This window comes from Canis lupus, chromosome X (genome assembly GCF_048164855.1).
Source record: "Canis lupus baileyi chromosome X, mCanLup2.hap1, whole genome shotgun sequence".
In the NCBI taxonomy this organism is placed as follows: Eukaryota; Metazoa; Chordata; class Mammalia; order Carnivora; family Canidae; genus Canis; species Canis lupus.
This window is the reverse complement of record NC_132876.1, coordinates 63,859,266-63,931,354: the sequence shown is the minus strand read 5'-3', so window position 1 is coordinate 63,931,354 and position 72,089 is coordinate 63,859,266. Positions and strand designations below refer to the sequence as shown.

The 72,089-nt window shown below is 39.1% G+C and overlaps 1 protein-coding gene across 2 annotated transcripts; it reads right to left on the bottom strand.

The window, feature by feature from the left end:
- Nucleotides 1-12,608: 12,608 nt before the first annotated feature.
- Nucleotides 12,609-63,439, bottom strand: CYSLTR1 (cysteinyl leukotriene receptor 1). 2 transcript variants are annotated; one of them, XM_072817536.1, is made up of 4 exons: nucleotides 63,137-63,439; nucleotides 28,032-28,153; nucleotides 24,757-24,833; nucleotides 12,609-14,906 (listed from the first exon to the last, which is right to left on the bottom strand). In XM_072817536.1, the coding sequence occupies exon 4, from the start codon at nucleotides 14,875-14,877 to the stop codon at nucleotides 13,855-13,857; it is 1,023 nt and encodes a 340-aa protein (XP_072673637.1). In that variant the 5' UTR covers nucleotides 14,878-14,906; nucleotides 24,757-24,833; nucleotides 28,032-28,153; nucleotides 63,137-63,439; the 3' UTR covers nucleotides 12,609-13,854. The 2 variants fall into 2 exon arrangements, with proteins under 2 accessions (XP_072673637.1, XP_072673636.1); XM_072817535.1 differs by lacking the exon at nucleotides 28,032-28,153.
- Nucleotides 63,440-72,089: the final 8,650 nt, after the last annotated feature.

Below are 72,089 nucleotides of genomic sequence, written 5' to 3'. Positions count from 1 at the left end.
TTTCCTTGGTGTTGGTAGTGATCTCTCCTTTCTCATTCATGATTTTATTAATTTGAGTCTTCTGTCTCTTCTTTTTAATAAGGCTGGCTAATGGTTTATCTATCTTATTAATTCTTTCAAAGAACCAACTCCTGGTTCTGTTGATCTTTCCACAGTTCTTCTGGTCTCGATTTCGTTGAGTTCTGCTCAAATCTTTATTAACTCCCTTCTTTTTTTGGGTGTAGGATCTATTTGCTGTTTTTTCTCTAGCTCCTTTATGTGTAAGGTTAGCTTTTGTATTTGAGTTCTTTCCAGTTTTTGAATGGATGCTTGTATTGCGATGTATTTCCCCCTTAGGACTGCTTTTGCTGCATCCCAAAGATTTTGGATGGTTGTATCTTCATTCTCATTAGTTTCCATGAATCTTTTTAATTCTTCCTTAATTTCCTGGTTGACCCTTTCATCTTTTAGCAGGATGGTCCTTAACCTCCACGTGTTTGAGGTCCTTCCAAACTTCTTGTTGTGATTTAGTTCTAATTTCAAGGCATTATGGTCTGAGAATATGCAGGGGACGATCCCAATCTTTTGGTATCGGTTCAGACCCGATTTGTGACCCAATATGTGGTCTATTCTGGAGAAAGTTCCATGTGCACTTGAGAAGAATGTGTATTCAGTTGAGTTTGGATGTAAAGTTCTGTAGATATCTGTGAAATCCATCTGGTCCAGTGTATCATTTAAAGCTCTCGTTTCTTTGGAGATGTTGCGCTTAGAAGACCTATCGAGTATAGAAAGAGCTAGATTGAAGTCACCAAGTATAAGTTTATTATTATCTAAGTATTTCTTCACTTTGGTTAATAATTGATTTATATATTTGGCAGCTCCCACATTCGGGGCATATATATTGAGGATTGTTAAGTCATCTTGTTGAATAGATCCTTTAAGTATGATATAGTGTCCCTCTTCATCTCTCACTACAGTCTTCGGGGTAAATTTTAGTTTATCTGATATAAGGATGGCTACCCCTGCTTTCTTTTGAGGACCATTCGAATGGTAAATGGTTCTCCAACCTTTTATTTTCAGGCTGTAGGTGTCCTTCTGTCTAAAATGAGTCTCTTGTAGACAACAAATAGATGGGTCCTGCTTTTTTATCCAGTCTGAAACCCTGCGCCTTTTGATGGGGTCATTAAGCCCTTTCACATTCAGAGTTACTATTGAGAGATATGAATTTAGTGTCATCATGATAACTATTCAGTCCTTGTTTTTGTGGAATGTTCCACTGAACTTCTTCTTAAAGGGGAATTTTAAGAGTCCCCCTTAAAATTTCCTGCAGAGGTGGTTTGGAGGTCACATATTCTTTTAGTTGCTGCCTGTCTTGGTAGCTCTTTATCTCTCCTTCCATTTTGAATGAGAGCCTTGCTGGATAAAGTATTCTTGGTTGCATGTTCTTCTCATTTAGGACCCTGAATATATCCTGCCAGCCCTTTCTGGCCTGCCAGGTCTCTGTGGAGAGGTCTGCTGTTACCCTAATACTCCTCCCCATAAAAGTCAGGGATTTCTTGTCTCCTGCTGCTTTAAGGATCTTATCCTTATCTTTGGAATTTGCAAGCTTCACTATTAAATGTCGAGGTGTTGAACGGTTTTTATTGATTTTAGGGGGGGATCTCTCTATTTCCTGGATCTGAATGCCTGTTTCCCTTCCCAAATTAGGAAAGTTTTCAGCTAGAATTTGTTCAAATACATATTCTGGCCCTCTGGCCCTTTCGTCGCCCTCGGGAACACCAATTAAACGTAGGTTTTTCTTCCTCAGGCTGTCGTTTATTTCCCTTAATCTATCTTCATGGTCTTTTAATTGTTTGTCTCTTTTTTCCTCAGTTTCCCTCTTTGCCATCAACTTGTCTTCTAGGTCACTCACTCGTTCTTCCACCTCGTTAGCCCTCGTCGTTAGGACTTCTAGTTTGGATTGCATCTCATTCAATTGATTTTTAATTTCTGCCTGATTAGCTCTAAATTCTGCAGTCATGAAGTCTCTTGAGTCCTTTATGCTTTTTTCTAGAGCCACCAGTAGCTGTATAATAGTGCTTCTGAATTGGCTTTCTGACATTGAATTGTAATCCAGATTTTGTAACTCTGTGGGAGAGAGGACTGTTTCTGATTCTTTCTTTTGAGGTGAGGTTTTCCTTCTAGTCATTTTGCTCAGTGCAGAGTGGCCAAAAGCAAGTTGTATTGGGAAAAGGAGAAAAAGAGAGGAGAGAAAGAAGGAAAGAAAAGAGAAAGAGAAAAAAAAGGAAGAAAAAAAACGAAAAAAAAAGAAAAAGAGAAAGAAAAAGAAAGCAAGGAGAAAAAAAGGGGGGTGGGGGAAGGAAACAAATCAAAAAGCAAAAAAAAAAAAAAAAAAAAAAAAGAACCACGGGTGAGTATCTTCTGATTCTGTGTACTTTAAGTCCCTTGGCTTCCCCTGGAAGTTGTCAGTCAGTCTAGCTGGTCTTCTGGGGGAGGGACCTGCTGTGCTGATTTTCAGGTGTTAGCACTTGGGGATGCTGCTCTGCCCCTGCCTGGTGCAGGACTCAGTGGGGGTTGTTTACCCCGTGAGGCCCCAGGAGGAACAGCCCTAGTTGCGGGGCCAGCTCTGGAAACCTGGATTCAGCCCCTGCAGGAACTCCGTAGCTCTCTGTCTGCAGGGCCTGGAGGCTCCGGGGCGGGGCTGCTGATCTGCTCAGCTCCGGGCAGGAGCGTCCTTGCTGTCCTGGGCCCTCCCGGCCTCTGCCTGTCCCGGCGGGAGGCCGGATCCTGGGCTGTGTCCTGGCGCCCTGTGCTCCGGAGCCTGCGCTGTTGGATTCGCGCTCCCGGGCCGCGCAATCCCCTCTGCGGAGCCGCCGCCTGAGCCCACCGAGCTGCTCCTGGAACCGTGCAGCCCCCTCCGCACGGAGCCTCTTCCTCTGCCCGAGCCCCTCCGAGCTGCTCCCGGGGCCGCGCAGCCCCCTTTGCGGAGCCGCCGCCCCAGCCCCCCCGAGCTGCTCTGGGTCCCGCCGGGTCCCTCCGTGCGCGCTGCAGCCCTTAGGGAGCTCGGCGCACTCTCCTGGGCGCGCAGTTGCTCTGTTACCGTCCCAGGGAGCCCGAGGGCATCCTCGCCCTCCTGGGTCCTGCGCCAACTCCCTGGGAGCCCCTTTCCGCCCGGGAAGGTCGGTGCAGCTCCTGCTTCTCCGGGACGGGGCTCCTGTCCTGGGGACACTCGCCCTGGCCTCAGCCCGGCTCCTCGCGGGGCCCCTCCCCCTTGGAGGCCTTTGTTTCTTTATCTCTTTTTCCCCGTCTTCCTACCTTGATAGAAGCGCAAACTCTTCTCACTGTTGCATTCCAGGTGTTCTCTCTTTAATTCTCAGGCCGAATTCATAGATTTTCAGGATAATTTGAAGGTTTTCTAGGTAATTTGGTGGAGACAGGTGATTTGGAGACCCTACTCTTCCGCCATCTTCTCTACCAAATATTTAAAGAAGAAATAATACCTATGCTACTGAAGCTGCTTCAAAAAAACAGAGAAGGAAGGAAAACTTCCAAATCTGTTATATGAGGCCAGAATAACCTTGATCCAAAAACCAAAGACCCCACTGAAAAGGAGAATTACAGACCAATATCCCTGATAAATATGGATGTCAAAATACTCACCAAGATACTAGCCAATAGGATCCAACAGTATATTAAAAGGATTATTCACCAGGAGCAAGTGGGATTTATTCCTGGGATGCAAGGGTGGTTCAACATTCACAAGTCAATCAATGTGATAGATCACATTAATAAAAGAAAGGACAAGAGCCATATGATCCTCTGCATTGATGCAGAAAAAGCATTTGACAAAATACAGTATCTTTTCTTTTCTTGATTAAAACTCTCCACAATGTAGGGATAGAGGGAACATACCTCTATATCCTAAAAGCCATCTATGAAAATCCCACAGCAAGTATTATTCTCAATGGGGAAAAACTGAGAGCTTTTCCCTTAAGGTCAGAAACACACCAGGGATGTCCACTTTCACTACTGCTGTTCAAAATAGTACTAGAAGTCCTAACCTCAGCAATCAGACAACAAAAAGAAATAAAAAGCATACAAATTGGCACAGAAGTCAAACTCTCACTCTTTGCAGATGACATGATACTTCATTTGGAAAATCCAAAAAACTCCAACCCAGAATTGCTGGAATTCACACAGCAATTCAGCAACATGGCAAGGATACAAAAGCAATGCAAAGAAATCAGTTGCATTTCTATACACTAACAATGCTGGAGAAGAAAGATAAATTAAGGAATTGATCTCATTTACAACTGCACCAGAACCCATAAGATACCATTAAAAATAAACCTCACCAAAGAGGTAAAATATCTGTACTCTAAAAACTAGAGAACACTGGGGCGCCTGGGTGACTCAGTGGTTGAACATCTGCCTATGGCTCGGATTGTGATCCTGGGATCTGGGATCAAGTCCCGCATCAGGTTCCTTGTCTGCAGATATCTCTGCCTCTCTTTGTGTGTCTCTCCTGAGTAAATAAATAACATCTTTTAAAAATCCCTACAGAACACCTATAAAAGACATCGAAGACACAAAGAGATGGAATGGAAGAAAAATCATTGTTAAAATATCTATGCTATCCAAAGCAATCTACACGTTCAGTGAAATCCTTATAGAACTACCATGGACATTTTTCACAGAGCTAGAACAAATAATTCTAAGATTTTTCTGGAATCAGAAAGACCCTGAATAGCTGGAGGAATGTTGGAAAGGAAAACAAAGCTGAGAACCTCACAATGCCTTACTCCAAGCTCTATTACAAAGCTGTGATCATTAAGGCAGCATGGTACTGGCACAAAAGCAGACATATAGATCAATGGAACAGAATAGAGAAGCCAGAAATGTACCCTCAATGCTATAGTCAACTAATCTTGGACTAAGCAGGAAAGAATATCCAATGGAAAAAAGACAGTTTCTTGAATAAATGGTGCTGGGAAAATTAGATACATGTAGAAGAACAAAACTAGACCATTCTCTTAACACCATACACAATGATAAACTCAAAATGGATGAAAGACCCAAATGTGAGACAGTAATCCATCAAAATCCTAGAGGAGAACACAGGCAGCACACTCTTCGAACTCCACCACAGCAACCTCTCGCAAGACACATCTCTAAAGGCAAGAGAAACAAAAGCAAAAATAAACTATTGAGACTTCATGAAGATAGAAAACTTCTGCACAGTAAAGGAAAGAGTCAACAAAACTAAAAGGCAACCTATGGAATGGGAGAAAATATTTGCAAATGACATATCAGATAAAGGGCTAATATCCAAGATTTTATAAAGAATTTATCAAACTTAACACCCAAAAAACAAACAATCCAGTCAAGAAATGAGCAGAAAACATGAATGGACATTTCTTCAAAGAGCTACAAATGATCAACAGACACATGAAAAAATGCTCCACATCACTTGCCATCAGGGAAATACAGATAAAACCACAATGAGATACCGCTATACACCAGTGAGAATGGCTAAAATTAACAACACAGGAAGGAACATATGTTAGCAAGGATGTGGAGAAAGGGAACCCTCTTTCATTCTTGATGGAAATGAAAGCTGGTATAGCCACTCTAGAAAACAGTATGGAGCTTCCTCAAGAAGTTAAAAATAGAGCCAACCTACAACCCAGCAATTGCACTACTGCATATTTACCTCAAAGATAGAGATGTAGTGAAATGAAGGGGTGCATGCACCCCGATGTTCAGAGCAGCAATGTCCACAATAGCCAAACTGTGGAAGGAGCTGAATTGTCTGTCCTTCAACAGATGAGTGGATAAAGAATATGTGGTATAGATGTACAATAGAATATTACTTAGCCATCAGAAATGTTGAATATCTATCATTTACACTGATATGGATGGAACCAGAGGGTATTATGCTAAGTGAAATAAGTCAGTCAGAAAAACACAATTATCATTATGGTTTCACCAGAGGGTATTATGCTAAGTGAAATAAGTCAGTCAGAAAAACACAATTATCATTATGGTTTCACTCAAATGCCAAATATGAGAAATAGTGCAGAGGACCATAAGGGAAGTGAGGGAAAACTGAGTGGGAAAAAAATCAGAGAGGGAGACAAACCATGAGAGATGCTCAATGATGGGAAACCAACTGAGGGTTCCTGAAGGAGCAGTGAGTGGGGTGAATGGGGTAAGTGGGTGATGGGAATTAAGGAGAAAGATGTGTTTTTAGGGGCACCTGGGTGGCTCAGTTAGTTGAACGTCTGACTCTTGATTTCAGCTCAGTTTGTGATCTTGGAGCTGTGTGATCCAGTACTGTACTAGCTCCATGCTCAGTGGAAAGTCTGCTTGATATTCTTTCTCTCCCCTTACACGGCACACATGCTCTCTCTCTAAAATGAATAAATAAATCCTTAAAAAAGAAAAAAAAAGTCTTTTTAATTTCTCTCCATTATGAATAACATTAATCTATTTAAGATAAGTTTATTTATTTAATTACTTAAAAAAATCTATTCTCCAAGATTCTGCATAAGTATAATTCAGAGAAGTAGTGGAGGGGACTTCTATTTTCTATGTTTCACGTTTTTATTTAAATTATATTATTTAGCATATACTGTAATATTGGTTTCAGGAGTATAATTTAGTGATTCATCACTTAAATATAACACCTTGTGTTTATCACAAGTACTCTCCTTAATACCTATCACCCATTAGCCCATTCCCCACCCCTTCCCTCCATCAACCCTCTGTTTGTTCTCTATAGTTAAGAGTCCCTTATGGCTTGCCTCCCTCTCTTTTCCCCCACTTCCCCTATGCTCACCTGTTCTATTTCTTAATTTCCACATATGAGTGAAGTCCTATGGTATTTGTCTTTTTTCTGACTGACTTGTTTTGCTTAGCATTATATACTCTAGCTTCAACCATGTCATTGGAAATTCTTATGCCTATTTTTTAATTGGACTATTTTCTATTTTTGGTGTTGAGTTCTATAAATTCTTTTAATTTTTTAATTTTTAAGAATTCTTTATTTCCTTCATTTGAAAGAAACAGACACAAGAGACAGCACAAGCGGGGAGGAGAGGGGGAAGCAGGCTGGGATCATGACCTGAGCTGAAGGCAGATGCTTGACTGACTGAGCCACTCAGGCACCCCTGTAAGTTCTTTTTATATTTTTGATAGTAATCTGTTATTGAATACATTATTTATATATATCGTCTTCTATTAGCATATTACCTTTTTGTTTTGTTAATGGTTTCCTTTGTTGTGGAAAGCTTTTTATTTTGGTATAGTTCCAATAATTTAATCTTGAACTTGTTTCCCTTGCCAGAGAAGACATATCTAGAAAAAATATTTCTATGGCTGATGGCAAAGATATTATTGCCTATGTTTTCTTTTATCCATTCAGTCACCCTATGACTTTTGATTAGAACATTTAAGCCATTTACATTCAAAGTAATTATTTGATAGGTATGTAATTATTGCCATTTTGTTACTTGTTTTATGAATGGTTTGTAGTTCTATGTTCCACTCTTCTCTTGCTCTCTTCCCTTATGGTTTAATGGTTTTCTTCAGTGATATGATTTCTTTCACTCTTCTTTATTTTTTGCATTTCTATTACATGTTTTTGATTTGTGGTTACCTTTAGGTTGATATGTAACATCCTATGCATAGAGCAGTCTATATTAGTTTGATGGTCAGTTAAGTTTGAACTCATTCTATAGCACCACATTTTTTTACTGTCCCCCACAATGTTTTATGTATATGATGTTGTATATTACATTCTTTTATTTTGTGAATCCCTAGAGTTATTCTTATAGGTATGATTTATTTTACTGCTTTTGTGCTTTAATGTCCATTCTAGCATTATAATTGATTAATCAACTATTTTTTATTATGTTTGTATGTACCTGTGAAATTTTTTCCTTTCCTAATTTTCTTACTCCTGATTATGGCCTTTATTTTCCATTCAAAGAATTATCTTTAAAGTTTTTTGTAAGGCTGGTTTAGTGGTGATAAACTCCTCTAATTTTTGTTTGTCTGGGAAACCCTATCTCTCCTATTCTGAACGATAGTTTTGCTTGGTAGAGTATTCTTGGTTGCAGTTTTTTCCTTTCAGTGCTTTGAATATATCATGCCACTCTCTTCTGGCCTGCAAATTTTCTGCTAAAAAAATCACCTGATAGAATTAGGGGATTTTCTTTGTATGTAACTGTTTTCTCTTGCTGCTTTTAAAATTCTCTCTTTTTCACTACTTTTGGCCATTTTGATTACTATGTATCTTCGTGTGGACTCTTTTGGGTTGGTTTTGTTGGGGGCTCTCTGTGCATCCTAAATCTGGTTGTCTGTTTTCCTTCCCAGGTTAAGGAATTTTTCAGCTATCATTTCTTCAAATAAATTATCTGCTCCCTTTTCTCTCTCTTTCTCTTCTTGTATCTCTATAATGCAAATGTTATTTCACTTGATATCACTGACTTCCCTTAACCTGTTTTCATTTATTATTATTATTTTGTGCTGTTCAGTTAGATTGCTTTACGTTATTCTGTCTTCCTTCTTGCTGATCCATTCCTGTGCATTTTCTAGTCTATTATTTATCCCTTCTAATATATTGTTAATTTCTGTTATTCTTCATCTCTGATTCTCTCTTTTTTATATTTTCTATCTCTGTTGAATGTCTCACAGAGATCCTCATTCTTTTCTCAAGTCCACTGAGTATCTTTATGACCATTATTTTGAATTCTTTCTCAGGTATATTGTTTATCTGTTACATTTAGCTTTTTGGCTGTGGTTTTTACCTCTTCTTTCATTTAGGAAAAATTCTTCTATCTCTTCATTTTGTTTAACTTTCTGTTTGTTTTTATGTATTTGGAAAATCAGCCATGTCTCCAAATCTTGAAACTCTTGGCCTTAGGAAGAAGATGTCCTGTAGTGCCCTGTAGGCCATGTTCCCTGTGTATCAGAGCCAGGTACTTCAGTGATGTCTCCCGTGTGTATTGCATGTGCCCTTCTATTTGGCAAAGTTGTGTTTGCTTTCCATTCAGTCATATACAGTGGCCTTCTTTGCTATTGCAAGCATGGTCTGTTTCCTGTGCTTTTTAAATATATATATAAATTTATTTTTTATTGGTGTTCAATTTGCCAACATATAGAATAACACCCAGTGCTCATCCAGTCAAGTGCCCCTCTCAGTCCTGTCACCCATTCACCCCCAATCCCTGCCCTCCTCCCTTTCCACCACCCCTAGTTGGTTTCCCAGAGTTACGAGTCTCTCATGTTCTGCCTCCCTTTCTAATATTTCCCACTCATTTTTTCTCCTTTCCCCTTTATTCCCTTTCACTATTTTTTATATTCCCCAAATGAATGAGACCATATAATGTTTGTCCTTCTCCGATTGACTTATTTCACTCAGCATAATACCCTCCAGTTCCATCCATGTCGAAGCAAATGGTGGGTATTTGTTTCTACAATTCCATTGTATACATAAACCACATCTTCCTTATCTGTTTCCTGTGTTTTTAAGAGGCCAGTCTGTGGCACCTTGCACTTGTATTTGCATAAGACTAGAAGTCTGCCCTCAGACCATTTGCTGAGGCGTGGGTTGCATTGAACTTCAGGGTACTATTGCTGTGTTGTCTCCTGAGAGGCTTTATCGGTGGACAGGTCCTGTTGTTAGCCCCGGTACATCTGTTGAGTTTTCAGTGACCCCGAAAGACAGGGCTCTCTCCTTATGTTTCCTTTTGTGAGTCTTATGTTGGTGGGTAGGGCTGACAGTCAGTTCAGACATCTGCTCCCAGACTGCTACTGGGGCTGCAGTTTAACTGGTGTAGGGGGTTATCTTCCCCTCTTTTCAGGGCAAGCATCACTTTGGAGTGGTGCTAGTCACTGTTGGGGCTTATAAAATGAGAACTGTCCAGAGCCACTTTGGAGGAAATCCTGCCAAGTGGATTGGGTTGAATGGGGCAGGTCTGTAGGAGACTATGGATGTGGTGAGCTCAGATTTAGCAAGCTATGTGACAAGTGTTTTTGCTGGTTCCTGAAGGTGTCTGGGTATCTAAGTTGGAGGGTGGGTTACAGAAATGGCACCTGCCAGCTTTTTTGTTCTTGGATATATCTCCTAAAGATCCTTGTCCTTCCAGTACAAGTTCTCAGATTAATAAGACCTCTCTTTTTCATATACCCAGGGTTTTTCAACCTGCTGCTTCTATGCTGTATCTTGCCAGAGTTGTTTATTATGCTGTTTCTTTAAGAGTAGGGACTCATTTTCCTATCATTTTCCTTTCCCAGAGCTCAGCCTGCTGGTTTTGAAAGTACCTGAAGTCAAGCCCCACTGATTGTAACAACTCATGAAGTTAAGTCCTACTGTTTTTACAAAGCCAAATGTTATGTGGGCTTGTCTTCCCATTGCAGATCCCTCATGTCTGAGGTGCCTGGTTTGGGGTCTGTTCCTCTCCTTTCCTATCCCTCCCATTTGTGGTTAAGTCTCACCAGAATTTTGGTTCCCAACTGGATCTCTGCCTCTCCTACCATTTTTTATGTGGCTGCCTCTCTACAGTTAGCTGTGGAGAGTCTGTTCTGCCAGCCTTTGGGACATTTTCTGGGTTAGTTGCACTGACATGGCTGTTATTTACATGTATCCCTGGGAAGAAGTGAGTTTAGGAACCTCCTATCTTGCTATTTTCCCAGGCTTTCCTCCATTTTGCTATTTTAGTATTAGACAAAGGCTATCCAGCCCAGGCTGTGCATATGAATAATAGAATAAATGAGCTTCTTTTCCTACCTCTAGTGTGGTGGTGCTTACTAAAAAGGGCCCACAAATTTACATTGCTCTGAAATCTAATTTCGCCTTTCAAGTTTCTGAATTTGCTGTTAGATTTATTAGAGGTTTAGTAAAGTTTGATATTGAGGTAGTTATTTAATTATCTCAAAAGACCATTTAAAAGTCAATTATAAATGAAAAGTCATATTAGTAGAGTGAAACCCAGGAAATTTTGACAACAAAGAAAACCAAAGTTTACAGTCTGAGATGAGTATACAAAACCATTTATGTTTGTTCTGGATAATAAAATACAAAGCGTTGCCTTAATTGAAATTATTATTTTTTGAGATATCAAATCTATATTGGCTGAACAAAGTAAAAAGTCAAGTGTATAATGAAAATGAGCTTTAGTAACTTTTGAGTTTTCAAAGGACTTAGAAACCAAAGGAATACATGTGAACACGGTGGTATGGTGATGCCACAGGGTATTATACAGACATTAGAATTTATAAACATTAAAGTCCTTCTAATATCAATATTATAGGATAGAATACAATATTCTTAAGATGTTCTTCCAAATAAAATCATAGGCTTTAGTTCATGATTCATGTGTTCATGTAGTTAAAAAAATTAAGCATGTAGTTTATTTAAGTGTGTTTTGTAAAATAAACTAATAAATCACTGAAAAAAACTCTTCACTTCTACTCCTTATATTGAAGGTAGAAAATTGTCCAGCAGGGTATCACAGCAAATTAAGAAATTGAATTTTGGAGTCAGACTGTCTAGATTTGAACCCTGTTCTGATCCTTAGCTGTCTGACAATGGACAAGTGCCTCAGTTTTTAAAACAGCAAAACAGGGATAAGAATGGTATATATATTACAGGACAATTGTAAGCATTAAATGAGGTGATATAGGTAAGGTAATTAAAATAAAAGCTCAGTAATTGTCAGATAGCATGACTGATAGGCATATTTTTCAACCTCCAGGAATTGATAAGTCCATAAAGTGATGATTTCACTTCTGGAGAAAACACAACTATGGAAAAATTGGAAAATAATTAAGTATTAAATAGTTTTGTATAAGATATAAATATAAATGACATAAAGAATAACAAATTAGTGGTTAGCTTATGGGGATTGAATTATAGTATGTTTCTGTGTGGGAGAAAGTGGGATTGCTAGCAGAAGTAAGAACATAGGAGAACACCTAGAGTTGGGAATAAGTAAGACACAACCTTTTTTAAAAATGTGAATTAGAATTTAACTATGCCCATACTTTGTTCTAAACCTTTCAAAATTTAGAATCCATGTTGTAAATATGAATCAGTACATTTAAGTAACAAAACCATCTATAAGTACTTTAAAATTATTTAAAGGTAAAACTTTAACATATGTATATATGTTATGATCCCATTTGAGATTCAAAAGTGCCTTATAAAAAAAAAGGCAAGACAAGTATTATTGTTCCCATTTTGTAAATGAAGAAGCTGAGGATCAGAATTTATATCACTCAAAGTTACACCACAAGTAAGTAATAGAGACCTAACAACCAGGTCTTCTAGCTTCCAATTTAGTGCTCTTCTACCACATCATACTGAATAGCAAAAAGCTTAGAACATGAAAAATGAGGACTGAGTTTTTTTTGATAGATATTATGTATGCTCCTCATCTCAAAAGAGCAAAATATGGTATAGGATAAAAATGTTGATACTGCCAAATCTCAGGTATGTTAAAAATAGATGGGAACCAGTTAGTTATACTATGCTTTCGAGGTCCTCTTTCTTTCTGTTTTGAGTGTTTTCCTAAGGGGTTGCAACATTAGTAGTGAAATAGAAGTAACATACACATGGCAGATTCAGATAGAACTTTTCCTTTCATAGCTTTATTTTTTTCACCATTATCATTTATTTCCTCTGAGGTAACATGCCTTTTGAAACAGAGAATAAAGGAACAGACCGCACTTCAGCAAAAGCTTGCCCATGAATATTATATTTCAGCCATAATCAAGTTGTGTTTTAATAACAAAGCTTCCACTGTAATATAAAACCCGCTGTAAACATATCCTTGATATTCCTGTTAACATGCCAATAGAGAAGAAAAAGTATAAAATAATAAGACTTATAATTAACTTCCACTCATAAATGCATATCATAGAGCAAAATCTCTGACATACTTACATAAATATAATTACTTCTTAAAACACCTTGTAATATGAACATTCAAAGTTTTATTCAGAAAAAACACTATAGCTAGTTTTGATCCCAATAATAAGCATATAGAAAAGTAGAACCCTTTCCCTCTTCTTTAGATAAATTTTAAATTACTTCTGTTCATTTATGGGAATGCCAGTTGTCTGGTTTTTAAGGAAGAATTGTATGTCATGTAGGGAGAGAATTCTCTGTAAGAACTTCAATAAGCAACAAAAACTCCACCATTCTCTTTTGAGGACCTGGGTCAGGAGCAGAAGAAAATTAGACACAAACTGGCTTTGGACCAAGTTCATATTCCTCAGTTTCCAGAATACACATTGCATGGAACCATTTGGGCCATTTGGCTGGATACTAGGCTGTTCTAGCACTTGCATATTCTGTTTTGGAAGAAATGGCCCTACTTTGCATAGTCAGTCAATACTACAAAGGAAGAGGGTGACAGGACATTTTATGTAGCTCGTGAACTGGGTAATTCTAGTTCTCATTTGGTGGCATGCATGCAAAGGAATATATTAGGATGATTGGGAAATAATTGCTAATTTTGTATCTTAAAGGGCTAGTTCTTATCCTTTGTGAAGCTTTTGAGAGGAAAACCTTTGGTCTCAGATCCATTTTTTACAATGCCAAGACAAAAATATTCTTCACCTTTCAGTGAATGATCAAAAAACCACTTATAATTTAGTTCATAGTTGTGGACTGAATTTTTAACACTTAAATATCTTTAGAACCTGTAACAGTGTGGATTCATAAATGCAATATATTTATAGGCACACATTCAGTTAAGTATTTGCAATTTATTAATGTAAATTCTCATTTTTATTGTAGATAATTTGAGATAATACTTATTTGGGAAACTTTTTTCATTGATTTTCATTGGAAATGGGTTTAAATTACTCTTTACATATTTCTTCTCCTTTTTCTGGCAAAGAGGCCTTTTTCTTGGGTACATAAGTCACACTGGACAAAGAATGCTTTCTAAATGTAGACAGTCTTCTCCTAAAGTTCCCCCCTGAAAAGAAATATAGGAGAGGGTCAAAGCAACAATTTGATGCAGCCAGAGACAAGGTTATGACCACTGACTTTTGCATTCTAAGAACAGAATCACAGGGTTTAGTTTCATTGTGTAAAAAATGAAGGTGGATGGTGCGTTGAATATGATATGGCATGAAGCTGATCAAAAAGGCAGCTGTCACAACTATTATCATTCCTATAGCTTTTTTACGACTTGATAGATTTTTCTTCATGGAATTTTTAAGTAAGGTTAAAATGATCATTGTATAACAGGCAATTATAATAACAAAAGGAATGATAAATCCTACAAACAATGACACATAATGCAAGACCAAAACATGATTTTTAGCCTGATTGTCCTGTGGAGGCTCAAAGCACTTGGTATTGTTTTTCTCATCTTTGTAAGATGTGGACAGCAAAAATGGAGAACTGGCCAAAATCACAAAAATCCAAATGCCAAGACACACAAACCTCGCTTTCTTCTGGGTAACCAAATTAATGTTCTGGACTGGGAAAACAATTGCAATACACCGGAAAAAGCTCATGGCTGTCATAAAGAAGATACTACAATAGAGGTTGACATACAAGGCATAGGTGCTGAGGCGGCACAAAAAGTCACCGAAAAGCCAAATGCCTTTGTGAACATAATAGACCACACGGAGAGGCAATGTACACACACACAGTAGATCTGCTACTGCTAAATTAATCATGTATACTTGGAAAGCTGACTTCTCATGATATGTTTTTATGAGGACATAGAGCACAAAGCTATTGCCAAAGAAGCCCACAACGGAGATCATAGAGTACAAAGTGGAATATACTTGATTGCGGAAGTCATCAATAGTGTCATTGCACTTGTTATTATTGGCAGAAGATACTGTCAGATTCCCGACTCCATCCATGTTTCTCTAGGAATGTCTGCTTGGTGCCTACAATATACACACAAACATATAATTCTTGTCAATTATTACCAGACAAAAAAATACAGGAAGCACTAAGATTTCACTTTATATTGTCATTATATATACTTTCTGATCATGGCAGGAAGCACAGGTGATGAGGCAATAAAGAGGGATTCAGCTGCATCTTGCCTACAGGGGAAGGGTTTGAATCTTACAGGCATTAAGAAAAGTCTTTTTCCTTCTTTTTCCACCCAGTTTACCTAACGAACTTCCTGTTAATCTTCAAGACTTAAATTAGCTCTCCTTTTAAAAGTCATATTACTCTAGTACTATTCTGTAAATCTTCCTTTTTTATTTTATTTATTATTTTATTATTATTTTTACATATTTTTTATATGGAGTTCAATTTGCCAACATATAGCATAACACCCGGGCTCATCCCATCAACTGCCCCCCTCAGTGCTCGTCACCCAGTCACCCCATCACCCTGCCCACCTCACTTTCCACTACCCCTTCTTCATTTCCCAGAGTTAGGAGTGTCTCATATTCTGTCACTCTCACTGATATTTCCACTCATTTTCTCTCCTTTCCCCATCATTCCCTTTACTATTTTATATATTCCTGAAATGAATAAGACTGTATAATGTTTGTCCTTCTCCAATTAACATATTTCACTCAGCATAATACCCCCCAGTTCCATCCACGTTGAAGCAAATGGTGGGTATTTGTCATTTCTAATGGCTGACTAATATTCCATTGTATAGATATACCACAACTTCTTTATTCATTCATCTCTCTATGGACACCGAGGCTCCTTCCACAGTTTGGCTATAGTAGACATTGCAGCTATAAATATTGGGGTGCAGGTGTCCTGCTGTCTCACTGCATCTGTATCTTTGGGGTAAACCTCCAGCAGTGCAATTGCTGGGTCATAGGGCAGATCTATTTTTAGCTATTTGAGGAACCTCCACAGAGTTTTCCAGAGTGGCGGGACCAGTTCACATTCCCACCAACAGTGCAAGAGGGTTCCTCTTTCTCCACATCCTCTCCAACATTTGTTGTTTCCAGTCTTGTTAATTTTCATCATTCTTACTGGTGTGGGGTGGTATCTCATTGTAGTTTTGATTTGTATTTCCCTGATGGCAAGTGATGCGGAGCATTTTCTCATGTGCTTGTTGGCCATGTCTATGTTTTCCTCTGTGTAGTTTCTGTTCATGTCTTTTGCCCATTTCATGATTGCATTGTTTCTTTGATGTTCAGTTTCATAAGTTCTTTATAGATCTTGGATACTAGCCCTTTATCTGATATGTCATTTGCAAATATCTTCTCCCTTTCAGTAGGTTGTCTTTTAGTTTTGTTGACTGTTTCTTTTGCTGTGCAGAAGCGTTTTATCTTGATGAAGTTGCAATAATTCATTTTTGCTTTTGTTTCCTTTGCCTTCATGGATGTATCTTGCAGGAAGTTGCTGTGGCCAAGTTCAAAAAGGGTGTTGCCTATGTTCTCCTCTAGTATTCTGATGGATTCTTGTCTCACATTTAGATCTTTCATCCATTTTGAGTTTATCTTTGTGTATGGTGTACGAGAATGGTCTAGTTGCATTCTTCTGCATGTGGATGTCCAATTTTTCCAGCACCATTGATTGAAGAGACTGTCTTTCTTCCAGTAGATAGGCTTTCCTGCTTTGTCGAATATTAGTTGACAATAGAGTTGAGAGTCCCCTTCTGGATTCTCTATTCTGTTCCATTGATCTATTTGTCTGTTTTTGTGCCAGTACTACACTGTCTTGATGACCACAGCTTTATAGTACAACCTGAAACCTGGCATTGTGATGCTCCAGCTCTAGGTCTCTTTTTTAATATTCCCCTGGCTATTTGGGGTCTTTTCTGATTCCACACAAATCCTAAGATGATTTGTTCCAACTCTCTGAAGAAAGTCCGTGCTATTTTGATAGGGATTGCATTAAATGTGTAAATTACCCTGGGTAGCATTGACATTTTCACAGTATTAATTCTATGAATCCATGAGCATAGAATAATTTTCCATCTCTTTGTGTCTTCCTCAATTTCTTTCAGAAGTGTTCTATAGTTTTGAGGGTATAGATCCTTTACCTCTTTGGTTAGGTTTATTCCTAGGTATCTTATGCTTTTGGGTGCAATTGTAAATGTGATGGACTCCTTAATTTCTCTTTCTTCAGTCTCATTGTTAGTGTATAGGAATGCCACTGATTTCTGGGCATTGATTTTGTGTCCTGCCACATTGCCGAATTGCTATATGAGTTCTAGCAATCATGGGGTGGAGTCTTTTGCCTTTTCTATGGACAGTATCATGTCAGCTGCGAAGAGGGAGAGTTTGACTTCTTCTTTGCCAATTTGAATGCCTTTTATTTCTTTTTGCTTCCTGATTGCTGAGGCTAGGACTTCTAGTACTATGTTGAATAGCAATGGTGAGAGTGGATATCCTTGTCTTGTTCCTGATCTTAGGGGAAAGGCTTCCAGTGTTTTCCCATTGACAATGATATTTGCTGTGGGTTTTTCGTAGATGGGTTTTAAGATGCTGAGGAATGTTCCCTCTATCCCTACACTCTGAAGAGTTTTGATCAGGAATGGATGCTGTATTTTGTCAAATGCTTTCTCTGTATCTTTTTTTTAAACATTTTTATTTATTTATGATAGTCACAGAGAGAGAGAGAGAGAGGCAGAGACATAGGCAGAGGGAGAAGCAGGCTCCATGCACCGAGAGCCCGACGTGGGATTCGATCCCGGGTCTCCAAGATCGTGCCCTGGGCCAAAGGCAGGCGCCAAACCGCTGTGCCACCCAGGGATCCCGCTTTCTCTGTATCTATTGAGAGGATCACATCGTTCTTGTTTTTTCTCTTGTGGATTTGATCAATCACATTGATTGCTTTATGAGTGTTGAACCAGCCTTGTATCCCGGGGATAATCCCAATTGGTCATGGTGAATAATCTTCTTAATATACTGTTGGATCCTATTGGCTAGTATCTTGTTGAGAATTTTTGCATGTGTGTTCATCAGGGACACTGGTCTATAATTCTCCTTTTTAGTGGAGTCTTTGTCTGGTTTTGGAATAAAGGTGATGCTGGCCTCATAGAATGAGTTTGGATGTATTCCATCTCTTCCTATCTTTTGGAACAGTTTTAGTAGAATAGGTATGCTTCTTCTATATATGTTTGATAGAATTGCCCTAGGATGCCATCTGGCCCTGGACTTTTGTGTCTTGGGAGGTTTTTGATGACTGCTTCAATTTCCTCCCTGGTTATCGATAGGCCTGTTCAGGATTTCTATTTCTTCCTGTTCCAGTTTTGGTAATTTGTGGTTTTCCAGAAATGTGTCCATTTCTTCTAGATTGCCTAAATTATTGGCATGTAGCTGCTCATAATAAGTTTTTAAAATCGTTTGTAATTCCTTGGCATTGATGGTGATCTCTCCTTTTTCACTCATGATCTTATTAATTTGAGTCTTTTCTCTCTTCTTTTTAATAAGGCTGGCTAATGGTTTATTTATCTTATTAATTCTTTCAAAGAACCACCTCTGGCTTTGTTGATCTGTTCCACAGTTCTTCTGGTCTCTATTTCATTGAGCTCTGCTCGAATCTTTATTAACTCTCTTCTTCTGCTGGGTGTAGGCTTTTTTTGCTGTTTTTTCTCCAGCTTCTTTAGGTTCAAGGTTAGCTTTTTTTTCCAGTTTTTGGCTGGATGGTTGTGTTGCGATGTATTTCCCTGTCAGAACTCCCTTTGCTGTATCCAAAGATTTTGAATGGTGGTATCTTCATTCTCACTATTTTCCATGAAACTTTTTAATTCTTCTCTAATTTCCTGGCTGACTGACCCTTTCATCTTTTAGCAGGATGGTCTTTAACCTCCACGTGTTTGAATTTCTTACAAATTTCTTCTCGTGATTGAGTTCAAGTTTCAAAGCATTATGGTCTGAAAATATGCAGGGGACAACCGCAATCTTTTGGTTTGGTTAAGACCTGATTTGTGACCCAGTAAGTCATCTATTCTGGAGAAGGTATCACGTGCATTTGAGAAGAATGTGTATTCAGTTGTATTTAGATGTAAAGTTCTGTAAATGTCTGCAAAACTGGTCTGGTACAGTTTATCATTTAAAGTTCTTGTTTCTTTGGAGATGTTGTTTTAGAAGATCTGTCAATTACAGAAAGCACCATGTTGAAGTCTCCCAGTATTAGTGTATTATTATCCAATTATGTCTTTACTTTGGTTATTAATTGATGGGTATTCTTGGCAGCTCCCACATTAAGGGCATAAATCTTCATGATTGTTAGGTCCTCTTGTGGGATAGGTACTTTAAGGATGATATAGTGTCCTTCTTCACCTCTTACTACAGTCTTCGGGATAAACTTTAATTTATCTGATATGAGATGGATGGCCAACCCTGCTTTCTTTTGAGGACCATTTGGATGGTAAAGGGTTCTCCAACCTTTTATTTTCAGGCTGTAGGTGTCCTCATGTCTAAAATGAGTCTCTTGTAGACAGCAAATAGATGGGTCTTGCTTTTTTATCCAGTCTGAAACCCGGCGCCTTTTGATGGGTTCATTAAGCCCATTCACGTTCATTAAGCGCATATTGAAAGATATGAATTTAGTGTCATCATGATACCTATTCAGTCCTTGTTTTTGTGGATTGTTTCCTTGGACTTCCTCTTTCTTTTACAGAGTCTGCCTTAATAGTTCTTGCAGAGCTGGTTTGGTGATCACATATTTTTTCAGTTTCTGCCTATCTTGGAAGCTCTTTATCTCTCCTTCTATTCTGAATGAGAGCCTTGCTGTATAAAGTATTCTTGGCTGCATGTTCTTCTCATTTAGGACCCTGAATATATCCTGACACCCCTCCTGGCCTGCCAGGTCTCTGTGGAGAGGTCTGCTGCTAATATAACAGTTCTCCCAATATAGTTTAGGGATCTCTTGTCTCTTGCTGCTTTAAAGATTTTCTCTTTATCTTTGAAATTTGCAAGATTCACTATGAAATGTTGGGTTGGAATGTTAAATGGTTTTTATTTATTTTAGGAGGGGGATCTCTCTATCTCCTGGATCTGAATGCCTGTTTCTCTCCCCAAGTTAGGGAAGTTCTCAGCTATGATTTGTTCAAATACACTTTCTTGTCCTCTGTCCCTTTCGGCGCCCTGTGGAACCCCAATTATACATATATTTTTTTCCTTCTGAGGCTGTCATTTTTTTTCCTTAACCTTTCCTCTTGATCTTTTAATTGTTTTTCTATTTTTTCCTCAGCTTCCTTCCTTGCCAACAACTTGTCTTCTATGTCATTCACTCATTCTTCTACCTTGTTAACCCTCATTGTTAGGACCTCCAGTTTGGATTGCATCTCATTTAATTGATTTTTAATGTCTGCCTGATTAGATCTAAATTCTGCAATCATGAAGTCTCTTGAATCCTTTATGCTTTTTTCCAGAGCCACCAGTAGCTTCATAATTATGTTCCTGAATTGGTTTTCTGACATCGAATTGTAATCCAATTTCTGTAACTCCGTGGGAGAGAGTACTGTTTCTGATTTTTTCTTTTGTGGTGAGTTCTTTCTAGTCATTTTGCTCAGTTCAGAGTGGCTAAAAACAAGTTGTATTGGAAAAAGGAAGGAAAAAGAGAAACAAAAAAGGGCGAAGCCAACAAACAAAAAACAAGGCAGGGTATCCTCTGATTCCATATACTGTAAGTTCCTGGGCTACCCCTGGAGCTTTCCAGCACTGCTTAGTTAATAACTTGCTCTTCCCCTGTCTTTCCAGCTGGTGTTCTGGGGGAGAGCCCTGCTGTGCTGTTTTTCAGGTTTGTGCACCTGGGGGAGCTGCCCCGTCCCCTGCCAGGTGCATGACTCAGTGGGAGCTGTTTGTCCTGTGAGGCCCTTGCTCCCTGGTAGCCCCGCTCAGTCCCAGGCACAAGGTGACACCAGGAGGAAGGAACAGTGGCGGTGGCCAGCTTTCCAGCCCTGGAGTCAGTTCCAGCAGTAACTACCGCAGTCTCCCAGTAGGCACTTGCCTGGATGCTCCGAGGCGGCAGACGCGGATCTGCACAGCTTGGGCCGGGCGGCAAGAGCGTCCTTCTGCCCTGTGTCCTCCTGACCTCCGCCTGTCCCAAGGGGAGTGCCAGACCCTGGGCTGTGTCCCCCAGTGCTTTGGGCTTCGGGGTTTGCGCAGCTGGAATTGCTCTCCTGGGGCTGTGCAGCCCTGTCCCCTTGGAACCGCCGCCTGAGCCACTGCCTGAGCTGCCCCCAAGGCCCAGCCGGGTGCGCACTCCAGCCCTTTAGGGAGCTTGGCCCATGGTGTGTGGCACACTCTCCCCCAGGGTGCACTTCCTGTGTTAGTGACCCTGGGAACCTGGGGGCTCCACTACTCCTGGGATCCTGCCCAAGTTCCCTGTGAGTGCCTTTCCATCTGGGAAGATTGGTAAAGTTCCTGCCTCTCTGGGACGGGGCTTTCCTGTACTGGAGGCTCTTGCAGCCTGGCCTTAGCCTGGCTCCTCATGGTTACCACCCCCCCACACACTGGATGCTTTTTTATTTATTTATTTATTTCTGTCTTCCTACCTTGATAGAAGCACAAACTCTTCTCACTGTCACATTACAGCCGTGCTCTCTTTAAATCTCAGGATGAATTCATAGGTTTTCAGGATGATTTGAAAGTTATTTAGGTAAGTTGTTGGGGATAGGTGACTTGGGGATCCTATTTTTCCACCGTCTTTCCCTGCCCCCTATATCTTCCATTGAATTGGGTTTTTCTATTAGATCAAAGCTTTGAAGATGTAGTTCCATAAATATAAATATCCATCTAGCTGCCATCTAACCATCTATAGCTATTTATCTATCATCACCTATCTAATTTGGCAGAGCATTGAATTCTCTTGGGGAATAAAATCTATGTGAAAATGCTTGTTTCTTTCAAGACGAGGGCTTCCTAGGTAACATCTGTTGGTTGATGCTTATCTGATTGTTTTAATGAGGGGAAAATTTCCAAAGAAGTAAAACACATTTATAAAATTTGCACCATAAGTTAAGTTTCTGAAGAAAGATGTAGCATACATAGTTGAAATATATTTTCTGGGTAAAAATATTGTTGTAGATGTTCATCCTTATTCTCTTCATAGACTCACTCTCAAAGTCTTGCTATTCAACAATACATGGTCATTTCTCTTACACCAAGAAGCTGTTACTTGGTGTAGCTTAGTTAAGCTTTATCAAGACTGTCAATTATGGCAGTAACCAAGCTCTGATCAGATAGATCTAGGGATGAGACAACATAGAAATAATGATATTTAGTGTTCCTCAAGATTCTTTTATTCTTTAAGAAAGTGGGAGCAACTCACCAATGTAGAATATGGTGGATAATCTTTTTTTGTGGATAATATTTGTTCAAAATCTGATTTTTTGGGTTTTTACATAGCTCTTTCTCCCTAGTAAGAGACAGTTGGGGTTAGTAAGGTGTAAAGACTACTTGAATATGCAAGAAATCCCAACAATGGATGGGACTGATCTTGTCTCTGATTTATAGGTACAGAGACAGACGACTATCATAGTGGTTGTAGGTAGGATATAACTTCCACATTTACTACTGCTAACAACTTGACTAGTTGCTTCAATTTCCCCTTTAATGAAAAAAGGTCATTATTTTTCACCAAGAACTCTTGGTATATGACAAAAAAACAGGATGAAATCATTCTGAAGGTGGATATCAAGATCAAAGAGAAAAATGAGTTGACTATTCTGAACTTCTGCATTATTTCTCAGTTTCCTTTCCTTTCACCGTTGATTCTCTGAACACAGATGCAATTGTGGAAAAGAACTGCCTAAACTGATTAAAGTCTCTGTTAACCTTGTTGCTAAGGTTTTCCACAAATTGGGCAGTTTTATGATGAGGCACTAGATGGTGCTGTTGAGATTTTTGATAAAACCTTTGTTTTAAGAACTACTCTTGACTATTATTTATAAAGGGAATATAAGGGAAGGGAGAAGAAATGTGTGGGAAATACCAGAAAGGGAGACGGAATATAAAGACTCCTAACTCTGGGAAACGAACTAGGGGTGGTAGAAGGGGAGGAGGGCGGGGAGTGGGGGTGAATGGGTGATGGGCACTGAGCGGGGCACTTGACGGGATGAGCACTGGGTGTTATTCTGTATGTTGGTAAATTGAACACCAATAAAAAATAAATTTATTATTAAAAAAAGAACTACTCTTGAGAGATAATTACCATCTGTCATTCCTACCACCATCAATTCTCACTACATACTTCTAAAAACTATAGAATAATTTTCCATATATTGGAGCTTCCAATTATGTCATATTCTGTTCTAAAGCCTTCAATGGTCCCTGAGGGATTTCAGAATAAAGTGCAAACTTCCTGGCCTGATATTTAAGGCTCTCTATAGTCTGGTTGCAACTAAATTTTTCTAGCTTCTCTCTCACTTTTCTCCTTTACACATCCTGTAGTTCAATGAAACAGATATTTTACTATGCTAGGGACATGTGCTACATGTTTTCTCACTTGACTGCCCCTTTTCATGGTATTTCTTTTTCCTGAAATATTCTTTCCTCCATCTATGTGTATGCAAAAATTACCTACCCTTTAGCTCAAATTACACCCTTCTTGACTAAGACTTTTCTCATCCTCTTTCCAAAGTAATTTCTATCATTTTCCTTTCTAGGGAACTCTAAATTTCTCTTTCAGATCAATGATTTGTATGCATATGTTATCTTCCCTTACAGACTATCTAGTTGACATATAAGAAGGCATGTCACACAGGGTTAACACATATGTATTTTAACCATAAATGCTCAATAAATGTTAACTGAGTGAATGGATAAATGGATGATGAAGTAGTTTGTCATTTTAAAGTATTATTTGTCATTTAAAACCACTTAGAATTATCTTTGCATTCCATTATAATTTAAAATCTTTTCAGCCTCAGACCCTAAAGTTGCTTCCTAAAATATTAAGAAAGGAACTAAATCTTAATACTAACTATAAGATTAAAAAACATTTGTATCTTGACATAGAATAATCACTTATTTATTTTTCTGTTAAATATTATAAATTTGACATTCCCAGATCTTTGTTTTTTGTTTTTTTTAATAATAAATTTATTTTTTATTGGTGTTCAATTTGCCAACATACAGAATAACACTCAGTGCTTATCCTGTCAAATGCCCCCCTCAGTGCCCGCCACCCATTCACCCCCACCCCCAGCCCTCCTCCCCCTCCACCACCCCTAGTTCGTTTCCCAGATCTTTGAATAAAAGATGTGAATGAAACTGATAAATAAATTAATGAAAAATGGATGGTCATTAGTCACATTAATAACTTTCCAGTCCTTAAAGGTCAAAATAAGCTTTGCTAGTAATGTTGTTATTTAGGTTCAATTGTTTATAACTTAGTCAAATCAATAACTTATATTAGGTCGTAAAAAGAAAATTGTACAACTTTCAAACGAGTAATGAATCCTAGAGGGATAGAGATCACTTAGTCCAAGCCACTCATTTCATGAATGATGACTTTGCTTGTCTTAAACAGCATTTAATTCATTTTTATAGATTTTTTTTTGTGATCCTCAAATGATAAGACCCAAATCATATGGATTCAGAGATACCTAAGATCACCTACCTGCCTTCCAGCAGCTCATAGTCTGGTGAGGGGAGAGAAGTGATAACTCAGCAGTATAGAAAGTTTACAATACAGTATGGTAAGAACTATTTTAGAACAAAGCAAATGGGCTATTAATTGGTTAATATAAACACACATAAGATTACTTTTTGTACAGATGACAAAGGAAGTTACTTTGTTAGGATAATTTGCAAGTTGAAGAAACAAGATTGATTTAGAAAATTGAACCATACCTCTTTCTGACACTGCAGTGCCTTTCACGAATTTTCCTAGTTGGTGGTCAGCTCTTATGATGTAATTTCAGATGAAGCCTAAGCTGAAATCATAAGATTGAAAAAGGAAGTCAATGACCTTAGAAGCAATCCAGAAGGGTCATGGGAGCTTAGTGGCCTTAAGTACATATCCAGGGTGTGTCATAGGATATCACAGCCTTACTGACAGATTTAGAGCTAGCTATTAGATTCTATGCCTCTTTTTCCCCCTCCATTCATTTTTAAATTCCCAGGGAAGGGAACTTGGAATACTGACCAGAGCTGATCACAGATATTTGTTGCTTTGTTCAGGAAGCTTTTGTATCTAAAGATGAACCCAGTATTATAAAAATACTCCTCTATGTAACCGTATTTTCCCTATTTTCTCTTCTAAACTGTTTGTTATTAAGTTCAAAGGGGAAATAATTTGGAAGTTCATATCGAAGGACCTAGTTTGCTAGCAAGAAGAGTTAGAACATTAAAAATATCAAATATATCTGTCCGGAATGGCTTAAGTACAGTTTTCCTTGAAGAAATGACAGATTAGGGGATCCCTGGGTGGCTCAGCGGTTTAGCACCTGCCTTCGGCCCAGGGCATGATCCTGGAGTCCTGGGATCGAGTCCCACATCAGGCTCCCTGCATGGAGCCTGCTTCTCCCTCTGCCTGTGTCTCTGCCTCTCTCTCTCTTTGTGTCTCTCATGAATAAATAAATAAAATCGTAAAAAAAGAAATGATGGATTAGAAGACTTTAGACTCTTCTCCCTAAAATCTCATAGTAACAGTTATTGTTTATATCAGTAATTTGACATATATTATATACCTTCAGAAATCAACTGTCTTGTAGTTTGTATTGTTAACTTTTCATAAGTATATGCTTCAATTAAACTATATCAGAAAATCTAACAAATTGTAACAAATCTTAAAGAAATGAACAAAGAAGGGATTTTCTGAAATGGTAGCAACTTGAACACTGAGCCCTCCCTCAATTTGTATTCCCCTATGGCAATTTTCATCCTTGTTTGACAGGGCGACACAGCCTGGCCACTTACATTTAGTTGTGGCCTAAGTACCAAAAAAATAAGCACCTTCTAATTTATTCTTAGCAAGTTTAAACACACTGGGCTTTTTAAAGGAACTCTGCTGAAAATAAAAGGAAATCAAAAGTTAAAGAAGATGTGGTTTATGTATACAATGGAATATTACTCAGCCATTAGAAATGACAAATACCCACCATTTGCTTCGACGTGGATGGAACTGGAGGGTATTATGCTGAGTGAAATAAGTCAATCGGAGAAGGACAAACATTATATGGTCTCATTCATTTGGGGAATATAAATAATAGTGAAAGGGAATAGAGGGGAAGGGAGAAGAAATGGGTAGGAAATATCAGAAAGGGAGACAGAACATGAAGACTCCTAATTCTGGGAAACGAACTAGGGGTGGTGGAAGGGGAGGAGGGTGGGGGTGGGGGTGACTGGGTGGTGGGCACTGAGGGGGACACTTGATGGGATGAGCACTGGGTGTTATTCTGTATGTTGGTAAATTGAACACCAATAAAAATAAATTTATTATTAAAAAAATAAAAAAAAGTACATAGGATAAAAAAAGGAAATCAAAAGAAAAATAAAATTAAAAATATAAAATATAGACAAGTTTTAAAAGTAAAAATATGAACCTATAGCTATATTATTGCTGTGTGATCCCACTCTATATTCAGATAATCATTTTTTTAGATCTTCTCCAATTTCTTTTCCCTTTCTGAATTTCCCTCCTTCTCCCAGTAAGGAATTGACATAGGTAACCTGCTACTAGCAGTCTGGGTAAAGTATGGTTTAAGCTGATTTTTATATTTTTTTTACTCAGTAAACCCTTTTTATTTAGCTTGTCCTAAGTCTCTTTAATCAATAAGGTATACTGACTGAATTTCAAATGAAAAAGAATCTCTGAGCCTAAAATTACATTATTTCACTCATCTATGAAGAAAATTAACTTTGACTCTGTCACAATTTTGTGTTTAGACAAAGCTTATATTTTTTTCCTAGTGTGGAAAGACAAAGTTTATCAATTTCTAATACCCATCTACGATAAGTGTAATATTACTAGTTATACACATCCTTGGTAGCTGTACAATGATAGTTTAGTTCACAAGTGATTACATGTCACACTGGGTAGCAGTGTAGTGTTTCCTCAAGTTTGGGATTCTGGGGTATCTTCTATTATCTTTGCACATAGCAGGCACCCAATACTTTCACTCTTTGCCTTTTTTTTTTCCAGTTTCCTAGAGGACTTTTGTCTCTGACAGCAGCTTCTGCCGTAATTGGATTCTACCATTCTTATCTATCTATCTATCTATCTATCTATCTATCTATCTATCTATCATCTATCTTCTTTCCTTCAGCCCTTAGCCTCCACTGAATTTATAAATAACCTGGTCAAGCCCCAGTGAATGAGGCAAATATGAGATCCAGAGATAATCTGAGAATACAAGGTCCCAATTTATATACCATACATACTTTTTATTTTTGCTGCATTAGAACTACCTATGAACAAGAATGACTTAGACACTTTGTGCTTTCTAAGTGTGGTCTGGGTACAGCTGGTGAAGCTGGTGATCTACAAGTATCCCCAGGGTGGTGCCTTCTATTTTTTAAAAGATTTTATTTTATTTATTTATGAGAAACAAACATAAAGAGAGACAGATACCTAGGCAGAGGGAGAAGCAGACTCCCTGCAGGGAGCCCTATGTGGGACTCGATCCCAGGACCGCAGGATCACGCCCTGAGCTGAAGGCAAATGCTCAACCACTGAGCCACTCAGGCATCCCTGGTGTCTTCTTAAATGAAGATAGCAATAGTGCTTCTTTTTTATTTCCAGTTAAACAAAAAGCTATTCTTTTCCTCTCAATCTAATTTAGTGCAGTTCTTCATAGAAGTCTTGCTGTTTTGTTTGTACTTTTCTTAATAATTGTTTTCATTTATTGTTTTGTGTCATAGTCATCTCTCTGGTTTTTCAATGTAAACTTCTTCATTATTCCTACCCCAATTCCACTAGACTTAAAGAGGAATAACCAAGTCTTATTCTTTTTGTATTTCATGCTGTACACACTTCAATGTATTTTAAATATTGGCTGATTTGAATTGATCAACTTATTATATGCTTTCATTAATGTCTTATCAAAATTAGTGGGAATCCTTGCATGGAAAAAGATAATGAACATGGAGGAAAGATTGCAGGAATGATAGGCACAAGACTTGGATCATACCTCAGGCTACGTTGGATTCATTGTGCGATCTGGAGTAAATTACTTTCTGTGATCTCTTCACTTATCTCCAATTCAATAGGTTTATATTATGTGATCTCTGAATTTCCATTTAGTTTGCCATTCTGTAAATGTATGAAGGTCATGGTATCATTTTCCTTAGTTTAGTTAAGTCTTAGAAAAAAAAAACATGTAGTATGAGAAATCTATGGATTTAGTGAAGAGGGACATGGATAAAAATTGTTGCAAGCTTGATTTAAGACTAGTAGGTGACCCTGAGTTTTAGGTGAACATCTGAGAGATATACTCATTTACTCTTTGAATATATTAGCTGTTCTCAGGATACAAATTTGGTCAAGCCTTCTAAAGGCAACACAGAAGTTCTAGCTTTGACAGTGGTTTTTAAACTAAGTGCTAATCTTATGATGTGAAGTCCCACTTTCTAGGGCCTCTTTCTCACTGGACTTACCCCTTTTGTTATACAATAACAAGTTAAAACATCTCTTGTTCTGTCAGTATTATCACCATTCTACAGATCTTCTAACAGAGAAACTTCTCTAGTCATCTTTGTTGTTTCCTTTTGTATGAGATACCCACCATGCTTGATCATATGGTGTTAAGAGTTCCAGGACCAACAATACATCCATCCATTTCTTAGCTAATACCTAAAATCTATCCTGCAGAGTATCTAACAAGCCTTAAATTCTGTTAAAATGACTTTATGTTTACATCAGTCAATTCCCGAATTTATTAGATTCTGTCATCTCAGTTAAATGGAAAGAGTCTGGAAAGCTTTTGCTAAAGCTGATAGGGACAAGATGAAAATAGCAAAAAGGTGTTGGGAATCTGAAACTTGAGGACACTGAAGTTAAAATTTTAGATAGGGAAAACAACACTGATCTGGGATGTTGGGGCAGGGAAAAGGGAGGAGGGATCTAACTCCATCTCAATTTGGCTCCAGTTCCAGCTAGTCTTTATCCAATCTGATACTTAGTATCAGATTCCTCTTCATTCCCTTTCATTGCTAATACTACTTCATCACTTCTGGCTCTCATTACCTCATACATAGATGACATAATTACCTAATTCTTACGTGTACCTAGCATTTTAGCTATGCCGAACTGTTTGTAATTCCGAGACATGTTTCTCATAACCCAATAATTTTATGCTTTTTTTCTCAAAATAATCTTACACACTACAGCCACACTAGTCACTCTGTTTTTTAATTTTTAAAAATATTTTACAAAAAAAGCCAAATTAAAAAAATAAAATAAAAAGGTTTTACTTATTTTTTCATGGGAGACAGAGAGAGAGGCAGAGACACAAGGAGAGGGAGAAGCAGGCTCCATGCAGGGAGCCCGACATGGGACTCGATCCTGGGTCTCCAGGATCATGCCCTGGGCTGAAGGTAGGCACTAACCACTAAGCCACCAGGGCTGCCCTCCATTCATCTTTCGATGGACACCGAGGCTCCTTCCACAGTTTGGCTATTGTGGACATTGCTACTATAAACATTGGGCTGCAGGTGTCCTGGCGTTTCACTACCTCTGTATCTTTGAGGTAATTCCCCAGCACTGCAATTGCTGGGTCCTAGGGCAGATCTATTTTTAACTCTTTGAGGAACCTCCACACAGTTTTGCAGAGTGGTGGGACCAGTTCACATTCCCACCAACAGTGCAAGAGGGTTCCCCTTTCTCCACATCCTCTCCAACATTTGAGGATTCCTATCCTGTTAATTTTCCCCATTCTCACTGGTGTGAGGTGGTATCTCATTGTGGTTTTGATTTGTATTTCCCTGATGGCCAGTGATGCGGATCATTTTCTCATGTGCGTGTTGGCCATGCTTATGTCTTCCTCTGTGAAATTTCTGTTCGTGTCTTTTGCCCATTTCATAATTGGATTGTTTGTCTCTTTGCATTGAGTTTAATAAATTCTTTATAGATCTTGGATACTAGCCCTTTATCTGATAGGTCTGTTGCAAATATATTCTTCCATTCTGTAGGCTAACTTTGAGTTTTATTGACTGTTTCTTTTTCTGTGCAGAAGCTTTTTATCTGATGAAACCCCAATAATTCATTTTTGCTTTTGTATCCCTTGCCTTTATGGATGTATCCTGTAAGAAGTTACTGTGGCCAAGTTCAAACAGGGTGTAGCCTGTGTTCTCCACTAGGATTTTGATGGAATCTTGTCTCACATTTAGATCTTTCAACCATTTTGAGTTTATCTTTGTGTATGGTGGAAGAGAATGGTCTAGTTTCATTGTTTGCATGTGGCTATCTAATTTTCCCAGCATCATTGATTGAAGAGACTATATTTTTTTCCCATGGATAGTCTTTCCTGCCTTGTTGAATATTAGTCGACCATAGAGTTGAGGGTCCCTACTGAATTCTATATTCTGTTCCATTGATCTATGTGTCTCTTTTTGTGCCAGTATCATACTGTATTGATGACCACAGCTTTGTAGTACAACCTGAAATCTGCCTTTGTGATGCCCCAGCTCTGGATTTCTTTTTCAATATTTCCCTGCCTCTTCAGGGTCTTTTCTTTTCTTTTTTAATTTATTTTTTATTGGTGTTCAATTTATCAACATACAGAATAACCCCCAGTGCCCATCACCCATTCACTCCCACCCCCCGCCCTCCTCCCCTTCTACCACCCCTAGTTCCTTTCCCAGAGTTAGCAGTCTTTACGTTCTGTCTCCCTTTCTGATATTTCCCACACATGTCTTCTCCCTTGCCTTATATTCCCTTTCACTATTATCTATATTCCCCAAATGAATGAGAACATATATTGTTTGTCCTTCTCCGATTGACTTACTTCACTCAGCATAATACCCTCCAGTTCCATCCATGTTGAAGCAAATGGTGGGTATTTTTGATTTCTAATAGCTGAGTAATATTCCATTGTATACATAAACCACATCTTCTTTATCCACTACTCTTTCAATGGACACTGAGGCTCCTTCCACAGTTTGGCTATTGTGGACATTGCTGCTTGAAACATCAGGGTGCAGGTGTCCCAACGTTTCATTGCATCTGTATCTTTGGGGTAAATCCCCAACAGTGCAATTGCTGGGTCGTAGGGCAGGTCTATTTTTAACTCTTTGAGGAACCTCCACACAGTTTTCCAGAGTCGTTGCACCAGCTCACATTCCCACCAACAGTGTAAGAGGGTGCCCTTTTCTCTGCATCCTCTCCAACATTTGTTGTCTCCTGCCTTGTTAATTTTCCCCATTCTCACTGGTGTGAGGTGGTATCTCATTGTGGTTTTGATTTGTATTTCCTTGATGGCAAGTGATGCAGAGCATTTTCTCATGTGCATGTTGGCCATGTCTATGTCTTCCTCTGTGAGATTTCTCTTCATGTCTTTTGCCCATTTCATGATTGGATTGTTTGTTTCTTTGGTGTTGAGTTTAAGAAGTTCTTTATACATCTTGGAAACTAGCCCTTTATCTGATAGGTCATTTGCAAATATCTTCTCCCATTCTGTAGGTTGTCTTTTAGTTTTGTTGACTGTATCCTTTGCTGTGCAAAGGCTTCTTACCTTGATGAAGTCCCAATAGTTCATTTTTGCTTTTGTTTCTTTTGCCTTCATGGATGTATCTTGCAAGAAGTTACTGTGGCTGAGTTCAAAAAGGGAGTTGCCTGTGTTCTCCTCTAGGATTTTGATGGAATCTTGTCTCCCATTTAGATCTTTCATGCATTTTGAGTTTATCTTTGTGTAAGGTGAAAGAGAGTGGTCTAGTTTCATTCTTCTGCATGTGGTTGTCCAATTTTCCCAGACCCATTTATTGAAGAGACTGTCTTCCTTCCAGTGGATAGTCTTTCCTCCTTTATCGAATATTAGTTGACCATAATGTTCAGGGTCCACTTCTGGGTTCTCTATTCTGTTCCATTGATCTATGTGTCTGTTTTTGTGCCAGTACCACACTGTCTTGATGACCACAGATTTGTAGCACAACCTGAAATCTGGCATCGTGATGCCCCCAGATATGGTTTTCTTTTTTAAAATTCCCCTGGCTATTTGAGGTCTTTTCTGATTCCACACAAATCTTAAAATAATTTGTTCTAACTCTCTGAAGAAAGTCCATGGTATTTTGATAGGGATTGCATTAAACCTGTATATTGCCCTGGGTAACATTGACATTTTCACAATATTAACTCTGCCAATCCATGAGCATGGAATATTTTTCCATCTCTTTGTGTCTTCCTCAATTTCTTTCAGAAGTGTTCTATAGTTTTTAGGGTATAGATCCTTTATCTATTTGGTTAGGTTTATTCCTAGGTATCTTATGCTTTTGGGTGCAAGTGTAAATGTGATGGACTCCTTAATTTCTCTTTCTTCAGTCTCATTGTTAGTGTATAGAAATGCCACTGACTTCTGGGCATTGATTTTGTATGCTGCCACACTGCATAATGGCTGTATGAGTTCTTGCAATCTTGGGGTGGAGTCTTTTGGGTTTTCTACGTAGAGTATCATGTCATCTGCAAAGAGGGATAGTTTAACGTCTTCTTTGCCAATTTGAATGTCTTTTATTTATTTTTGTTGCCTGATTCCTGTGGCTAGGACTGCTAGTACTATGTTGAATATCAGTGGTGGGAGTGGACATCCCTGTCTTGTTCCTTATCTTAGGGGAAAGGCTCCCAGTGTTTCCCCACTGAGAATGATATTGGATGTGGACTTTTCATAGATGGCTTTTAAGATTCTGAGGAATGTTCCCTCTATCCCTACACTCTGAAGAGTTTTGATCAGGAATGGATGCTGTATTTTTGTCAAATGCTTTCTCTGCATCTATTGAGAAGATCACAGGGTTCCTGTTTTTTTCTCTTGATGATATGATCTCTCACATTGATTGCTTTCCAATGTTGGACCAGCCTTGCATCACAGGGATAAATCCCCCTTGGTCATGGTGAATAATCTTTTTAATGTATTGTTGGATCCTATTGGCTAGTATCTTGTTGAGAATTTTTGCATCTGTGTTCATCAGGGATATTAGTCTATAATTCTCCTTTTTGGTGGGATCTTAGTCTGGTTTTGGAATTAAAGTGATGCTGGCCTCATAGAACGAGTTTGGAAATATTGCATCTCTTTCTATCTTTGTGAACAGCTTTTGTAGAATAGGTATGGTTTCTCCTTTAAACGTTTGATAGAATTCCCTGGGAAGCCATCTGGCCCTGGAGTTTTGCATCTTGGGAGGTTTTGGATGACTGCTTCAATTTCCTCCCTGGTTATCAGCCTGTTCAGTTTTTCTATTTCTTCCTGTTCCAGTTGGTGGTGTGTGGTTTTCCAGAAATGCGTTCATTTCTTCTAGATTACCTAATTTATTGGCATATAGCTGTTCATAATATGTTTTTAAAATCATTTGTATTTCCTTGGTATTGGTGGTGATCACCTTTTCATTCGTGATTTTATTAATTAGAGTCTTTTCTCTTTTGTTTTTAACAAGGCTGGCTAATATTAGAAACAGCAAATACCCCCCATTTGCTTCGACGTGGATGGACCTGGAGTTTATTACGCTGAGTGAAGTAAGTCAATCAGAGAAGGACAAACATTACAGGGTCTCATTCATTTGAGGAATATTAAAAATAGTGAAAGGGAATAAAGGGGAAAGGAGAAAAAATGAGTTGGAAATATCACAAAGGGAGAACATGAGAGACTCCTAACTCTGAGAAATGAAGTACGGGGTGGTGGAAGGGGTGGTGGGTGGGGCGTGGGGGTGACTGGGTGATGGGCACTGAGGGGGGCACTTGATGGGATGAGCACTGGGTGTTATTCTATATGTTGGCAAATTGAACACCAATAAAAAATAAATTTATATATATATATAAAACAAGGCTGGCTAATGCTTTATCTATCTTATTAATTCTTTCAAAGAACCAACTCCTGGTTTTGTTGATGTGTTCCACAGTTCTTCTGGTCTCTATGTCATTGAGTTCTGCTAGAATCTTTACTAACTCTCTTCTGATGAGTGTAGGATCTATTTGCTGTTCTTTTCCAACTCTTTTAAGTGCAAGTTTAGCTTTTGTATTTGAGTTCTTTCCAGTTTTTCGATGGATGCTTGTATTGAGATATTTTTCCCTCTCAGGACTGCTTTGGTGTATTCCAGTGATTTTGAACAGTTGTATCTTCATTCTCATTAGTTTCCATGAAACTTTTTAATTCTTCTCTAATTTCCTGGTTGACCCTTTCATCTTTTAGCAGGATGGTCTTTAACCTCCACATGTTTGAATGTCTTCCAAACTTCTTCTTGTGATTTAGTTCTAATTTCAAGGCATTATGGTCTGAGAATATGCAAGGGACGATCCCAATCTTTTGTTATCGGTTTAGACCTGATTTGTGACCCAGTATGTGGTCTATTCTGGAGAAAGTTCCATGTGCACTTGAGAAGAATGTGTATTCATTTGCGTTTGGATGTAAAGTTCTGTAGATACCTGTGAAATACATCTGGTCCAGTGTATCATTTAAAGCTCTTGTTTCTTTGGAGATGTTGTGCTTAGAATATCTGTCAATTACAGAAAGCACTGTGTTCAAGTCTAATAAGTATATTATTATCTAAGTATGTCTTAACTTTGGTTATTAATTGATTGATATACTTGGCAGCTCCCACATTAGGGGCATAAATATTCATAATTGTTATGTCCTCCCATTGGATAGATCCTGTGAGTACGATGTAGTGTCCCTCTTCATCTCTTAGTGTAGTCTTTGGGATAAAATTTAGTTTATCTGATATGAGGATGGCTACCCCTGCTTTCTATTGAGTACCATTCATTTGGGGAATATAACAATTAGTGAAAGGGAGTAAAGGAAAAGGAGAGAAAATGAAAGTATCAGTGAGGGTGACAAAACATGAGAGACACCTAACTGTGGGAAATGAACAAGGGTTAGTGGAAAGGGAAGTGGACGGGGGTTTGGGGTGACTGGGTGATGGGCACTGAGCGGGGCACTGGGCAGGATGAGCATTGGGTGTTATGCTGTATGTTGGGAAATTGAAATCCATTAAAAAATAAAAAAAAATAAAAGGCAAGAATCACAGAAGTAGTAAAATACTATAACATACACCAAAAATGTGATAAGGAGAGGAAAATGGAATAGTTTCAAACCTGAATGACCATCAACTTAATATAGACGCTATATGCAGAAGAGGATATTACACATATAATGGTAACCATATATCAAAAGCCACTAATAAATCTGAAAAGAATAAAGAGAAAGAAAATATATCACTAAAGAAAATCAGCAAAATATGAAATAGAGACAAGAAAGAATTATAGAAAATCTCTAGAAATAAGCCTCCCAAAAGTAATAAAATGGCAATAAATGGCTATCTATCAATAATTACTTTGATGTAAGTGGACTAAGCACTGTAATCAAAAGACATAAGGTGGGAAGTATGGTTGGCTTTGGCTTGGAGTCTACCGAGAGAGCGAGGACTGGGGGCGCGTGCACGTACCCGTGCCCGGAAAGTCCACCACGCCACTCACTCTTTCGTCTCCCGCCTCATGCCACAGTCTTATTCAGGCCCCTCAGCCCTTCCACCTGCCTCCAATCGCTGGCCTGCAGAAGCAGACCTGGAGATAAGGATTCAGGTGCAAGTGGTATATATGCAAGGTGACTCCATGAAGCACTGGTGAGAGTGAAGAAGTGAAGCAAGGAAAGAAAGACAGTCAGAGGGGCATTCATGAGTCCTTTAGCACAATGAACAGCCCACCGGGGAACTCTGGGAGTGCCTCAGCATTACTACCCCTTTCCCTGAGTGCTGAGAGATTTTATTTATTCGAGAGAGAGAGAGAGAGAGAGGAAAGAGAGAGAGAGAGAGAGGGAGAGAGAGAGAGGGAGAGGTGGAGACACAGGCAGAGGGGGGAGAAGCAGGCTCCCTGCAAGGAGCCCAATGTGGGACTGGATCCCGGATCCCAGGATCACGCCCTGAGCCAAAGGCAGATGCTCAACCGCTGAGCCACCCAGGTTCATCTTGTATATATCCTGCCACAGACCTGGAAGCAGCCATTTCTTTTCAGTTCTTTCAGTGGGGAGTGTTGTCTGGAGACCACGAAATCTAGATACAGAAAAGTTTATCAAATGATGTCCCAATGTTAGGAAAATATTCAGAGCCACAATGACTCTTGGGCCAAAGGTGAATAAGGATCTCCCTCTGACCAGAACATTGCTTCTTCCTCTGTCATGTTCTGGTGCTCTGGAAGTGAGACATAATGAGACCCATGTGGCACATAAGTAAAAAAGATGAAAGACAATAATAGCTTCCTATTTATATGATGTTTATTACATTGATATAAGCTCTACGTTTGGGGAAGGCGGGGCAAGATGGCGGAAGAATAGGGTCCCCAAATCACCTGTCCCCACCAACTTACCTAGATAACTTCCAAATCATCCTGAAAACCTACGAATTCGGTCTGAGATTTAGAGAGAACAGCTAGAATGCTACAGTGAGAAGAGTTTTCACTTCTATCAAGGTAGGAAGACTGAAAAAAAAAAAAAGAAATAAAAACGCATCCAAGGGGGATGGGCCCCCACGAGGAGCCCGGCTAAGGCTGCGCAGCGAGTGCCGTCAGGACAGAAAAGCCCAGTCGCGGAAAAGCAGGAGCTTCACCAATCTTCCCAGATGGAAAGGCTCTGGCAGGGAGCTCAGGCAGGATCCCAGGAGGGGCAGGGATGCCCTCAGGGTCCCAGGGGCACTAACAGAGGAACTGCGCCCTGGGGGAGAGCGCGCCACACACCACGTGCCAAGCTCCCTAAAAGGCTGCTGTGCTCACCAGGCCTGGAAGCAACTCAGGTGGCGGTTCAGGCAGCGGCTCTGCACCGAGAGGGCTGCATGGCCCCGGGAGCAGCTCTGGCTGTGGCTCAGGCAGTGGCTTCGCATGAAGGGGGCTGCGGTGGCCCCGGGAGTGTGATTCCAGCGGTGCATGTCCTGGAGCCAAGGGCGCTGGGAGACATAGCCCAGGATACTGCGCTCCTCCAGGACAGGCAGAGGCCCGGAGGACGCAGGACAGCAAGGACGCTCCTGCCCCAAGCTGTGCATTTCGGCGCCCCCTGCCCCCGGAGCATCCAGGCCCCTGCGGACTGGGAGGTGTGGTAGTTACTGCAGAAGCTGACTCCAGAGTTGGAGAGCTGGCCGTCAACAATATTGTTCCTCCTGGTGTCACCTTGTACCTGGGACTGAGCAGGGGCCTCACAGGATAAACAGCTCCCACCGAGCGCTGCATCTGGCAGGGGGCTAGACAGCTCCCCCAGCTGCACACATCTGAGAATCAACAAAGCAGGCCCCTCCCCTAGACCAGCTAGAAGGACAGGGGAAAAGGAAGTTATTGACCAAGCAGCACTGAAAAGTTCCAGGGGAAGTCGAGGGATTACAGAATATAGAATCAGAGGATACTCCCCCTTCTTATTGTTTTCAGTTTGTTTACCCCCCTTTTTTCTTTCTTTTCTTTTCTTTTTTTTCTTTTCTTTTCTTTTCTTTTCTTTTCTTTTCTTTTCTTTTCTTTTATTTCTTCTCTTCTCTTTTCTTTTCTCTTTCCCCCTTTTTCCCTCTCTTTTTCTCATTTTCCAGTACAACTTGTTTTTAACCACTCTGCACTGAGCAAAATGACTAGAAGGAAAAACTCACCACAAAAGAAAGAATCAAAAACAGTCCTCTCTCCCACAGAGTTACAAAATTTGGATTACAATTCAATGTCAGAAAGCCAATTCAGAAGCACAATTATAAACCTACTGGTGGTTCTAGAAAAAAGCATAAAGGATTCAAGAGACTTCATGACTGCAGAATTTAGATCTAATCAGGCCAAAATAAAAAATCAATTAAATGAGATGCAATCCAAACTGGAGGTCCTAACAACAAGGGTTAACAAAGTAGAAGAATGAGTGAGTGACATAGAAGGCAGGTTGATGGCAAGGAAGGAAGTTGAGGAAAAAAGAGAAAAACAATTAAAAGATCATGAGGATAGTTTAAGGGAAATAAATGACAGTCTCAGAAGGAAAAATTTACTTTTAACTGGGGTTCCACAGGGTGCCAAAAGGGACAGAGGTCCAGAAAATGTATTTGAACAAATCATAGTTGAGAACTTCCCTAACATAGGAAGGGAAACAGACATTCACATCCAGGAAATAGATCCCCCCCTAAAATCACAACAAACCGCTCCACACCTTGACATTTAATAGTGAAACTTGAAAATTCCAAAGATAAAAAGAAGATCCTTAAAGCAGCAAGAGACAAGAAATCCATAACCTTTATGGGGAGAAGTATTAGGAAACAGCAGACGTCTCCACAGAGACCTGGCAGGCCAGAAAGGGCTGGCAGGATATATTCAGGGTCCTAAATGAGAAGAACATGCAGCCAAGAATACTTTATCCAGTAAGGCTCTCATTCAGAATAGAAGGAGAGATAAAGAGCTTCCAAGGTAGGCAGAAACTGAAAAAATTTGTGAACACCACCCAGCTCTGCAAGAAATAGTAAGGGGGACTCTGTAAAAGAAAGAGGAAGTCCAAGGAAACAATCCACAAAAACAGGGACTGAATACGTATCATGATGGCACTAAATTCATATCTTTTAATAGTCACTCTGAACGTGAATGGTCTTAATGATCCCATCAAAAGATGCAGGGTGTCAGACTGGATAAAAAAGCAAGACCTCACATTTTGCTGTCTGCAAGAGACTCATTTTAGACATGAGGACACCTACAGCCTGAAAATGAAAGGTTGGAAAACCATTTACCATTCAAATGGTTCTCAATAGAATGCAGGGGTGGCCGTCCTCATTTCAGATAAATTAAAGTTTATCCCAAAGACTGTAGTAAGAGATGAAGAGGGACACTATAAAGCATCTATCCAATGGGAGGACATAATAACAATCATGAATATTTATGCTGCTGATGTGGGAGCTGCCAAGTATATCAATCAATAATCAAAGTTAAGACATACTTAGATAATAATACACTTATACTGGGTGACTCGAATATAGAGCTTTCTACAATCGACAGATCTAAAAACAACATCTCCAAAGAAACAAGAGCTTTAAACGATACACTGGGCCAGATTAAATTCACAGATATTTACAGAACTTTACATCCAAACACAATTGAATACACATTCTTCTCAAGTGCACATGGAACTTTCTCCAGAATAGACCACATACTTGGTCAGAAATCAGGACTTAACCAATACCAAAAGATTGGGGTCTTCCTGTGCATATTTTCAGATCATAATGCTTTGAAATGAGAACTAAATCACAAGAAGAAGTTTGGAAGGATTTCAAACATGTGGAACTTAAAGAGCATTCTGCTTAAAGATGAAAGAGTCAACCAGGAAATTAGGGAAGAAATAAAAAGACTCATGGAAACTAATGAGAAAGAAGATACAACTGTTCAAAATCTTTGAGATACAGCAAAATCAGTCCTGAGAGGAAAATACATCGCAATACAAGCATCCATCCAAAAACTGGAAAGCACTCAAATACAAAAGCTAACCTTGCGCCTAAAGGAGCTGGAGAAAAAACAGCAAATAGATCCTACACCGAGCAGAAGAAGAGAGTTAATAAAGATTCGAGCAGAACTGAATAAAATAGAGACCACACGAACTGTGGAACAGATTAACAAAACCAGGAGTTTGTTCTTTGAAAGAATTAATAAGATAGATAAACCATTAGCCAGCCTTATTAAAAAGAAGAGAGAAAAGACTCAAATTAATAAAATCATGAATGAGAAAGGAGAGATCACCACCAATACCAAGGAAATACAAACAATTTGAAAAACTTATTATGAGCAGCTATATGCCAGTAAATTAGGCATTCTAGAAGAAATGGACGCATTTTTGGAAACCACAAACTACCAAAACTGGAAAAGGAAGAAATAGAAAACCTGAATAGGCCAATAACCAGGGAGGAAATGAAGCAGTTATCAAAAACCTCCCAAGACACAAAAGTCAAGGGACAGATGGCTCCACAGGGGAATTCTATCAAATGTTTAAAGAAGAAACCATACCTATTCTACTAAAGCTGTTTGGAAAGATAGAAAGAGAAGGCGTACTTCCAAATTCATTCTATGAGGACAGCATCACCTTACTTCCAAAACCAGACAAAGACTCCACCAAAAAGGAGAATTGTAGACCAGTATCCCTGATGAACACAGATGGAAAAATTCTCAACAAGATGCTAGCCAATAGGATCCACCAGTACATTAAGAAGATATTTCACCATGACCAAGTGAGATCTATCCCAGGGATGCAAGGCTGGTTCAACACTCTTAAAGCAATCAATGTGATTGATCATGTCAGCAAGAGAAAAAACAAGAACCATATGATTCTCTCAATAGATGCAGAGAAATCATTTGACAAAATACATCATCCATTTCTGATCAAAACTCTTTAGATTGTAGGGATAGAGGGAACATTCCTCAGCATCTTAAAGGCCATCTATGAAAAGCCTACAGCATATATCATCCTCAATGCGGAAACACTGGGAACCTTTCCCCTAAGATCAGGAACAAGACAGGGATGTTCACTCTCACCACTGCTATTCAACATAGTACTAGAAGTCCTAGGCTCAGCAATCAGACAACAAAAAGAAATAAAAGGCATTCAAATTGGCAAAGAAGAAGTCAAACTCTCCCTCTTCGCTGATGACATGATACTCTACATAGTAAACCCAAAAGACTCCACCTCAAGATTGCTGGAACTCATATAGAAATTCAGCAGTGTGGCAGGATACAAAATCAATGCCCAGATGAGTGGCATTTCTATACACTAAGAATGATACTGACTAAAGAGAAATAAGGAGTCAATCCCATTTACAACTGCACCCAAAAGCATAAGATACCTAGGAATAAACCTAACCACAGAGGTAATGGATCTATACCCCAAAAACTACAGAACACTTCTGTAAGAAATTGAGGAAGACACAAAGAGATGGAAAAATATTCCATGCTCACGGATTGAAAGAATTAATATTGTGAAAATGTCAATTTTACCCAGGGCAATTTACACATTTAGTGCAATCCCTATCAAAATACCATGGACTTTCTTCAGAGAGTTGGAACAAATCATCTTGATATTTGTGTGGAATCAGAAAAGACCCTGAGTAGCTAGGGAAATATTAAAAAAGAAAACCATATCTGGGGGCACCACAATGCCAGATTTCAGGTTGTACTACAAAGCTGTGGTCATCAAGACAGTGTGGTACTGGCACAAAAACAGACACGTAGATCAATGGAACAGAATAGAGAATCCAAAAGTGGACCCTCCAGTTTATGGTCAATTAATATTCGACAAAGCAGGAAAGCCTATCCACTGGAAAAAAAGACAGTCTCTTCAATAAATGGTGCTGGGAAAATTGGACATCCACATGCAGAAGAATGAAACTAGACCATTCCCTTACTCCATTCACAAAGATAAACTCAAAATGGATGAAAGATCTAAATGTGAGACAAGATTCCATCAAAATCCTAGAGGAGATCACAGACAACACCCTTTTCGAACTTGGGCACAGCAACTTCTTGCAAAATACATCCATGAAGGCAAGAGAAACAAAAGCAAAAATGAATTATTGGGACTCTTCAAGATAAGAAGCTTCTGCACAGCAAAAGAAATACTCAACAAAGTCAAAGACAACCTACAGAATGGGAAGAGATATTTGCAAATGACGTATCAGATAAAGGGCTAGTATGCAAGATCTATAAAGAACTTATTAAACTCAACAGCAGAGAAACAAACAATCCAATCATAAGATGGGCAAAAGACATGAACAGAAATCTCACAGAGGAAGACATAGACGTGGCCAAGAAGCACATGAGAAAATGCTCCACATCACTGGCTATCAGGGAAATCAAATCCAAACCACAGTGAGATACCACCTCACACCAGTGAGAATGGGGAAAATTAACATGGCAGGAAACCACAAATGTTGGAGAGGATGTGGAGAAAGGGGAACCCTTTTGCCCTGTTGGTGGGAATTTGAACTGGTGAAGGCACTCTGGAAAACTGTGTGGATGTTCCTCAAAGAGAACAAAATCGATCTGCCCTACGACCCAGCAATTGCAATGCTGGGGACTTACCCCAAAGATACTGATGCAGTGAAACCCCAGAACACTTGCACCCCAATGTTTATAGCAGCCCTCTCCTCAATAGCCAACCTGTGGAAGGAGCCTTGGTGTCCATTGAAAGATGAATGGATAAAGAAGATGTGGTATATGTACACAATGGATTATTACTCAGCCATTAGAAACAACAAATACCCATTATTTGCTTCGACATGGATGGACCTGGAGGGTATTATGCTGAGTGAAATAAGTCAATTGGAAAAGGACAAACATTATATGGTCTCATTCATTTGGGGAATATAAAAATTAGTGAAAGGGAATAAAGGGAATGGAGAGAAAATGAGTGAAAATATCCGTGAGGGTGAGAAAACATGAGAGACACCTAACTCTGGGAAATGAACATGGGGTAGTGGAATGGCAAGTGGGTGGGGGTTGTTGTGACTGTTTGATGGGCAATGAGGGGGGCACTTGGCCAGGTGAGCATTGGTTGTTATGCTATATGTTGGCAAATTAACCTCCAATGTAAAAATTTAAAAAAAAAGTCATAAGCTGTCAGAATGAACCAAAAGAAGACCCAGTTATATGCTGCCAACAAAAGACTCATTTTAGACCTAAAGACACTTGCCGGTTGAACGTGAGGGAATGGAGCACCCAGGTGGATCAGTGGTTGTGCTTCTGCCTTTGGTTCACGTCGTGATCCCAGGATCCTGGGTTTGAGTCCTGCATGGGGCTCCCCAATGGAAGCCTGCTTCTCCCTCTGCCTACTTCTTTGCCTCTCTGTGTGTCTTTCGTGAATAAGTAAATAAATAAAATATTTAGAATACCCAAAGAGAGCAAATGGAGAAACTATCATGCAAATTAATGTCAAAATAAAGTAGGAGTAGCAATACTTATGTTGGACAAAATCGACTTCAGAACACAGACTGTAACAAGATACAATGAAGGGCAGTGTAAAAAAAATAATTCTGGCTTTGAATTAAACTAAATTTACTTATATTCAGAACATTCCATCCTAAAAGTGTAGAATACACATTCTTTTCAGGTACACACAGAACATTCCCCACAATACATCACGTATTAGCCCAAAGCACAAGCCTCAACAATTGAAAAATATCGAACTCATGCCATGTATCTCTTCTGACAAGAATGCTATGAAAATAGAAGTCAACCACAAAAACAAACAAACAAACAAACAAACAAACCAAACCACTGTGGACAGACCGCAAATACATAGAGGTTGAACAATATGAGGGGCAGGGCATGATGGTGGAGGAGTAGGATCCCCAAGTCACCTGTCCCCACCAACTTACATAGATAACTTTCAAATCATCCTGAAAACCTACGAATTCAACCTGAGAATTAAAGAGAGAACAACTGGAACGCTACAGAGAGGAGTTTTTGCTTCTAACAAGGTACGAAGGCAGAAAAAAAAAAATCAAGTTGGGGAGTGGCTCCCGCGAGGAGCCAGTCTAAGGCCGGGCAGCAAAAGCCTCTAGGACAGGAAAGCCCATTCTCGGATGAGCAAGAACCTTAAGAATCCGCACTACATTCTTCCTGGGCAGAAAGTCGCTTAGCAGGGAACTCGGGCAGAATCGCAGGAGGGGCAGTGGAACCTCCAGTTTCCCGGGGTCACTAACAGAGGAAGTGCACCTCGGGGTAAAGCGTGCCACAGACTGTAGGCCGAGGCCGCTGGAGAGCGATTCCAGCAACACAGGCCCCGGATCCCAGGGCGCCGGGGAACACAGCCCAGGATCCTGGGCTCCCTCCGGGACAGGCAAAGGAGAGGAGGGCACAGGATAGCAAGGACTGTCCTGCCACTGGGTGGCCCCAAGCTGTGCAGATCAGCACCCCCGACCCTGGAGCATCCAGGACAGTGCTGACTGGGAGATTGCGGTAATTACGGTAGGAGCTGACTCCAAGCTGGAGAGCTGGCCGCCGCCAGTGTTATTTCTCCTTGTGTGACTCTGTGTCTGAGATGGAGCGGGGCTGCCAGGGAACAGGAGCCTCACAGGATAAACAATTCCCATTGAGCCGTGCACCTAACAGGTGCACACATCTGAGAATCAGCATAGCAGGCCCCTCCCCCAGAAGATCAGCTGGAAGTACAGGGGAAGAGCAAGTTCTTGACCGAGCTCCAGGGGAAGTCGAGGGATTTACACTATATAGAACCAGAGGATACCCCTCCTTTTTTTTTCCAGCACAACTCGTTTTTATACCAGACTGTAAATTTCCAATTTTTTTCTCTTTTCCCACACGAACTACAATATTTTACAACCTCTTCATTTTTAAGATTCTTCTTTTTGACTTTAATATTTCTACAATTACAGGTTCTAGATATATTTTCTACTTCTAGATTCCCTTCAACATACTCTTAATTGGGAGATATACAAGATCTGTTTTTGTTTGTGTTTTTTTGCTTTCTCTGCCTCATTTTGTTCTACAATGACTGAAGTTAACACCTTCTAAAACATGACCAGTATGCACCCAGAACCAAGAGGTATACTGTGCTGGTTCATTGTGTGAGATTTCTTTTTTTTAAGATTTTATTTATTATTTATTCGAGAGAGAGAGAGAGAGAGAGAGAGAGGGTCCATGCAGGGAGCCCGATGCGGGACTGGATCCCGAGACTCCAGGATCACGCCCTGGGCCAAAGGCAGGCGCTAAATCGCTGAGCCACCCAGGGATCCCCATTGTGTGAGATTTCTCATTCCATTATGCCTCTCTCTTTTATCTCATTTATGTTTTGGTGGTCAATGTTGGGGCCCGCTACAACTATTTCTGGTTTACATAAATTTGGGACTGACATCTTCTAATATACAGAACGTAATATACTCAGAAACAAGAGTATCACCCTCAAGAACCCCTCAGGTAGACTACATTCTCCCTCCAGTACAACTTCTTTACCACCACCATCTCCCATTCCCCCCTTTTTTTCCTCTCCTTTTTTTCTTTATTCTTTTCCTTTCTTTTTTTCCTTATTCTTTAGGATTCCTGGCCTTTTATTTTCTACTACTTTGTTGTAAAATTTGTTTTTCAGAGGAGGGGCAAGATGGCGAAAGAGTAGGGTCCCCAAGTCACCTGTCCCCACCAAATTACCTAGATAACCTTCAAATCAACCTGAAAACCTAGGAATTCGGCCTGAGATTTAAAGAGAGAACAGTTGGAATGCTACCGTGAGAAGCGTTCATGCTTCTCTTTTTTTTAAAAAAAGATTTTATTTATTTATTCATAGAGACACACACACACAGAGGCAGAGATACAGGCAGAGGGAGAAGCAGGCTCCACGCAGAGAGCCTGACATGGGACTCGATCCAGGGCCTCCAGGATCACGCCCTGGGCTGCTGGCGGCGCTAAACCATTGCGCCAATGGGGCTGCCCAGAGTTCATTCTTCTATCAAGGTAGTAAGACGAGGAAAAAAGAAATAAAGAAACTAAAGGCATCCAAGGGGGAGGGACCCCGTGAGGATCCGGACTAAGGCCTGGACGAGTGTCCCCAGGACAGGAAAGCTCCGTCCCGGAGAAGCAGGAGCTTCACCAATCTTCCCGGGCGGAAAGGCGCTCACAGGGAGTTAGAGCAGGAGCCAGGAGGGGCGGGGATGCCCTCAGGCTCCCAGGGACACTAACAGAGCAACTGCGCACCGGGGAGAGTGCGCTGAGCTCTCTAAAGGGCTGCAGCGCAGACGGCTGGACCTGGGAGCAGCTCGGAGGGGCTCGGGCGGAAGCTCCGCGCGGAGGGGGTTGTGCGCCCCGGGAGCAGCTCGGAGGCCGCTCCGGCAGAGGAAGAGGATCTGCACGAAGGGGGCTGCGCGGCCCTGGGAGCAGCTCGCAGGGGCTCAGGCCGCGGCTCCGGCGGAGAGGGGGCGGCGAGGCTGGGAGCATGAATCCAACAGCACAGGCCCGGGAGCACAGGAACCCTGGGACACAGCCCAGGATCCGGCCTCCCCCCGGGACAGGCAGAGGCCAGGACGGCCCAGGACCACAAGGACGCTCCTGCCCCAAGCTGAGCAGATCGGTGGCTCCACCCCCAGAGCATCCAGGCCTCTGCAGACTGAGAGCTCCGTAGTTACTGCGGGAGCTGAATCCAGGGCTCTAGAGCTGGCCACCGCCACTGTGGTTGTGCCTCCTGGGGCCTCACAGGGTAAACAGCCCCCACGGGGCCTCACAGTGGCCTCCCCGGATAAACAGGATACATTACTCACTGAGCCCTGCACTAGGCAGGGGGCAGAGCAGCTCCCCCAAGTGCTAACTCCTGAAAATCAGCACAACAGGACCCTCCCCCAGAAGACCACCTAGATGGACAGGAGAAAAACAAATTATTGACCAAGCAGCACTGGAAAGTTCCAGGGGAAGTCAAAGGACTTACCATATAAAGAATCAGAGGATACTCCCCAGTGTTTTTTTGTTTTTGTTTATTTGTTTTTGTTTCTTTGCTTTTTTTAAATTTCTGTTTGGTTCCCCCACCCCCTTTTTCTTCTTTTCTTTCTTTTTCTTTCTCGTTTTCTTCTTTTTTCTTCCTTTTTTCTTTTTTTCTCTTTTCCTTCCTTCTTTCTCTCCTCTCTTTTTCTCCTTTTCCCAATAAAACTTGTTTTTCACCACTCTGCTCTGAGCAAAATGACTAGAAGGAAAACCTCACCTCAAAAGAAAGAATCAGAAACAGTCCTCTCTCCCACAGAGTTACAAAATCTGGATTACAATTCAATGTCAGAAAGCCAATTCAGAAGCACTATTATACAGCTACTGGTGGCTCTAGAGAAAAGCATATAGGACTCAAGAGACTTCATGACTGCAGAATTTAGAGCTAATCAGGCAGAAATTAAAAATCAATTGAATGAGATGCAATCCAAACTAGAATTCCTAACGACGAGGATTAACGAGATGGAAGAACGAGTGAGTGACATAGAAGACAAGTTGATGGCAAAGAAGGAAACTGAGGAAAAAAGAGACAAAAAATTAAAAGACCATGAGGATAGATTAAGGGAAATAAATAAGAAGAAGAAAAACCTACGTTTAATAGGGGTTCCTGTGGGCACCGAAAGGGACAGAGGTCCAGACTATGTATTTGAAAAAAAAATCATAGATGAAAACATTCCTAATCTGGGAAGGGAAACAGGCATTCAGATCCAGGAAATAGAGAGATCCCCCCTAAAATCAATAAAAACCGCTCAACACCATGACATTTAATAGTGAAGCTTGCAAATTCCAAATATAAAGAGAAGATCCTTAAGGCAGCAAGAGACAAGAAATCTCTGACCTTTATGGGGAGAAGTATTAGGGTAACAGCAGACCTTTCCACAGAGACCTGAAAGGCCTGAAAGGGCTGGCAGGTAATATTCAGGGTCCTAAGTGGGAAAAACATGCAACCAAGATTATTTTTATCATCAAGACTCTCATTCAAAATGGAAGGAGAGATAAAGAGCTTCCAAGACAGGCAGGAACTGAAAGAATATGTGACCTCCAAATCAGCTCTGAAAGAAACTTTTAGGGGGACTCTCAAAATTCTCCTTTAAGAAGAAGTCCAATGGAACAATCCACAAAAACAGGGACTGAATAGATATCATGATGACACTAAACTCATATCTTTCAATAGTAACTCTGAACGTGAATGGGTTTAATGACCCCATCAAAAGGCGCAGGGTGTCAGACTGGATAAAAAAGCAGGACCCATCTATTTGTTGTCTACAAGAGACTCATTTTAGACAGAAGGACACCTACAGCCTGAAAATAAAAGGTTGGAGAACCATTTACCATTCAAATGGTCCTCAAGAGAAAGCAGAGGTTGCCATCCTTATATCAGATAAACTAAAATTTACCTCAAAGACTGTAGTGAGAGATGAAGAGGGACACTATATCATACTTAAAGGATCTATCCAACAAGAGGACTTAACAATCATCAATATATATGCCCCGAATGTGGGAGCTGCTAAATATATCAATCAATTAATAACCAAAGTTAAGACATACTTAGATAATAATACACTTATACTTGGTGACTTGAATCTAGCACTTTCTACACTCGATTGGTCTTCTAAACACAACATCTCCAAAGAAATGAGAGCTATAAATGATACACTGGACCAGATGGATTTCACAGATATCTACAGAATTTACATCCAAACGCAACTGAATACACATTCTTCTCAAGTGCCCATGGAACGTTCTCCAGAATAGACCACATACTGGGTCTCAAATCAGGTCTTAACCAATACCAAAAGACTGGGATCGTCCCCTGCATAATCTCAGACCACAATGCCTTGAGATTAGAACTAAATCACAACAAGAAGTTTGGAAGGACTTCAAACACATGGAGGTTAAGGACCATCCCACTAAAAGATGAAAGGGTCAACCAGGAAATTAAGGAAAAATTAAAAAGATTCATGGAAAGCAAGAGAGTTTAGGATACAACCATTCAAAATCTTTGGGATACAGCAAAAGCAGTCCTGAGGAGGAAATACATCGCAATACAAGCATCCATCCAAAAACTGGAAAGAACTCAAATACAAAACCTAACCTTACACCTAAAGGAGCTAGAGAAAAGACAGCAAATAGATCCTACATCCAGCAGAAGAATAAAGATTCGAGCAGAACTCAATGAAATAGAGACCAGAAGAACTGTGGAACAGATCAACAAAACCAGGAGTTGGTTCTTTGAAAGAATTAATAAGATAGATAAACCATTAGCCAGCCATATTAAAAAGAAGAGAGAGAAGACTCAAATTAATAAAATCATGAATGAGAAAGGAGAGATCACTACCAACACCAAGGAAATACAAATGATTTTAAAAACATATTCTGAACAGCTATACGCCAATAAATTAGGCAATCTGGAAGAAATGGACGCATTTCTGGAAAGCCACAAACTACCAAAACTGGAACAGGAAGAAATAGAAAACCTGAACAGGCCAATAACCAGGGAAGAAAATGAAGCAGTCTCAAAAACCTCCCAAGACACAAAAGTCCAGGGCCAGATGGCTTCCCAGGGGGAATTCTATCAAACTTTTAAAGAAGAAAACATACCTATTCTACTAAAGCTGTTTGGAAAGATAGAAAGAGATGGAGTACTTCCAAATTCGTTCTATGAGGCCAAAATCACCTTAATTCTAAATCCAGACAAAGACCCCACCATAAAGGAGGATTACAGACCATGTTATCCCTGATGAACATGGATGCAAAAATTCTCAACAAGATACTAGCCAATAGGATCCAACAGTTCATTAAGAAGATTATTCACCATGACCAAGTAGGATTTATCCCCGGGAAACAAGGCTGGTTCAACACTCATAAAGCAATCAATGTGATTGATCATATCAGCAAGAGAAAGACCAAGAACCATATGATCCTCTCATTAGATGCAGAGAAAGCATTTGACAAAATACAGCATCCATTCCTGATCAAAACTCTTCAGAGTGTAGGGATAGAGGGAACATTCCTCAACATCTTAAAAGCCATCTGCGAAAAACCCACAGCAAATATCATTCTCAATGGGGAAGCACTGGGAGCCTTTCCCCTAAGATCAGGAACAAGACAGGGATATCTACTGTCACCACTGCTATTCAACATAGTACTGGAAGTCCTAGCCTCAGCAATCAGACAACAAAAAGACATTAAAGGCATTCAAATTGGCAAAGAAGAAGTCAAACTCTCCCTCTTCGCCAATGACATGATACTCTACATAGAAAACCCAAAAGCCTCCACCCCAAGATTGCTAGACCTCATACAGCAATTTGGCAGCGTGGTAGGATTCACAATCAATGCCCAGAAATCAGTGGCATTTCTATACAATAGCAATGAGACTCAAGAATGAGAAATTAAGGTGTCAATCCCATTTACAATTGCACCCAAAAGCATAAGATACCTCGGAATAAACCTAACCAAAGAGGTAAAGGATCTATACCTTCAAAACTATAGAACACTTCTGAAAGAAATTGAGGAAGACACAAAGAGATGGAAAAATATTCCATGCTCATGGATTGGCAGAGTTAATATTGTGAAAATGTCAATGTTACCCAGGGCAATATACACGTTTAATGCAATCCCTATCAAAATACCATGGACTTTCTTCAGAGAGTTAGAACAAATTATTTTAAGATTTGTGTGGCATCAGAAAAGACCCTGAATAGCCAGGGGAATTTTAAAAAGAAAACCACAGCTGGGGGCATCACAATGCCAGATTTCAGGTTGTACTACAAAGCTGTGGTCATCAAGACAGTGTAGTACTGGCACAAAAACAGACACATAGATCAATGGAACAGAATGGAGAATCCAGAAGTGGACCCCGAACTTTATGGTCAACTAATATTCGATAAAGGAGGAAAGACTATCCATTGGAAGGAAGACAGTGTCTTCAATCAATGGGTCTGGGAAAATTGGACATCCATATGCAGAAGAATGAAACTAGACCACTCTCTTTCACCATACAGAAAGATCAACTCAAAATGGATGAAAGATCTAAATGTGAGACAAGATTCCATCAAAATCCTAGAGGAGAACACAGGCAACTCCCTTTTTGAACTCAGCCACAGTAACTTCTTGCAAGATACATCCACGAAGGCAAGAGAAACAAAAGCAAAAATGAACTATTGGGACTTCATCAAGATAAGAAGCTTTTGCGCAGCAAAGGATACAGTCAACAAAACTAAAAGACAACCTACAGAATGGGAGAAGATATTTGAAAATGACGTATCAGATAAAGGGCTAGTTTCCAAGATGTATAAAGAACTTCTTAAACTCAACACCAAAGAAACAAACAATCCAATCATGAAATGGGCAAAAGACATGAAGAGAAATCTCACAGAGGAAGACATAGACATGGCCATCATGCACATGAGAATATGCTTTGCATCACTTGCCATCAGGGAAATACAAATCAAAACCACAATGAGATACCACCTCACAGCAGTGAGAATGGGGAAAATTAACAAAGCAGGAAACCACAAATGTTGGAGAGGATGCGGAGAAAAGGGAACCCTCTTACACTGTTGGTGGGAATGTGAACTGGTGTAGCCACTCTGGAACACTGTGTGGAGGTTTCTCAAAGAGTTAAAAATATACCTGCCCTACGACCCAGCAATTGCACTATTGGGCATTTACCCCAAAGATACAGACGCAATGAAACGCTGGGACAGCTGCACCCCAATGTTTCTAGCAGCAATGTCCACAATAGCCAAACTGTGGAACAAGCCTCAGTGTACATCAAAAGATGAATGGATAAAGAAGATGTGGTTTATGTATACAATGGAATATTACTCAGCCATTAGAAACAACAAATACCCACCATTTGCTTCAAAGTGGATGGAAGTGGAGGGTATTATGCTGAGTGAAGTAAGTCAATCGGAGAAGGACAAACATTATATGTTCTCATTCATTTGGGGAATATAAATAATAGTGAAAGGGAATATAAGGGAACGGGAAGAAATGTGTGGGAAATATCAGAAAGGGAGACAGAACATAAAGATTCCTAACTCTGGGAAACGAACTAGGGGTTGTGGTAAGGGAGGTGGGCGGGGGAATGGGGTGACTGGGTCACGGGAAGTGATGGTGTCTCTTGTCGGGATGAGCACTCATTGTGGTGCTATATGTTGGCCAATTGAACTTCAAAAAAAATACAAAAAAAATAGAAATATAGAAAGAAACAATATGCCACTAAATAATGAATGGATCAGCAAGGAAATCAAAGAGGAAATTAAAAGGTCATGTAAACATATGAAAATGAAAATACAAACCTTTAGAATGCAGCAAAAGCAGTCCTCAGAGGAAAGTTTGTAACAATATAGGTCTACCTACAGAAGTAGAATAATATCTCATAAGTAACCTAACCTTATTCCTGAAGGTTCTAGAAAAAGAACAACACACAAAGCTTAAAATCATAAGGAAGAAAGGACATAATAAAGACTAGAGCAGAAATAAATTATATGGAAACTAAAGCAATGATAGAACAGATCAATGAAACCAGGAGCTGGTTCTTTGAAATAATCAATAAAATTGATAAGCCTTTACTCATACTTATCAAAAAAAGGAGAAAGGATGCAAATATATGTATCAGAATTAGAGGAGAAATAACAACCATCATCACAGAAATGTAATCAGAATATCATGAAAAGTGTATGCCAACAATTGGGTCAGTCTGAAAGAAGTATATAAATTCCTGGAAACATAAAAATGCCAAAACTGAAACACGAAAATTAGAAAAACTTAGAGACTGAAAATCAGCAAAGAAGTTGATTCAGTAATCAGTTCCCAAGAAACAAAACTCCAGAAGCAGACAGCTTCACCCTCTCTTCTGTCTGGGTTGTCTGCCTACCTGGCAGCACATTGTATATGCGTTCTACCCTAGGCAGGCAAACTGAGTTTTAAAACTGCAAGCTTTAGGGACTAAGTATCATGGGGACCCATACTGGTCCTCTGGGGGAGGGTGTTGCCATGCTGTGTGTGATGCACGTTTGTCCCAGAAGGGCAGTGATACCAAAGTGCAGAGGCCTGGAGTTTGGAATAAAGCAAAGCAAAGAGCCAGTGTTCAGGTTAACTGCCCTCAGTAGGTGTTTCTGCTCCTATGCTAAGGGGCAGAGGAGGGTAATGCCTCCTGCTTGCTCTTTTGTCTCCAGAGAGGCAATGCCATCTCTCGAAGATGCACTGCAAGAAGGGGGAACTGTCTTTCCCAGTGTGTTCCAGGGGATTCTCAGATTTCATCATCTGCTATGGGCTATCTGCCCTCCTACTCCACAGGAATAGTGCAGCGCCCTCAAGGTTCCACACAAGCCATGCCATGTATCTGTAAAACTCCAGTCTTTGAACCTTACTGGTTGTAAATCTCATGAAAATCAGCCCCTCTTGTTTTCCCAGTTAATGGTTTTGGAAGTGTTTTCCTTGTGTGATCCCCTATATGCTCCTCACTCTCTCTTTTTCTCTTTCTCTTTATTTCTATTTACCCTCTCCCTGTGACCAGGGCTCTCTTCCTTTCACAGCACCTGTGATCTATTTCTCTGTCAAATCACATCTCTGTACCTCCTACCTTCCACAGTGTGGCCTCTACTTTCCCTCTATTTTTTCAGTTTGTTCTGTCAGTCCTCAGATTGATTTCATGGGTATTCAGAATGATTTGATATTTACTTAGTTGTGTTTGTGGGATGAGGCAAGCCTAGGGTCCTCCTACTCTTGGCTCCTGCTCCTAAGTTTGGATAGTTTCTTACATGTGAGTCAAGAAATCTACTGTTTTATTGAATTTAGAACTAAAAAGAAAGAAGGAAAGGATAAAAGAAAGGAAGGAAGGAAGGATGAACGAATGAACGAAAGAAAGAAGAGGGATCCCTGGGTGGCGCAGCGGTTTGGAGCCTGCCTTTGGCCCAGGGCGCAATCCCGGAGACCCGGGATCGAATCCCACGTCAGGCTCCCGGTGCATGGAGCCTGCTTCTCCCTCTGCCTGTGTCTCTGCCTCTCTCTCTCTCTCTCTCTGTGACTATCATAAAAAAATTTAAAAAAAAAGAAAGAAAGAAGAGAGAGAGAAAGAAAAAGAACAGACTAGGTATACGTGTGGAAAGCAAGCTTTAATTTGTTCATAAATGAGCAGTGAGGAAGTGGCTCTCACTAACACCATCTTGATCATGCATTCTCCATTCTCAGAGTCTCCTGATTGCCTAGAGGAGCAAATATAAATTTCTTCCCACTATTCTGTACTAAATTTCTTCTTAAAATCTCTTCTGTTACTGTAAATCTGTTAGCATAATATCAATTTTGCTTCTCTAAGGTGTATTCAATTGTTTGAAGAATTCTACCGGTGATATCTGGGCACTCTTTACCATATGAAATGACAGGACAAAAAGTAACTTAGCTGTGTCCTAGTTTTTAGGCTTTCATGAGGATGTGGAACCAGACATGATCACAGAGTGTGGTACACTGGAGTTTAAGATTTCAGTCGTGTGATAATAAATGAGGCTCTGAGTGTGGCCATAGAATGAGTAGGTAAGGTGGAATGCGAATGGATGTTCTAGATAAGGAGGTCAAGAAATTTGAAGTCAGTTTACTAGGTTGGTTGTTTATATGAAAGGTGAAGATACAAAGGTGATAGCAGGGTTTAGGGTAGAGAGGGAGACTATAAGCCAAATGCTAAATTATTCAGTGAATTAAGAAAAAATAACTAGGAGGTCAATAGATGGTGATATTAATAAGGAAGATTAAAGGGTGGCATAGGTGAATGGCATTTGCCTTATGGTAGAAGAGTAATGGTTAAACTTGGCACTAGAAAGCCAGAAGACATCCAACAGTCTCTTGAGGTCTCACAGTAGATGGGATGTAGAAAAATAAGCAGTTTACTTTTGATGGGGAGGATCAGGTTTCACATAAGGCAATGAGGTGGTGGGAGAATTATTTGAAGAGATTTGGGATAAGGAAAGGAGGCTCTCAAGGGCATAGTGAAGAGAGGGTTAGTAGAAAGGTTAGATGTGGAAGGAAGAAGTAAGAGGGGTAAGTACAGGGTATTCTCAGGATGTTAGAACCTTGGAGAGCAGTTGAGCACAGTGGCCAATGGTTCAACTAGAGTATTCAGTTTTGTATTTCTGCTCCTTTTTATTTTTTCTTATAGTACTTTGTATATTTACAAAGTAAATATACTCTACTCTTATATATATACTTATATATACTTATATATACTTATACTCTATACTTAGTAGAGTGATAATCTCTACTACTGAATTATAGACTTTTTTGAGGACAAAGACCAGATCCAATTAATATGAATAGTTTCTATAAAACTTAGCAAGGAACATTACACTTTTTGCTCAATGAATGTGTTGAATCAGACAAACTCATTTCAAAATTGTTTTATTGAATCACCTTAGTGTATAGTTCTTTTATTATATTACTTCTTATTTTTCCTTTGGTGTAACTTTTGAAACAGGAACAGGAATTTTTCTCAGAATATTTTACCAAAGCAAAAAAATTAATAAGGACAACTTTGTATGAGAGCTAAATTTAAACTGATTGTTTCTCCTCCAACTAAAGTGATACACAAGTCTGGCAGCAGAATTATGACTTACTGTAAATCAACTGAAAGTGAAACCAGTAAGTTCACCTAGATTGCAAGTTCCTTGAAAACAGGGGCCATATCTTTATGTTTTATTTTTCCCATTTTACTTCCTATTTTATACTTCCCCAGTTTTCTTCTAGAGTGGTTAGCATAGTACTTTGCATACATGGCAGGAACATAATTAATGTCTGGAGAGATTCTATGCCATTCTTTAAAAAAATTATATTATTCAGCCATGTCAGCAGAATGTGCCTTTTTGTTATTCCAAGAAGTGTAGTACGAGGCAGAAGTGATCTTTAAAATCCTGTTCCAATGGACTTCTACATGTGAAAAAATGAAACCTGGGAATGTGAGTGGAGTGGTGATGACTTGCTCAAGAGCATATGGTTAATGGCAGGGCTGGAACTAAAACCCAGGCATTACAAACTTCAGTCCAGTTCTGCTACCACACTGCTACTTTTCTTTTTGGTCTCCCTTCATCAGTGATAGGTTTTTCAGATAGACAATTGAGGTTGTTAGTGTATCCAAGGTCTCTGATATGCAAATGTTTGATGTTTAGCTCTTTGCTTCTCTCTTTCCCTTGAATAACTATCAACTCCCATGGTTTAAAAAGACCACTTTCATGTGGATGACTCAAATGTCTGTCTCACCCACAAACTACTCACCTGAACTTTAGTCTCATTTTCAACTGCCTATAAGATTGCTCTTCTTGGATCTTAGGCTTTTTTCTCAATTTTAACATGCTTAAAGACATATATATTATCTTCCCTCCCAAATAAACTGTTCCAACTGACTTTTATTTATTTTTCATTAACATTAAACGTCTTCCAGTTACTTCAGCAAATATGATCAGGGTAGACATATTTGATCTTCTTTGACCTCATTCCTCATGTGTGAACTCAATGTTCTATTGATTATTATTTTACAGTATCTCCTGGCCTTCTCCCACCAACTTAGATCAGGTTCCTTATCATGCCTTGTCTACTTGAGGATACTCAAACTATGTATCCTCTTTCACCCTTACATGGTCAAAGGGGTGAACTTGGCAAATTTCTACATATACTCCAAGATTCAAGTTGAAGTTGTTATTCTTTACAAATGTTCCCTTGTTCATGGTTCTATTATTTATTACAGGGCTGTAATCACTCTTTTTGATTGCATGTCTGACATACCCATTTAGACAGTGGCCCTATTAATGACAGTGAGTCAGTTTATTCAGTTCTGCTTTCTTCCTCTCATAATTGAGCAACTTTGAAAGAATAATTGTGGTAGTAGGTGCTTTTGAGAAATACAGTATTTGATTTCCCAAGGTGTGGGTCTAGGGAGGTGGAGGTAGAAACAAGCTTTTGATGTGGAAGCATTGGTGCTATTGTGCAGGCATCTAGAAAATGGCATAAAGTGGGAGTGAAATATAGACTTCACTAGCAGGGTAAAGTCTATTAAAAAGAAATCTGAAAAATCAGGTGTAGTATAGAGGACCGTGACCTCTGGATGAACACTACAAATCACTGGAAAAGAAAGTAAGGGGAGTGAAGCAGATGAATCCACACATTTAAGAAACTAAAGAAGGCAAAGGGCTTAAAACAAAAAAAGCAAAAGTAGTTTGTTGGGGCTGAAGCAACTTTGGAGGAATAACTGTGTGGTATTGGTTTCAAAGTGGTGTAGGTCAGAGATTGATGAGAATCCAAAGACCCAAGGATGTGTCTGACTATAAGGTTTGGGTGAAACTGATGATGAGTGTTTTTTAATTGACTCAACAGGAGCAACTGAAAGATTAAATCAGTACTTGGATGGAATTTTATGATTGTACTAAATTTGATGCCTCCCCCAAGACTTCCTTTACCTTTCTAGTAAATGCTAGCATGCACCGGATGGTCTGTATCTGTTGGATGATTGCCAACAGGGATGGGGAGATGAGGGCAGGGCTAAAGCAGAAGAGGAAGTGGGGGAGGTTGTGACTTGGGGCTCAGTCTTCTAAAGCAGATACTTCTGCTGAGCAGTGGCAAGATGCAGGAAACTTGTTTTTCATGAAATTACAGCTCAAAGGGGCCCTACTTTTATTTGGCCAACTCCCCAGTGCCCTTTTTGCTATCCTCCATGTACCTTATTGTCAAATGGAGAAAGTTATTTGTGATGCTTATCCTGTAAAGGTAAGCTCAGGGAGGTGAGAGATAATTTTTCCCCAGCTTTATTGAGGTGTAATTGACAAATAAAATTGCAAGATATTTAAAGTGTACAACTTGATATCAAAGTACACACACACACACACGTTGCGAAGGGATTTCCCCCCAATCAAGTTAATAAGCTGGGACAATGTTTTATTAATGTTTTGATACAACAAGTGTTTGTTGAATGGATGAATAATAAATAGGAGAATGAGCAAATATAACTGTTTTGTAAAATATAAAGCAGTATACAATTGTAAATTTTTATGAATCTGTTTCCTACTAATACTAAGCTCAGCTCAGGTTCCGCTTCCTGACACTTACTTTGACCACCCCATTCTTTTATTTGTTTATTTTTAATTTTTTTATTGGAGTTCAATTTGCCAACATATAGTATAACACCCAGTGCTCATCCCGCCAAGTGCCCCCCTCAGTGCCCATCACCCAGTCACCCCAACCCCTTACCCACGTCCCTTTCCACTACCCCTTGTTTATTTCCAGAGTTAGATGTCTCTCATGTTTTGTCACCCTCACTGATATTTTCACTCATTTTCTCTCCTTTCCCTTTATTTCCTTTCATTAATTTTTATATTCCCCAAGTGCATGAGACCATATAATGTTTGTCCTTCTCTGGTTGACTTATTTCATTCACCATAATACCCTCCAGTTCCATCCATGTCAAAGCAAATGGTGGGTATTTGTCGTTTCTAATGGCTGAGTAATATTCCATTGTGTACATATACCACATCTTCTTTATCCATTCATCTTTCGATGGACACCAAGGGTCCTTCCACAGTTTGGCTATTGTGGACATTGCTGCTATAAACATTGGTGACCACCCCATTCTATACTCCTATCTCTCTTCTTTCAACTTGAATTATGTTTATCACCGGTACCAATTATATGTCAGTCAGTATTCTACTATCTTGTAGCTTGTAATGTGTAAGAATCTTCTTTCCCTAGGTAGATTGTGAATTCCTAAGCTCTGTGAACCAATAAGCTCGCTTATCACAAACTTTTGGACATAGAAAATGTGCAATAAATGTTTATTGAGTGAATGGCCATAATTGGAGCAAAGCTACATGTCCTCTATCAGGTTTTAATCTATAAACAACCAAGCTTGCAGTAATAATTTCAGTGGCTTTATTCCATGGCAATAAATAATTTTGGAGAAGGGAGTAGAAAGACCAACCTGTCATCACAGTAGCCTTATTATCCAATAATTAGCTTTTAAACTTGGCATTTCCATGAAAATGCTTAACAGCATTTGCACTGGTATTAGAAAGTACAGGGGAGTCAATACTGCATTGTTGACAACTCAAAGATGTTTTTTCTCAGATAGCTTATTTATTGATAAGGGGCGAACATTATATCAATCAAATTGGGACACTCTTGTCAGACAGCTGGATTCCAAACCAAAGAAAGAGTTGAGCCTGAAAAGAACCTGGACTGTGGCATTCAGAGCTAATGACACAGTGTGTCCCTTTACATAATACTATGACACAAATGTTTTATCCTGTATAATCAGAATAAAGTGATGCATGAAAACAGACTTGAAGGGAAATGCAAGTCGCAAAATAGCAATAGAGGTATTAAGGAGTGCATGAGTGTTTGTGGGACTGCACAGTCACAAAATAGCAATAGAGGTATTAAGGAGTGCATGAGTGTTTGTGGTAGAAGATAGTTCTACCCTTAGTCTGAGTGATAGAAATATGTTACAGACAGCTTATATGCTTTTGAACTTTTTGTAAAGCATTAACTAGAGGGTCTACTTTCTGAGAGGGATACTTGTTCTCTACCAAATTACCAGCAACTTGGAATCCACCTAAGTTCTGAGGCCATTGCTCACAGTTGATTCTGAGGCCTGTATCTAACTTCTTGGAATTTAGATGCCTGGATCTTAGAAGCAGGATAATTGTTCTCTAGGGGACTGCCTTGTATTGAAGGCCTTTGTCTTAAGTAAGAATTCAAATTCAGATTAAACATAATAGGTAACTAATTTGGAATGAAAAGAAGCTTTTTATATTTTCTGAGGCCTGAACTTCCTAGGGACTTTACAATAAGTATATAAGATGTGTCAGAGATGTTTTAGTGTTGTCATTGTTAGCTTAATTCCACTTAATGCTAAATCCATGACAACACAAGGACAACCGTATGTAAAAACAAAGTTAATCTGAGATAGAGGAGAAATCTCAGTAAGTCTTACATGTTAGATTTCTCAAAATGTGATTCCAAATTGGATTTTTTCTTTCCTTTTTAAAGAGGGATTGATAAAAAATAAAAGAAAGCCTGAATGTTCCAGGGGATTCTGAGTCTAGACTTCAGCTCCTTTTCCTTTTCCATTAGCTACATTTAAGTAGAAGCTCAAATGTCTGGGATGTATTGATTACACAAACACTGTAAATATGGTAATGATATTTTATTCATCAAAAGGAAAATCAACTCTAAGTGTTCAAGGGTCTATGTTTACTCTTCTGTTTTGTCTCTTTCCCCTTATTTCTGCCAGGACCCCTCTCTTACTAACTTTTCTCAAACATTTAAAGATTTTTCTCTCTATTTTTCTCTCCTAAATACAGAAGAAAAACTGGTGGCCCCCAAAAAGAGGAATTATTATGGAATAGGGTGGAATGGGATGAAATGAGGAAGCAGGGTAGATGAATTCTGTAGTGTTTATACAGTGGTCTTTTCTACCAAATATGAAGAATTACCAGTTGAAAGCAAAAGTAATTATAATCGGCACCAGTACTGTAACATGAATTAACAGAACAAAGATGTCTGGATTTATTGAATCAGGTTAATGGCTTACTTTGTTGCCTTTTCTGTAAGGATGAGGATGTACTACCACCTGCTATGAGTACATCAGACTTCTTAGCAGTTGTATTTCCTCAATGCAAATGAACAAATTGGCATTCACATTGAGGCTTGCACAGGTATGGTAGAATTAGTGGTAATCAGAAGGTTGGCTCCTACTTACATCTTAAAAGTAGGATAAGATTGCTGATGCTTACTTTGAGTGAGGTCCCTGTTTAAAGGTGCAATATTGGGAGCAGAAAGTAACAGGGTCTACTCCCTCTACATGCAATCAGTCTTGTTATGTGTCTTATTCTCCTAGAGTGGAATTTAAACAAAATCTTTTTGGATGGTGGTTTTTATTTTCAAGTTGCTTTCATATTTATCATTTTAGCAGATCTGAAAAATATCTCTATAAGCTCATTATTGCATTGGATATATGAGGAAATCAAGAAATAACTTGCTAGAGAACATATAGCTGATTAAAAGGCAAATCTAGGAGGAAGTCCCAGTTATCCAGGCCCAGTTTCCTTCCCATTGAAATCTATGCAGGAAGGTAGTTTAAAGATGCAGAGTTTATGACAGAGTCCAATTTGAAAGATACTTGAAGCAAAATATCTCCTTGCTTATTTATATTAGAAAAACTTAATAGTTATTCGGTGCTCATGGTATGTCTAAGGCACTATGCTAGTTACTATTGGGGAGATGAAGTTTAAAAGAACAAATAACCTAATACTTTCTTCCAAAACTCTTGGTATATTTTGCAGAGAAGAATTTTATTTCTGTGGCTCTTAATTCTCAGGACTTCTTTCTCTTAACCAAAAGTGTATGAACTGTATAGGTTTCAGCCCTTGGTCATCTGTTAGATTTGTTTTCTCTAGAATGAGCCAATCTTATGGCATTGGCTGTTACACTCCTCAGATTTAACTTTGGCCTCTACCATTTACCCATCTTTCATATTCAGGGCCATTGTTTCCAATCATCCATAAGACATTATTTCTTGGAATTTTTGCCATCTCCTTAAACTCAATAGGTCAAAAACAGAACTCATCATGTCCTACACTCCACACTTCCATTCCCAAATTACCTAATTCTATGAATAGTAGTAGCAACACTGCCCAGATACCACAGGTTCAAAATTTCAGGGACAGATCTGACTTTCCTATGCTGCCTATATCTAATCACTCACCAACTTCTCCATATCCTAGATATTATTTTAGGCCTATCTCATTTTTTCCTCCTCTATGAAACCTTCTCCACTTAACCCAGCCCACTTCTCTCTTTCTTCTCTAAACTCATTAACCATTACAAATATAACACTGGTTTACTGTCTCATATTTTTATGTTCTGTGGGTCTTGTATGCCCACCAATATTGTAAATTCCCCAACGGCAGGAACTACATTTTACTTTTGTGCCACATAATGTGTTGAGCTTAACTGACACTTGCTTAACTGGATTACAACAGATTTGAGATTTTTTTTCAGATTTGAGATTTTTAATAAGAACATAAGAAATAACAAAATGGATCAAAGTAGAGGTCTATGCAGAGCTAAATTATTTAAGGGATTATGATAATTAGCTTTCATGGCATCAAATCCACAAGATTAGATATGTTTTTTAAGGATCAGTGCCCTCCTTTTAATACCTTATTAGCCAGTGATACTGCACAGGCAAATTTATAATTTTATGTACCATGGTAGAATCTTGCTTTTATGCCAGACAAATACTTCTTAAACACATCAAAAGTTTGATTAAGGTAAGAGAGAGAAAGTAGAAAAAATGAAATTGATGATTCTGGGCTAGGAAGACACTAAAATGCTGGGTTTGTACTGGACTCAACCTGAAAACTTTCTTTAACCTATTCTGTTTGGGTTCACTGACTCCCAGGGTGATTTATGCTATTTGCAGGAATTAATTAACTAGTGCAGTCATTTAAATATTATGGGGATCTGGGGAGCAGTTTATATTAAGTGTATATTAAAGACATAAATGTAGTACCTGAGGTCATTTATTTTCTATATAAACAGAGACCACTTTTAGTTCTAATTAGGCAAGTAAGAGTAAAACAATAGAAAATATTTTTGAATGATTGCAATAGATACTATAAACAAAATTATCTAGAAGCAAATTTCGCTAATATATTTGAAAACTATGCAGCCTCAAGTCCTGGTTTACTTACATTTTGTTTTAGAATACTCAGTACATAAATACATGATGTCATGGCCTCTTTCTAGTCTTCAAAACAATCAGAGCACTGAAGGGCAGAACTACTAAATTTAAGGATTTTCCCCCTTTTCTCTAAGGATGGTACTCACCAATCCATTTGTTTACCCTTGAAAAGAGCTGCTTTGCTGCTAAGTAGAATTATGCTCCTGGCCAAAGATTTTGATCGAAATGTATGAAGTGTTGGCTCTGCATAGACCTGGTCTATGTCAGATATGTCTAAGTTATTAAATAGATCATGCAATTTCCTTATATTCATTTATAGTTGTGAGAGCTATCTATTTGCAGTAGCTAGTTACAACTTGTCGATTTCTAGTTGTATGGTGTTTGTTAGAAAATTTGTTAATGCCTCTATTTCCTTATTTGCAAAACAGGGATTGTCATACTTACTCTGTATAAAATGCAGGATGTTGAGAGGTTCAAGTAGGATAATGAATGTGAAAGTACTTTGTAAATATACCAGGTCATTCTTCACTATTTGTTTAACTTTTATCAGTCACTATTTTCTTTCCACAATGAAGGACACCATCACAACAGATTAGAGAAATCTCACTGAGCCCTTAAAATAGGATTCTAAAGTATGTCTTATATCTCTAACTTAATTGTGAAGGTGCTGGAGGCTTGGGTAGTGTCCCCTCTATATTTTGCCACATCGAGCCCCTAGCAGAAGCACTAAGCAATAATTGTTGACAGACTGATTAGATTATCAAATATCTGGCCAATAAATAAAGGAGAGAGAATTCACGGTAGCAGCCTAATTGAAAGCAGGCAAGGCAGATTAGTTATCCCTAAACTGGGAATTTGCTAAAATCTGCCGATAGCAGAATTTTACTACATACTGTTTTAGTCATAGCAATTGAAACATCAAATCTTACCTGCTACCTTCAAGATTGAGAGTTTGGGGTCCTTTTGCATTTATTCTGAGAAGCAAGCTCCAAGTCTTCATTAAATCCAATCTACCCGTCCCTTGTAGAGCTAAACTTCTTGGTGAGCTGTACAATGAATCTGAATACCCTGAAGGGCCTCAAAGCACACTCCATTTACAGAGTGCCTGTTCTTTAGGCAAGCTTCTTTGAAAAGATGAGTTGCTGCAATTTTCAAGAAGAAAGAGGCAAGGGCACATATGCTAGCCAGTGTACAGATTCTTCTTCCGCTTTTCAGATTAGTCCTCAAACTGTAAAGCACGCCTGTTTGACTTTTCTGGTGCAAAGTGGGGGAGGGGAGGGTAGAGGGAAGGAGGAAGAATAGAAACTGGAGACTTGCAAGTTGTTGTGTATATAAATAAGCTTTTATGCTTAGCTCCAGCAACATAATCCTCAGGAAATCTTGTAGCTGCTCTGAGATAGGAAGCAGGAATGAGTATACTCTGTTCAGCTTAGTTCTCTCTAATTTTTATGGTTAGAGTATTTGTAGGTGGAGAAAGACAATCTTACCAGTATATGCTAATCTAACTGCCATTATGTGAAACTTGATTTTAGGCAAAAGAAATTTCACTCCCCCCCCCCTTTCTCTGTCTCTCTTTCCTTTATTACACTTGTGGCTCTATCCACATTCTAAAGAGCCTTTTTCTTTTTGGTGCCTTATGTTCTGGAAAATAATTTTCTTAGTTTGAGTTTCATTTCACAAAATCCCCATAACAGACATTGCCTCCACTAGATTAAAGGTAGTTTTGTTTCTGTCACACCGGCAATGACCTGGAATCAGTGGGCTTGCTGTCAGTGGTCCTGTGTTAGGAGTTTGGAAGGCAGGTAAATACTCATAGATTTTGGCTAGGCTCTGGGGTGTTGGAATAATGAGATGCTCTGTCTGTCTTCTGGAGAATAAGGATATAGCAGTCTGCTAGGTCTTGATTGGAACTTGGGGTGGCACCTTGATGTTATGAACAAAATGGATGAGACCCTGGTGTGAGTTGATTACATCAATTATATAGAGTTAAATAAAGGTGGACTATATGGGGATGGGTATAAGTAAGTTCACTTTAACACCTTTTAAACATGGTCCCATAACTACTAATTAATAATTAATTAGGTACTCAGTAAAACATGAGCTCAGCAATATAGCCCACTGGCTTGCTACTTGCTCCAGAAACAAAGACATTTACCCAAACTTTGCATCTGTAGGTACCTGAATTATATTACAGGAAACCTGAGGCCAGGGAACTAAGAATTTTGAAATCTTCTTTTTGTTTCATAGAATTCTTAGTTTTGGTGGTTGATGGAGGAAAAGGCCATCCAAGTAAATTTAAGGGGGAGATAATATTTGGATCCAAGACCAGACTCTTTAATCCTCCCCTGGGGAGTTTTACTAACTAAAGTGACAGTATAACTGGAATTTCTTCAGCTGAGTTTGGATTCTTAGAGACCAAGGGAAAAGGTAATAAGGGAGGCAGAGGATGAGTTGTCACTTCCCTTCTAGACTGGACTTTTACAGTCATCTTGAGCTATGGTGGAAAAGAAGTTTATACTCAGGTAAGGAAGAAAAGAGAGAGGGGTTATATATTTGATCTTCAAGATAGGACCACAATAGTTGTGACAGAGAGGGGATGCCCTGTGCTGATTCTGTGTGCTCCCCTACTTATCTCTTTCCTTAACTCCTTCTCTGCTTCCTGAGTGATGGGAAGGACAGTGCCCCACCCATACCCATTTGGATCTTTCCCCTGTATAGCTGCATCAATTTATACCATGTTTGATATAATTGAGAGCATATTACTTATCTTCTTCCTTCACATTTCCATCTTTTATCCTCCTTTCTGTTATCTTCATCACATAATCTAGTATCTGTCATCTCAGGATATGGTAAAATGCTCAAGCTGTTGCCTCTCTGCTGCTTTCTCACTATTCGTTCCCATTTTCCCAGACTCTTTCAGTTCTTACTTTACTACTGAGTTGGAAAATATCAAGTAGGGAATGGTAAGGAAGAGGGGAAATAACATGCAATTGGATGGGGGCTCTCTCTTAGTGAAGTAGGACTTTGGAGAAGGATTTTCATTCATATGACATTCATACATTAACTATGAGCCAGAAGATTCATAGCTTACATGGGCTCACAGAGCTGAAAACTGACCTTAAAATCATTTTGTTCAGACTTTTTATTCAATTGAATTCCCAAGGGTATCACAGGTCTAATTAATGATTCTGTCCCAAGCTGTTAGCTTACTGACTTATTTGGTATGTCAAATAAATAAATCTAGTCCAACTCTCTTATATTTCAGATGAGAAAACTGAAGCCAGAGAGAGAGACTGTCTCAAGATGTATTCATTTTACCACTAAATCAAGAGGAATCATATTTTTTCCTTCCAGAACTGAAATTGTTTCACAATCAATAGTAATGACACTTTTGAAGGGAAGATAAAGTGTTACTATACTCATAGCACACTGATATACACACATGTACGTTCATTCACAAAGACTGGGATGCCTTTGATTCATCCTTTCATTTGAGCTTATGGAAACTCAGATACAATAAAATATCAGTCTAAATACCATATGATTTCACTCATATGTGAAATATAAGAAATAATGAAAGCAATTATAAGGGAAAGGAGGGGAAGTGAGTGGGAAAAATTAGAGAGGGAGGCAAACCATGAGAGACTCGTAACTCTGGGAAATAAACAAATGGTTGTGCAAGGGGAGGTGGGTTGGAGGATGGGGTAACTGGGTGATGGGCACTGAGGAGGGCACTTGATGGGATGAGCATTGGGTGTTATACTGTATGTTGGCAAATTGAATTTAAATAAAAAAGTAAATAAAAAGGGGGAACTTGATGTAATAAGTACTGGGTGTTCTATGCAATTGATGAATCACTAAATTCTGCCTCTGAAATTAATAATACACTATATGTTAACTAAATTGAAATTAAATAAAAAATAAAAAAACAATCTAGCTGTGAAAATATGGCTTTGAACACTTTCCCTCCTCCTGCCTCAGGTCTACCCCATGAGTATAAAGAAATCTGGATTATCATTTCTGGAGAGGTCAGGGTACATTAACAATTTCAGATAAGTTTGAATGAAACCTGTTGAACAGAATAGCATAGACCACCTAGGACAGATTGTACAGATCATTGAAGTCAACATCCCTACATTATTCTTGCTGTTCAATATGGTAGCCACTAGCCATGTGTGGTTATTTAAACTAAACTGTAAATTAATAAAAAAATAAAATAAAATAAAATAAAATAATAAAATAAAATAAAATAAAATAAAATAAAATAAAATAAAATAAAATAATTCTGTCCTTCAATTACACTAGCCACCTTTGAGTTACTCATGGCCACATGTTATCCAGTGCATTGAACATCAAAGATTTAAAATAGATTTTAATCATAATCAATGATGACAAACTGGGACCTTCTCCCATAAAGTTAAGAACAAGATAAAGATGTCTACTCTCACCACTTTTATTTTTTTCATTTATTTTTTTCATTCGATTTTATTTAACTTCGATTTGCCAACATGTAGTATAACACCCAGTGCTCATCCCATCAAGTGCCCTCCTCAGTGCCCGTCAACCAGTTACCCCAACCTCCTGCCTACCTTCCCTTCTGCAACCCTTTGTTTCCCAGAGTTAGGAGTCTCTCATGTTTTGTCTCCCTGTCTATTTTTCCTACTCAGTTCCCCTCCTTTCCATTATAATCCCTTTAACTATTTCTTATATTAGCCATATGAGTGAAGCCATAAGATGATGGTCTTTCTCCGATTGACTTATTTCATTCAGCATAATACTCTTCAGTTCCATCCAGATCAAAGCAAATGGTGAATATTCATCCTTTCTAATGGCTGAGTAATATTCCATTGTATACATAGACCACATGTTCTTTATCCATTCATCTGTCGAAGGGCATCATGGTTCCTTCCACAGTTTGGCTATTGTGGACATTCCTGCTATGAACAATGGGGTGCAGGTATCCCAGCATTTCACTACATCTGTATCTTTGGGGTAGATACCCAGTAGTGCAATTGCTGGGTCATACGGTAGTTCTATTTTTAAGTTTTTGAGGAACCTCCACACTGTTTTCCAGAGTAGCTGTACCAATTTGCATTCCCACCAACATGCAAGAGGGTTCCCCTTGCTCCACATCCTCTCTACCATTTGATGTTTCCTGTCTTGTTAATTTTCATCATTCTCACTGGTGTGAGGTGGTATCTCATTATGGTTTTGATTTGTACTTCCCCGATGGCAAGTGATGTGTAGCATTTTCTCATGTGCTTGTTGGCCACGCATAGGTCTTCTTTGGTGAAATGTCTGCTCATGTCTTCTTCCAATTTCATGACTGGATTGTTTGTTTCTTGGGTGTTGAGTTTAGTAAATTCTTTATAGATCTTGGATACTAGCCTTTTATCTGATATGTCATTTGCAAATATCTTCTGCCATCCTGTCTTTTAATATTATTGACTATGTCTTTTGCTGTGCAGAAGCTTTTTATCCTGATTAAGTCCCAATTGTTCATTTTCGCTTTTGTTTCCTTTGCCTTTAAAGCTGTATCCTGCAAGAAGTTACTGTGGTGAAGGTTCAAAATCCTCTAGGATTTATTATTTATTTATTATTTATTTTATTTATTTTTTGTATATTTTTTATAGGAGTTCAATTTGCCAACATATAGCATAACACCCAGTGCTCATCTCATCAAGTGTCCCCCTCAGTGCCCGTCACCCAGTCACCCCATCCCCGGCCCACCTCTCCTTCTGTTACCCCTAGTTCATTTCCTGGAGTTAGGAGTCTCTCACGTCTGTCACCCTGTCTGATATTTCCCACTCATGTAAGATTTTGATTGATTCTTCTCTCACATTTAGATATTTCATCAATTTTGAGTTTATCTTTGTATATGGTATAAGAGAATGATCTAGTTTAATTCCTCTGCATGTGGCTATTCAATTTTCCCAGCACCATTTATTGAAGAGATTGTCCTTCCAGTGGATAGTCTTTCCTGCTTTGTCGAATATTAGTTAACCATAGAGTTGAGGAACCATTTCTGGGTTCTCTATTCTGTTCCATTGATCTGTGTCTTTTTTGTGCCTGTACTACACTGTCTTAAGGATCACAGCTTTGTAATACAGCTTGAAATCAGACACTGTGATGCCCCCAGAATTGTTTTTCTCTTTCAATGTTCCTCTGGCTATTCGGGGTCTTTTTGATTGCATACAAATCTTAAGATTATTTGTTCCAACTCTCTGAAGAAAGTCCATGGTATATTGATAGGGATTGCATTAAACGTGTAAATTGCCCTGGGTAGCCTAGACATTTTCACAATATTTATTCTTCCAATACATAAGCATGGAATGTTTCTCCATCTCTGTCTTCCTCAATTTCTTTCAGAGGTGTTCTGTAGTTTTTAGGGTATAAATCCTTTACCTCTTTGGTTAAGTTTATTCCTAAGTATCTTATGGTTTTGCATGCAATTGTAAATGGGACTAACTCCTCAATTTCTCTTTGTTCAGTCTCATTGTTAGTATATAGAAATGCCACTGATTTCTGTGCATTTATTTTGTATCTTGCCAATTCCTGAATTGCTGTATGAGTTATAGCAATCTTGGGGTGGAGTCTTTTGGGTTTTCTATGTACAGTATCATGTCATTGGTGAAGAGGGAGAGATCGACTTCTTCTTTGCCAATTTGAATGCTTTTATTTCTTTTTGTTGTCTGATTTCTGAGGCTAGAATTTCTAATATTATGTTGAACAACACTGGTAAAAGTGGACATCCCTGATGTGTCCTTGGCCTTAAGGGAGAAAACTCTGAATTTTCCGCTATTAAGAATGATATTCACTGTGGGCTTTTCATAGATGGCTTTTAGGATATTGAGCTATGTTCCCTCTATCCTTATATTGTGGAGAGTTTTAATCAAGAAACAATACTGTATTTTGTCAAATTCTTTTTCTGCATCAATTGGGAGGATCTTATGTTTTTTGTACTTTCTATTATTAATGTGATCTATCACTTTGATTGTTTTACCAGTGTTGAACTACCTTTGCATCCTGGGGATAAATCCCACTTGGTCATGGCGAATAATCTTCTTAATGTATTGTTGGATCCTATTGGCTAGTATCTTGTTGAGAATTTTTGCATCCTTGTTTATCTGGGGTATTGGTCTATAATTCTCCTTTTTCATGGAGTCTTTGTCTGGTTTTGGAATCAAGGTGAAGCTGGCCTCATAAAACAAATTTGGAAGTACTGTGTCCCTTTCAGTCTTTCAAAACTGCTTTAATAGCATAGGTAATATTTCTTCTGTAAATGTTTGATAGATTTCCCCTGAGAATCCATCTGGCCCTGGACTTTTTAGTGTCTTGGGAGGTTTTTGATGACTGCTTCAATTTCCTTGCTGGTTATCGGCCTGTTCAGGTTTTCTATTTCTTCCTGTTCCAGTTTTGGTAATTTGTAGTTTTCCATAAAAGCATCCATTTCTTCTAGATTGCCTAATTTGTTAGCATACAGCTGCTCATAAAGTTTTTAAAATCATTTCCTTGGTATTGGTTGTGATATCTCCTCTTTCATTTGTGATATTATTAATTTGAGTTTTTCACATTTTGTTTGGCTAGTGGTTTGCCTCTCTTATTAACTCTTTCAAAGAACCACTTCCTGGTTTTGTTGATCTGTTCTACAGTTCTTCTGGTCTGTTTTTCATTGAATTCTGCTCAAGTCTTTATTATCTCCTTTCTATTTGGTGTAGGCTTTACTTGCTGTTTTTTCTCCAATTCCTTTAGGTGTGAGGTTAGCTTGTGTATTTGAGTTTTTTCCAATGTCTTGAGGGAAGCTTGTATTGCAATATATTTCCCGCTTAGGACCTCCTTTGCTATATTCCAAAGCTTTTGAATGGTTGTATCTTCATTTGCATTAGTTTCCATGAATCTTTTAAAATTATTCTCTAATTTCCTGGTTGACCCATGCATCTTTTAGTAGGATTTAACCTCCATGTGTTTGGGTTTCTTCCAAATTTCTTCTTGTGATTGAATCCTAGCTTCAAAGCATTGTGGTCTGAGAATATGCAGGGGACAATCCAAATTTTTTGGTATCTGTTAAGACCTTATTTGTAACCCAGTATGTGGTGTATTCTGGAGAAAGTTCCATTTGCACTTGAGAAAAATGTGTATTCACTTGTGTTTGGATAGAAAGTTCTGTATATATCTGTGAAATCTGTTTGGTCCAGTGTACCATTTAAGGCCCTTGCTTCTTTGGCAATATTCTGCTTAGAAAATCTGTCATTTGATGATAGTGCAGTGTTGAGGTCTCCTACTTTTAGTGTATTATTATTTAAGTGTCTCTTTTCTTTGGTTATTAATTGATTGACATATTTGAAAGCTCCCACATTAAGGGCATAAATATTCATGAGTGTTAGATCTTCTTGTGGGATAGACCGTTTAAGTATGATATAGTGTCCCTCTTCATCTCTTACTACAGTCTTTGGGGTAAACTTTAAATATCTGATATGAGGATGGCTACCCCAGCTTTCTTTTGAGGACCATTTGAATGGTAAGTAGTTCTACACCCATTCATTTTGAGGCTAGAAGTGTCCTCAAGTCTAAAATGAGTCTCTTGTACACAGCATATAGATGGGTCTTGCTTTTTATCCAGTTCAATACTCTGCATCTTTTGATGGGGTAGTTTAGCCCTTTCACGTTCAGAATAACTATTGAAAGATATGAATTTAGTGTCATCGTATTACCAGTTTAGTCCCTGTTTTGTGGATTATTTCTTTGAGCTCTCTCTTTCTTTTTCAGAGTCCCCTTAATATTTCTTGCAGAGCTGGTTTGGTGGACACATATTCTTTCAGTTTCTGTCTATTTTGGAAGTGTTTTTATCTCTCCTTGTATTCTGAATGACAGCCTTGGTAGATAAAGTATTTGTGGCTGCATATTTTTCTCTTTTACTACCCTGTCTATATCATGCCAGCCCTTTCTGGCCTGCCAGGTCTCTGTGGAGAGGTCTTCTATTCATCTGATAATTCTCCCCTTATAAGCTAAGAATCTCTTGTCTCTTGCTCCTTTAAGGATTTTCTCTTTCTGTTTGAAATTTGCAAGTTTCACTATTAAATGTTGACGTGCTGTTTTTTCCTGATTTTGTGAGGGCTCCTCTCTGATGGAACTGAATGCCTGTTTTCTTCCTCAGAATTGGTACGTTCTCTATGATATTTTCAAATATACTTTGTGGTCCTCTCTTTCTAGCCTCTCCTGGAATCCCACATAGATGTATATTCTTCCTTCTCAAGCTATCAATTATTTCCCTAAGTCTTTCCTCATGGGTTCTTAATTATTTTTCTCCTTTTTCCTCAGCTTACTTTCTTACCATCAACTTGTCTTCTATGTCACTCATTCTCTCTTCTGCCTAATTAACCTTAGCCATTAGAACATCCAGTTGGGGTTGCATCTAATTTAATCCATTTTAAATTTCGGCCTACTTAGATCTCAATTCTGCAGTAACAATGTCTCTAGAGTGCTTTGCATTTTTTTTTTCCAGAGCCATCCGGTAGGTTTATAATTGTACTTCTGAATTGACTTTCTGACATCATATTGAAATCCAAATTCTGTAACTCTGTGGCAGAGAGTATTGCTTCCAGTTCTTTTTTTTTTTAATTCTTCCTTGTCATTTTGTCCAGTGCAGAGTGGCTGTATGAGGGGGCTGAGTCAAAGATGTCAACCATGACCTAAGCAAATACACCCTATATGATTCTGAAGAAGTCAGAGAGTAGAATATTAAAAAAAAGAACAGAACAAAATAAAACTAAAGGGCCACTAAATTGATAAATCAATTTTAAAACAAAGTAGTAAAACTAAAAAGAAAAAAAAACAAAGAAGAAAAAAGAAAAAGAAAGAAGTAAAGAAAAGAGGAAAAATAAA

Excerpts from the sequence above, each read along its gene's own strand:
- CYSLTR1 (XM_072817536.1), bottom strand. The coding sequence starts at position 14,877 with ATGGATGGAGTCGGGAATCTGACAGTATCTTCTGCCAATAATAACAAG.